Raw genomic sequence first — 60,948 nt, 5'->3', positions numbered from 1 at the left:
TAAAATAGAAATGCAAACACTAGACCTCAATTTTTAAGCGAAAACGTAGGATCTCTCCAACACTGGTTGGCTGGGAGGTTGGGCTGTGGGAATCTGAAGTCCCACACACAAGGTTGGTACAGCCTTATAAATGCAGGAACCGTGCGTACAGCCATTGCAGAACTGTGTCGCTTCGTGAGACCCTCGATCTCTTTATAGTAATATTGCGGAATCCGCTGCCTGCAGGTTTGGAGAGGTGGCAACGGGATCTAGCCGAAGAGAAAGAGGGAAACATGACAGTGATTTAACTCCTTCCTCTGAGCCCACCTCAGCAGCCCAAAGTGCTCCTCTGGCGGCTGTGCCTCAGCTTGGGTGCAGTGGGACGTGTCCCTCTCATGTTTCCCTTAATTAGGAGGAGGCAAACTTCTATCATTCCCTCCCGCCTGCTTCGGTTTAGTAATCAGACCCACATGAGTCACGCCAAACACGCAGCCCCCTCCCGACCGAGTGACAACTGGCCAGCGTACTCTCGGCTGTTGTCCCTTTAAAACTCGAATCCAAGGAGGTAATGATTTATCAAACTTGTCTTATCAAGAAAATGTCAAACGAAGGGCACCTTGCTTTGCACTGACGCAGACCTGGCCTTTCCCAAGGAGATATAGAAAGCGCCTCTCTTGCTGGAGCCGAACCCAGTCTTGTCAATAGCTGGTTTCACTCTCTGCCTTCAATCTATTGCCTGTTTCAGACATGGTGAGTGTTTGCTTTTGTTCTTTTAAGAGGAGAGGGGGCTGCGAGGGTAGGAAGGGCAGATTCGTTTTGGATATTTCTTTTTGAAATGTTCTGTGCATTCTGGAAGGCGAAGGGAGCGCACATTGTACTTGTGAGCATCACCTGGGGTCGGAAAGAGGTTTCCGAGGCTGTGGAGCTGAGAGGCTGGAGGTGTCTCCCAACCCCGCTATTCTGGGAACTGTCCTTGGTGCTGAAAAGCCAGGTGCCGGTACTGAAGAGAGCCGCTGTGGGTCCTAGAGGCTATTGAGATAAGAATGCTGACTAGAACTGAGATACTTAGATTTGGTGCAGATTAAAGAGTTCTGATCTGTGCGTTTGTGAAAGAAGGTTAGACGAGAGGTGTGTGGTTGAGGTGAAGGTAATAGGATTATTCTTAAAGTATAATAGTAATTATTGGAACGAATATTTACAAAGCCCGGAAAGATAACATGAGGGGAGAAAGTGGATGGAAAAAACACCGCTGACAGTTATTTTCATTTGAACCTCAATTGGGAGAAAGCAAATGAAAACTAGTCGTGAGTTTTGGTTCCCAAGCCAGTGGAGGGGCATGGATATTAAACTCGTGTGAATAGTTATTCGTGGGGAGTGGATCAAAAAACTTCTCAGGTTCTTTTACATATCTGGGAATCTAGAAATGAATGTAGGTTGTGTAAGATAACTCCAGTTACTACCTTGTGTTTGAAATCTGGTTTATTACTGTTCTTGTGGGGTTGTTGTTGCTGTTATTTTGGTCGTTATCCTTATTCTTGCTTTTGCTACCTGGCGGGCGGAGGTGGGCTTTGGAGCACTGGGATTCGCACAAGCAATTTGGCCTCAAACACTCGCAGGTGCCCGGGCATCAGCTTTTGTGGCCGCAGCTTGTTTATCGCTTATTAAAAAAAAAAAAAAAAGCAATGTGCATTGTTGAATGACAAAGGAAATGGGGCGGAAAATTAAAGAATCTTTCTACAATGGTGATGGGAACGTGGGCACTCTACAGTCGTGATGTGAAATCCAAAGAGGGCAGGGACCTCATGGCTGTAGGGTGATTTCCGCGCTCCGCTTCTCCCCCCTCCAAAAAACATTTCTGCCTCTTTTCTTAGTTCACCTTCTATCAGGGAGGAGAATATTAGTTTCTTTATGTCATCCAGTTATCCACAAGACGGACAGACTGAGAAATAATGATTACAGTTTTTCTTGGAGAAGGAAAAAAACAATCCAGATTCCAATTTGTTCCCTAGATATTATGTCTGGACCTGAGTTGTGAACATCTCTATAGGTAGATACAGGTATTTTTAAAGCTGCCGTGACTTTTTTTTTTTTTTTGCACGAACTTCACATTATGTTTGCAGGATTGTGGTGCTCCCAAGGAAATGAATAAACAACCAGCCAACAGCCTGGAGGCGGCGGTGGCGCTGGGCCACCACGATGGCTCGTGCGCACCCAGGACGAGCCCGGAGCAGGGGCTTACCGCGGCCGCCGCCGCGCCGCCGTCGCGTGTGCCAAGGTCCTCTTCCACCGGCTCCCAAACTTTCCATTTCCCCGACGCGCGAGCCTGCGAGGCCGAGTGGCCGGGAGTAGGGGCTTGCAAACTCGGTAGCCCGCGGGCGCCGGCGGCCTCGGCGGCTCTGCGGGACTTGAGCGAGGCGCACGGCGCGCAGGCCGCCCCTCCTTCAGGGGGCGCCGGGCCCGGCAACGCGCTGCATTGTAAGATTCCGGCCCTGCACGGCCCGGAGGGGGATGCGAACGTGAGCGTGGGCAAGGGCACCCTGGAGCGGAACAATACCCCGGCCGTAGGCTGGGTGAATATGAGCCAGAGCACCGTGGTGCTGGGCACGGATGGAATCACGTCCGTGCTCCCGGGCAGCGTGGCCACCTCTACCGCCCAGGTAAGCAGGTCGCGCTCGAGCCGCGCCGCCTTCTGCTCTCCAGCCGCGCGAGAGGCGAGCCAGGCCGAAGCGGGTGCACGTGTGCTGATGGGGAGACCGGATGGCAGAGCCAGGTGATGGATGCGGGAGGCAGCTTTGGGGCTTCGGAAACTCGCACTGCGCTGGGGTCACTAGTTCAGGGCGCGAGGGCTGCAGCGAAGCTGCCAGAGGAACTGCGACCTCAGGACCTGCCGCTACCTGCCCCCTCCCAGCCTCAGTGGTAGCGGAAATCCAGGTGCAGACTCATTAAGCAGTTGAGGCATTTAGATTCTTTCCCCTTTCTGCAGACAGAACCCCCTCTTGCTAATGACTGGGTCTTCGTTTTTTTCCAAAACAATTCTTAATTTAAAAAAGGAGAAGAAAATACAGAGAAAAACCTGGGGGAATAATCACTTAAGTCCTGTAGGCTTTGCACTGCGAATTACATTTATCACATGAGAGCTCATTTGATGAGAGGTGGCTTACATGAGGCCAGTACTGAAGTTTAAGCCTCAGAGCCTATATTTTCCAAAACCTGGTACCTAATTTTGTATATATATTTTCTTAGAGTACCTCTCTCAATTGTATGAGCCTCAGGCCCCCAAAACCTGGATTCACCTGTGCATTTGATCCTTTACGCTCAACCAGAAGCATGAAAAGCCCACAAAGCAAATCCCAGTCCTGAGTTAGGGATGAGGCAGCTATTCCTGGTGGCCCCCCTCCCATATGGACTTTTGTCTTCTTCCATCTCCCTCCAGTTTCTCTCCCTCCTTCCCTGATTTCTTTCCTCCATCCCCTTTCACATACTTTAGCTCTTCCTTTCCCATTGCCTGCCTCTACTGCTATCTCCTCTCCTCCCCTGGGCTCAAGGGCTAAGCGTGTGTAGCCAGTGGTGGACTCTTGAACCAGAACATCTGCCTGTGTGAGATCTAGGGTATGTATAGCCCTTCTTAGTTACTCTAGTGTTTGTACACACACACACACACACACACACACACATGCCCACACAGCAAGAGCTCAGCTGTTACAATAACTAGAAATGGACATAAACTTAGGCTTTCCTGCTCGCCCTTGCTTTTGGGGTTCACCTCTGGAGCGTTTGACTGTGTGCATTAACAGCAAGTGACAGCATGTGCCCATGAGTGTGACCTCAGGTAGAGGCAGAAAATTTGTTCCGCATGCCTTGCTTAACCTCCGCACTGCGGCAAAAGGGCTGGAATCCCCACCCTTCGTAGCCCCGGAAGAATTGAAGTGGGGTGGTGGTGGCTGGAGGTGGTCTGTGTGTGGGAGGAGTGTAGTGGGGTTATTAAAGATGTTCAGTATAGATCAAGCCCTGCCTTTGCCTATTTTCAGCTCTGCCCATCTTTCCGATTCTCGCCTTTCTGCCACCCACCTCGACCCTCCTCCTCTCTCCCCAAGACTTCCTTCCCATTTTGGCAGGTGCTTCTTTACCCTCCATGGCCTGTGGAACAGTGTGGACATGCCAGGTTGCTAGAATGAGGTGGAGGGTGACTGAGGAGGTGGAAGCTGTGCGGTGGCTTGGGTCCCTGGCAGCTTTGTGTGGTGTCCAGGTGTCCTGAACATTTCCCGAGTTTATTTGAGGTGGCTTCACCTCCAGTTTTTTCTGCTTTCCAGTGAGGCATTCCAGAACCAGGGACTGCCCCAAGAAAGCATCTTAGTGTGAGCTTGGAGAGGTGAGCTCCAAAGATCCAGAGACTGCGGGAGCTGGGGGGTGCCTCAGGGGACAGTGATTCTGAGCCCCTCAGTTTACAGATGGGGACACAGAAGCTCAGCAAGGGCCAGTGGCTTGCCTGGGGTTATCCAGCTGGGACGATAAAGTTTAGACCAGACTTCAAGGTTTTCAATGTCCTGTCTCTTTGCATGTCTGTTTCTCCATTCTTCCTGTTGTTTCACCCCCGCGTCTCTCTCCTTCCCACCTCCCTTGCCCCACTGCTGAAAGGTGCCCCCTTCAGTGAGCTGACCAGGCAGGTCCTGCCCGTAGGCTTTAGAGAAAGTGAGGCAGGGGCTCTGGCTGGCTTCAGGCATTGCAGCTCTCCTTCTGGCCTTAGCATGGGGTCCAAAAAAAGAAAGGGCTGAGTAAGGGGTGTGAGGAATTTTGGGAGGAGGGGCTGGTTAGGGACCTGCTTGCTGGGGACTCTAGGCATGATATTGGGGGCCTGCTTGCCAAATGAACTCTCGGTCGTGGGTTGGGGATGGAGGGACCTGCTTGCAATCCACCTACAGTTCAAGGTTTGGGGAAAGCTGCTTGCTGGTGTGATTTGACTGCAGGGAGAGAGGGGTTCAGGAGTCTATTTAAGATGGCTCTTCTGATCAGAATTGGGAGCCTCCTGCTGACAGACTCTCTGCAGGGTTGAAGGGTCAGGGCCCTGCTTGTAGATGCATTCTCTCTTCAGAATTGGGGTCCTGCTTGCCGATGCATCCTCGGTTGAAAAGTGGGGGCCTGCTTGCTGGGAAGGATCCTCAGCAGTGGGGGAGGGGCGGAATGGGGCCTGCTTGCAGACCTTCCCCGGGGCTGGTATCCGACCATGTGCTTTTCCGCCCCCAGGAGGACGAGCAAGGGGATGAGAATAAGGCCCGAGGGAACTGGTCCAGCAAACTGGACTTCATCCTGTCCATGGTGGGGTATGCAGTAGGGCTGGGCAATGTCTGGAGGTTTCCCTACCTGGCCTTCCAGAACGGGGGAGGTATGGCTTTTCCGCTCTTTCCGCCTGCGGCGTGGCGGGGCGGGCACTTGTGGGTTGGGGGGTGACACAGAGCCCTGGGACGGGGACCGAGGCTGAGAGGGGAGGCTCAGAGCAGCCTCTTCACACTCCAGTTCGTCCCCTGTGGGCATCCGTGTGAAGCCGGAGGGCAGGAGCTATTGAAAGAGGTTGGCACTAGATCCGGGAGGCTTTTGTCTGGAGATGGAGCTCAGAGAAGAGATGGGTCCCCACGCTTCCTCACTGGTCCAGCTTGGGGGGCTGGGCCCTGATCCAGCTGAGCCTTGGTGCAGGGACGTTCAAATCCTAATGTAGCCCACAGGTATTTCGGTACCCGCCACACTCCCCGCACTTAAACAACTTTAGAGCCAGGAGCTGTGCGATCCTGGACACTGAATTAAGGAGGCTTTAAGATCAGAACCTGGAAATCCGAGCCTACATAGGAGACTTTGGGAATGGGCGCTTGGGTCGTGCAGAACGCAGGATAAAGGCGAACCAGGAGTGGGGAGAACAGAGGGGCTGGGCGTTGTGCTGTTGAAAATCTATTAGAAGCACCCCCCCACACACATCCTCATGGGCACAAGCAGGGCATATTCTGACTTTAGCAAAAATCGTTTTGCAAAAACGGTTTCCATTTCATTTGTCCTCACTGGGTGGAAGGAAAACCGTTTCTACAATGGGGAGGACGCCAGTTAGGCCTCTAGGATCCTCTCCCCTGCCCACCAAGGAGGGACCCGGCACATTCACGGTCTCCTTTGCAAGCCGGGGCTAAAGTGACAAGTCAAACCCCCTCTAGGAATAGGAATTTGCACCCAGGATTCCCTTTCACAGCTTCTCAACTGGACCAAGGAGACCAGAGCTGCGCCCCTCACTCCATCGGGTTAGGCAGCTTAAGTTTGTTTGTTTGTTTGTTTGGTTGGTTTTGTTTTTTGATTTTGGTCTCTCGGTGTGCTCCAGGCACAGGGACAAGGGACAGATGCAGCCCCACGTGATGATGAAAACGGAAAAATATGTTAATACCCTCCCCCTAATTCCAAATTAGGACACGTTGACAAGTATTTACGAGGAGCGCAGAGCGTTCGCAATCAGGGGTACCCCGGAAACAGAAGAACGCATGCTGGCCACACACATACGGGCGCCCCAGCCGTGTTACCCCTTGGTTCTCTGCAGGGAGTCCCCAGACCAGGGTGCCGTGTTAAGCTTTACAGTACCAGGAAAGGGGGCGGGCACTCAGGTTGAGGGTGGGAAGGGAGTTCCAGTCCAGGGAGCGCGGCAACTTTGCAGCCCTGCTGCTCTCCTTGCTGGACAAGTCAAAAGGGTCCGTGCTTTGCTCGCCCGGGATCTGCGATCTGCAATCTGCAAAGTGTTGGGCTGCGCAGGGAGCCGGACGCTGGGAGGGTAGGCAACCTCTTCCGCACTGCGGCTCCGGGCCCTTTCGCGGCGCGGGTGGAGAGCTCGCTTCCTCCCTCCCAGCAGCAAAAGAGAAAGATTGCGCAATCTACATCTTTCTCGAAAACCCATTCAGGAGAGGATAAAGCAAGAGCCCTGGTTTAAAGCAAGAGCCCTGGTTTTGCCCCGACAGGAAAGGCCCTTCCAGCAGGAGGAAGAGACTACAGAAAGATCAGCTTTCCTTCAGTGGAGCCCAGTGTTCTGGACTCTGGCATCTCGAGTCTGAATTGGTTCTGACTCTGCAACAGCACTCCCTTGTCCAAAGATCATGGCTATTCCCCAAGCCTCTACCGAACAACCTCAAAGAATCCTTGAGGATAAAGAACCCCAGAGAACCCTCAGGAGGTCTGCGGAGGCCTGCCAGCTACTGGTGCCCTAGACTGGGCGTTCTGGGGAATAGACGGGAAGGATCAACATCAGGGGCCCTCGGTCTAGATGAGACACCCACATAAATAGTGTCAAGTGCTTAGCGCCTGGGGAGAGGTACTGTGGGAGGATAGAGAAAGGAGGCTTCCTGAAGGAGGAAGCATTTGAGTTGACCTTGAAGGATGGAAGGGACTTCTAATGTGGAGAAGGAAGTTGAGACGTGTGTGATGGCTGAGGCAGTGGGGAAAGGGATGTCCCTGCCACCCGTCTGGCAGAGCGGGTCCAACCCTGGTTGGCAGAAGGTATGCAGGTGACAAGTTGAGGGCTCCTGGAGTCCTAGCTTAGAAGATTTTAAGGTTTTGGAGGGCTGAGGTGCCAATGAGATTTCACCAAATCTGACTCCAGTAGTGAATCAAAGATGTGGATTTGTTGAACATTAGAAGAGCTTAATTTGGAGACATTGAGGTACTAGAATAAGAAAGAGAAAGAAGAGAAAAGAAAACTCACCCAGTATGCAACCCCTAGCAACCCATCCAATGGGGAACTGAAAAAAAGAATGTGTTTGCAGGGTACCCTTGTACATTTCAGAGGAGGGCTCTTAAATGTCCTGGGTACCTGTGGTTGAGCTGGAATATTGAAAGCTTCCTAGAGAAGGCAAGGGAGCTTCCTCCTTGCGGGGGAAGGTGGAGCCAGCTGGCCTGGGCCTCCCTGGGCTCTCACCTCGCACTCTCTCTTTCCAAGGTGCTTTCCTCATCCCTTACCTGATGATGCTGGCTCTGGCAGGGTTGCCCATCTTCTTCCTAGAGGTGTCTCTGGGCCAGTTCGCCAGCCAGGGGCCGGTGTCTGTGTGGAAGGCCATCCCAGCCCTACAAGGTGAGTCCCCCCTGCCTTCCAGCTCCCTCAGCCCTCCCCTGCCCTCCGTGACACCACGTGGCCCCGGGGAGGGAGACCTGCTTCTGTGATCAGGAGAACCTGCTCCTTCCTTCTCTGTTTGATCGGTTTCACCACTGGGGCCCTCTGGAGAATGGCCGAAGATCACCTCTGGCATCGTTCCGTTCCTGGCAGAGTGCCTCAGTGTTCCTGGTAGACACAGAGTCTATTCCACTATTAGCGTATCCATCTGTAAGAGAGAGCCAAGACCTAGGTCCCCACCCTGTGCCCAACTGTAAGGATTCCGCAGGATTTGGAGGGAATGAATCCCCGGAACTTTTGCTTCCACAGGCTGTGGCATCGCAATGCTGATCATCTCCGTACTAATAGCCATATACTACAACGTGATTATTTGCTACACACTTTTCTACCTGTTTGCCTCCTTTGTGTCTGTGCTGCCCTGGGGCTCCTGCAACAACCCTTGGAACACGCCAGAATGCAAAGATAAAACCAAACTTTTATTAGGTAAGTTTGGATATACCTACACTAGGTGAACTATTCATTCATTCAACGAAGACGAATTGAGCACGTATTATGTTTGCCAGGTTTTATGCTAGGTGCTGGGGGCACAGAGATTAAAACCAACATCAAATGTACTTAATTCTAATATTTAAGGAACTCGTGGCCTAGAGGAGGGGTAATCAAATTTTTGTTTGCTCATGAATAGCTGGAGTGTTTGTTTAAAATGTAGAATTACAAGTCCACCAAATAGTCTGATTTACTAGATTTGGCTGGGGTCAGGTCCCCAGGTGACTCACATGCACGGTACAACTTGTAAAACAATGGGGTCTAGCATCTAGGGGAGCAATGCTTGTGATCCTGGGTCCACACTTCACAAAATGCTGCCCAGTGCATGAGGTACACATGAGAAGAGACACTTGAACTGAGGACCTGTGATAGAAGACCTAACCTAGAAGAGGGGAAGGCTGCCCAGGGAGGCAAGGCGTGTGCCTGGGGGAAGGCTGGTTCGGGCCTGAAATCCACTGGGACTTGAGGACTTGGGGGAACTGTCAGCTTGTTGGGTCAAGGGCAAGGGCGTGACGGTGAGGAGGAACAGTGCAGAGTGGCTGGCAAGGCTTCTGATCTGTAAGACGTTTTGCCCCTGATGGTACATGTGTTTGTGTCAGGTAACTTCCCTCTGGATCTCAGTTTTCCTCATTTGAAAAATAGAACTACTAACAACATTCTTTATCCTACTTACCTCTGTAAGGAGAAAAGAAACGGAGGATATGATCGTAGTTGGAAAAACATACAAATAGAAGGTGCTAGTATCACTTGCCTTTGCAGGGGCTCATCATTTTAATGGGCACCAATAAGCAAGGAGTTTCTTCTCTCCCCGGCGGAGCTGTTATTCCCTTTAAGCTGGATCTGGCTGAAGTCAGAATCTTGTGGTCTCTGTATGATTGGCTTTTAGTGTTGGTCCCCCAAACCAGCACTTTTGCCCTGACAGCCTGCACACTGCAGAAGTAGGAAGTTACTTAAATGCTTTGAGTGTGTAAGAGAGAAAGATGACCCATCCCTCCCACACCCCAGAGAGATGCACATTCCTAAAGGCAGTAATGCACACTGGAGTATTTTTCCACACATGTGCATGTATGCACACAACACGTCCAGCCTCCACCTTGAGAGGCTTTGAACGAGACTGCAGGAAAGCTGAAACTGGAAACATGCGCCCATCAAATTCAAGCCCAGTGCACCTGAGTGCTCAAGAATGGGAGGATGGGGATTTGTGGGGTTCCCAGGTGTGCGGCCCAGTGGAATGACCAAGAGTAAGCGCCTCTAGACTCTCTGGGCCTCAGTGCCCTCATCTTTACAATCTCCACGTGGACGGATTCTTAGCGCAGTGGTTCTCAGCCCAAGCTGCTACACAGGAGAATCACCTGGGGAACTAGCAAATCAAGACATCACTTAGGGTCCAGCCCAGACCAGCTAAGTTGGACTCTCTGGGGATGGAGCCTAGGAATCTATTTTTACAGTTCCCCAGCTGCCCCCAAGGGTGAGAACCACCAGGTTGGTGTTTGCCCACATCCCTTAATTAAGCTGCCCTTAACCATGTTTGGAATGGAGTGCCCACCTTCTTTGCCCTGGAGTCCCTACCAACTCAGGGTCACCTCTGCAAAGCTGCTGTCTGAGAGAACCCCACTCAGATACCCCACTTAAGGTAGCTGTTCTCAGATTCACAACCAATAATCTGCTGCTGGAATGGATTCCCAAAAATGTCGTTTTGGCAAAGTGCATTTTCTAGGATGTGGGGCTGGAGTGGAGAAAAACCTCAAGGTCATCCCAGTGCCCTGCCTGTCTTTCCCAGATTGTGTCTGGGACGGAAGTTACTTTCCAAGGGAGTACCTCTTCCAAAGAGAGCTGTTGTCTTGATCCAGCCTCCAAGGAAGCTTCCCTGGACACTTCCTTCAGGGGTCACGTGTGTCCCACAGCTGTTCCTCGCGAGGGATAGGAGTTCAGAAACACGTTCTCCTCTGCCAACAATATCCACTAATATGTGTGCAGCACCTTAATAATAATAGCCAGCATTACTTACTACACACCAAGCACCATGTTAAACCCTTTAACTCATATTATCAATGTTAAGATGGACAACAGGGGCTTCCCTGGTGGTGCAGTGGTTGAGAGTCCACCTGCCGTTGCAGGGCACACGGGTTCATGCCCCGGTCCGGGAGGATCCCACATGCCGCAGAATGGCTGGGCCCATGAGCCATGGCCGCTGAGCCTGCACGTCCGGAGCCTGTGCTCCGCAACGGGAGAGGCCACAAGAGTGAGAGGCCCGCGTACCGAAAAAAAAAAAAAAAAAGATGGACAACAAGCCAACATATGGTTTAATTATTATTTCCATTTTACAGGTGAAAAATCTGGAGCTCAAGTTTACAAAGCGAGCTCTGTGGTAGACCTTAGATTTGACCCCAAGTTTGCCTGCCTCCCAAGGCCACGGTCCTAACGACCAAGTTAAATGCTTCTCAGTCTACAAAGCAGCTTCATAAATGATGTCTCTGCTATTCCTAATAAGAGCTCTATACGTCCCAAGAGGCAGGTGACGTGATCACTATTTCACAGGTGACAAAGTGGACTCTAAGCCTTAGAGGGTGGAAGTATCAGGCCACAAGTCTCAAGGTAGAGCCAGCACAAGGATTTGGGTCTCATGACCCCTGATTCTCTGCTCATCCAGGGTTCCTGAAGGTTCTATTCTATCAACCCTGGCAGAGTGACATCTGTCCAGTTGTTCCCTAACTGATGTTTTTAGCTGAGATTCTGTAGGTTTAAAAGAAAGCTCATTTAGGGGCTTTCCTGGTGGCGCAGTGGTTGAGAGTCTACCTGCCGATGCAGGGGACACGGGTTCGTGCCCCAGTCCGGGAAGATCCCACATGCCGCGGAGCGGCTGGGCCCGTGAGCCATGGCCACTGAGCCTGTGCGTCCGGAGCCTGTGCTCCGCAGCGGGAGAGGCCACAGCAGTGAGAGGCCCGCGTACCGCAAAAAAAAGAAAGCTCGTTTAAACAGTAGTTTGACTTAGTAATTCCACTTCTGGGGATCTATTGTTAGAGGAAAATCAGAGACACAGGTAAGGACTATTCGAGATTGTTCATTGCAGTCATATTTACAATCTAGGAAAACACCGGAAACAGACGTGTAACAAAAATTCAATAATTCCATGGTTCAAATAAATCATAGTGCATCCATAGGATGAAGTATTCTATAGTCTTTAAAGGTGAATATTCATTAAACATAGGGAAATCGTCAGCATATCCTGTTAAATGTAAAAGCAGGATACCAATTTATAGTATAATTTCATTTTTACTAACAATATGTGCTGGCTAGAAAACATATAGGAAGGTGATACGCAAAATGTTAACTGGTAAACTTGGGGCCATTCTTTTTTTTCTACATTTTCTATCAGGGATGTGTATTTATTTTATAGTCAGAGAATATATATGTATATATATGTATGTGTACATGTATATATATATACACACACATATATATAGTATGTGTGTGTGTTTTTTACAGCAAGCTGAGCACAGTGACTGGGCCAGGCGTGTGGGTGCAGGCCCCCCCGGGTTTTGTGGAATTTTTTGCCTGGCTCACAATATCCCAGGGAACATGAAAGGCAGAGTGAAGACATTAGACAGCTAAGCACCTTGTCGACTGGTATAAACCGTAAAAACGATGCAAGCTCTGAGCAGAGAGAGACAATGGACATTTTTCACTCTGTTCCCTGGAAACATATGGACAGGCTGGGCAGATCTTATTTCATTCTTAGCCAGTGCTTTAAAATTTTTTGTTTGTTTGTTGAAAATGGAGGTATCAATCCTTTCCCCTCTCTTAGTGGAGACCCTCAATCTGTCCTTCCCTGGGTTATCCTCACTTGACTGGGGCCAGGTATCCTTTGTGTAAGTATTGATCCTTTGGGGTCCTGGGGTGTCTCGGAAAAGGGGATGATGGCCTGACTTATAGAGACATGGATAGCTTTGTAGCCCCACTGCTCTGCTGGACAAGACCAGAGTCCAGACAGTCCCAGGCTGCCTCCCAAGTGGCCATACTGAGAGAAGCTTGTTTAGGAAATGGAAAAACTCCCTCCCCCAGGGCGGTGTTCCACAAATGACCTTCCAGGCTCACCCTCCCCCTTACGACCCCATAACCACCGTACCCTGTGTTAGTAGGAAGCTTGTCCCAGGAGATGGGGGTAGATTCCCACGCCATTATGACCTTCACTCATAGCAGGGAGGGGTTTATCCCATGGCCCTTCAGCTCTGCTAGGGACATACTGCCTGGGAGCCCTACCTCATCATTCAGATGCCAGGACCCTGTACCTGCTCCGGCCATGGGCAAAAGCCCTGGCTCCGTCCACCGTGGAGGCTGAGCTTGCCACACATTTCTCAGGTGTAGATTGTGAGAGAGGCTGTCTTCCTTAGGGGCATTCAACCCTCCAGGTATTTGTAATGTTGAAGGGCTAATCCATGGCCTGCCAAGTAAGACCAGCAACGGTTCTTTGAAATTGGGAGCTAGCTGGGTCATTTAAAATGCGAAGTGCACAAATATCATTTCTGTTTCTGGAATGGCTTAATTTTCATTAGAACCTTAATTCAGTGATTCCTTTTCTCCCCAGTCTTTCACATGCTTTCATTTATTCATAATTGCCCGCGTAAGGAGAATCTCATTCGAACAGCTTCCAATTCAGCACGATCCTTATCGCTGTTCTTTGTTCAGGGTTGCTGGGCCGCAGAGCTAGCCGATGACACGGCCCATCGTTCCTTCCGTTGCTGGCCGACCTGAAGGCGCAGTGTGCTGGGAAGCGCGCCTCTGCCGCCCAGTGGTGGGAAGGGATGTTGCAGGAGGCTTGAGGCTGCAGGGAGCCCTGCTGCAGTGCCTCAGGGACGCTGTGACCTTGCACTGCAGGGGAGAGCGGTGATCCAGAGACGCCCAGAGACGCTCTGTAGGGAAGCTGTCCATGTGCTTCTCAGTGCCAGTTTTGGAAGCAAGCGATTTGGCGTTTGCCCGTGTGTTAGCGATCTCGTCTGTCTTAGGGGACGTACTTTTGGGCAGGAGGGCGAGAAATAACTTCTGTGCTTACTTACAGAAAAGGGCTATGGATGGTGCTTTAATTGTCTTCATTCTGGTGCCTGCTGGGGGAGACAAATGCTTCCTCGGTAAATAGTTGATAATTATGAGGTGAGATTCCCCCTGAAAGTCTCTGTTATTTGACTAAAGAAGATAGTTTTGAGTAAGAAGGTATTTTGAGGACTCTAATAGTGGTTGGTGGTTCTCAAACCTGGGAGATTTTGGCAGGAGACATTTGACAGTGTTCATAGACAGTTTTGGTTGTCACAACTGGGCTGGGGTGGGGTGGGGTGGGTGGATGTTCCTGGAATCCAGTGGGCAGAGGCCAGGGATGTTGCTAATACCCTGCAATGCATGGACAGCCTCCCACAACAGAGAGTTTTCTCGTCCCAAGTGTCAGTAGTACTGCTGTTTAGAAAAATTCTGGTCTAAAGGACTCATCAGAGGGAAGGGATTCTTTTAATTACTCTTTGCAGTTTTATCCAGTATTCTGAGATATTCTGGGGGATGTGTGGGAGGTAGTAGATAATTTACGGCTGGCAAGTGGGATTGAGAGGTGACGCTGAGGATTAGAGATGCTCACCCCATGCAAAGGTATAACAATGGCGATTGCATTGCGCCCAAGTTTTACTGAATCCAGCTGTGTGCTAAGCATTGCATGAAATTTTCCATTCATGATCAATCTCACTTAATTTGGTTCTTGGAACAACCTTCACACTAGATACACTATTATCAGAAAATGGAGGCTTGGACAGATTAAGGAAATCATCCAAGCTCTCAGGGCTAGTGGAACTCCTGAACCCATGGTTTTACCCACTTTGCTGTTCCACAGAGGGCATAAATTGGGAGTCCATGCACCAGATCTAGGCTGCATGTGCTTTTTTTTTTGGTTTTGTTTTGTTTCGTTTTGGTCCACAGTGCTTAAAGACAATGTGGCCTTATTTCCAATGTTTTAAAATGGAGAGATTTCATGTAAATATCCGGATTTTCTGCATCTTTTATCAGGACACCTAGCAAAGCATGGCACTGATTGGCTGGTAAGTCGTCCCTCGGTATTAATGGGATTGGATCCAGGAGCCCTTTCGGATACCAAAATCTGCAGATGTTCACGTCCCTTATATAAAATGGTGTAGTACAATGAAAACAGTATTCAGCCAACCGCCATCGAAATTTCAATCCGTGGTTGATTGAATCCATGGATGTAAAACTGCGGATACGGAGGGCAGACCGTACTCTCTGTTCGCCACCCCTTTTTACCCTCCATTTTATATCTTTCTAATTTGTGTCACCAGCCTGACTTCTGAAGGTGTTTGAGTTTATGTTCCCTGCTCTCTGTTTCCCAGTAAAGTGGTTAAGAGCATGGCCTCCAAAGAGAGAGTGACTGTTTGCCTCCTGATTCTGCTGTGTGACCTTGGCAAGCAACCGCACTTCTCTGTGCCCAGTTTCTTTACCTATAACATACAGATAATAACAATACCTACCTCGCAGGCGTGATGTGAGGCTCAAATTAGTTAATGCATATAAGACATTTAAAATAGTACACAGTAAGTGCCATATAAGTGTTAGTTATTGTTGTTATTGTTACTTTTCATCTCTTTATAAATTAATATCCTTTGGCATTAATCCCGGTGGACTCTTTATCTAAAATATCCATCAAGTGATCATAGAAACATTGTAATGTGGTCAGGAAGACTTCAGTATCTTCCTATTTCAAATGAGGATCATCATAGGCACCTCCCAGGTCTTCTGAGGCTTCCACAAGATAATAATTGGTAAAGTGTCCAGCACGGTACCTGACATGCTAAGACTCACCTGATTAGTTCCCTGTTCCCATCCCAGCCTAGGTCAGGCATTCTCAGCCTCAGCACTATTGACATTTTGGGCTGGATAATTCTCTGTCGTGGGGCTGTCCTGTGCATTGTTGGACGTTTAGCAGCATCTCTGGCCTCTGCCCTCTAGTTGCCAGTACCACCCTTTTCCCCAAATATGACAACTAAAAATGTCCCCCGACATTGCCAAGTGCCCCCTAGTGGACAAATTCGTTCTCAGTTGAGAACCACTGTGTTCAGTCCTGTTGCAGGCTCACGAGCACATGCGAGTGTGCAGAAAGCGTGTGGCACACGTATCTTAGGGAACTTCCGTATGTCGGCCGTTGTGCCAGGCAGTAGGTTCAAGGTGGGCTTATTAGTGAGCCTTCTGTGGTAGAGCCCTTCAGAAGTTTTACTTATGTCTCATTAAAATTCATTTCTGCAAGCCATTTATTTTTTGTGGAGTCATAACGACCCGGCTTTGAATCCTGATTCTCTTCCTCATTAGCTGTGTGATTTTGGTAGAATGACCTAACCTCTGAGGCTTTTCCCTCATCTGAAAGACGGAGGCAATAGTACCCACAGCACAGGCTGTTGTGAGCCTTACGTGAGATAATGCATGTAAAGTGCTTGGCGTGTAGAGAGCGCTCCAGAAATGAGAGCCATTGTTGCCAGGACCGGGCACTGCTGGGGGGTACTGGGGGCTCTGGGATGAATAGCACACAATTTGGGGGTTCATCTGCGTCTAGCTTTGCTCGGTTAATACCCTCGCAAAGTTACTCTCCAATATTTGGCAAATATGTTTGGCTTTTATTTTTAAGTTGCTAGAGAGATACACGTGTCTACTTCCTGTACAGATTTAACTGTGTTTTCGTTCCATCCTCTCCTAAACAGATTCCTGTGTGATCAGTGACCATCCCAAAATACAGATCAAGAACTCAACTTTCTGCATGACGGCTTATCCCAACTTGACAATGGTTAATTTCACCAGCCAGGCCAACAAAACATTTGTCAGTGGGAGTGAAGAGTATTTCAAGTAAGATTTTTAAAAAACTTTTCTAAGAGAAACCCAGTGAATTAGTGACTATCCAACTTGTAGACTAGAGGGATGAGTTGCCTCCCTCTGTACCTCCCTACATACTCAGATGCTCAGGGAGGAAGATTTTTTTCCCTGGTCTGGCTTCTGGGAGCGGGTTACTGTGCCCTGTGGGCCTGGAGAGGAGAGTTGGCTGAATGCTGGTGGGAACAGAATTGGTGCTGCTGTAGTTCATGACGCTGATGCCAAAAACATTGCAAAACCTTCCTCCGATGCGATCTAAGCAGACCTTCAGTTGACTAGGTTGTTTTTTGTTTTTACTTGTTTTATTTTTTTCCTTCTGCACTTGTGAGGGGAAGAGAGGCAAAAATTCAGGAAAGTCAGGAAACAAATCATGATCAGTGATTTGGTTTAAAGAAGAACTAATTCTTTCCTTTTTTTTCTTTTTTAAACAGTTCTGTCTTAGTTTTCTACTTTCTTCGTCCATTTTGCCAGACACTGGGGATTGAGGAAATCCTCAGCCACCACAGGAAGATTTAATAATGTTCAGGGAATTATTTCATAAGAGAGGTAGTTGGAGACAGAGTTCAACAGAGAGTAGATAATGTTCTCTAGCTAAGCCTTAAGTCGGGGCTTGTAAACTCAAATGTACTTGGGGGCTTGGTAGGGAGGTAGAGGTAAGACGATAGAGAATGGTGGGGACTGTGGCCAACAGGAGGGGAGGTCTGCCCAGTGGAAGGGAGGCTGCTGATGCTCAGCTCCAACTGGCCCCTGTCTTATGGGAATTGTAGGCAGTGCTGCCAGAGCTTCCATTTTACAAGAGAAGTTGGAAATCAAATAGGAGTTTTTATGTGTCTCTCCCACTTTAAATGTTAGCAAACGAATTCAGATGAAACACTGGGGTCACGTAAAATGCATGTGTCAGGGGGCCCCTGGTTTGTGGCCTTTACTTAGATAATAGGAAGTGGTTACTACTGTTCCCACTAGTTCTTCCAAGCTTTCTCTCTTGTGGACTTAGAGGGCACATGGATGTTTCCTGTAGAACAGAAGGGGGGCACTTAGGCTGAATGAAGAAATAATCCCCTTTGAAGAAAACGTAGGACCAGTGAGGGTGGGCCTTGATTCACCCTGAGCTCTGAGAAAGGAGTCTGACCTCGTGGTGGGCTGAAATCTGATCACATAATCCATGTGGTCAGGTGTATTATGAAGTGTTTTGCAAATCTGCTTTTGGTGGCTTTGCTAATCCTCTGGGACCAGTATTAGTTTCCAAGAGGGAATGTTATCAGGAGCTTCTTGGGGCCCATCCAACATCCCTTATTAAATCATGGAGTAGTTGAGATGGCCAAGGGGCCGTGGAATTGTTGGCTAGATGGCCTGCCCATTGTAGGGTTGGGGGTCCTTTTCAGTGCTTTAGAAGTATGGTCCCTAAGGTTTGGTAGCCCAGGCTGGTTCCACCCTTGGTGACTTCTACTCTACTCTAGAGCCCAGATTGCCCCAGGAGTTGAGACTAAAAGAGCTCCGGGTTGCTCTTGTGAACCGCAAAACAGCCTCTCACAGTGTCGCTGGCTAGCTGGCCGGAGGGGTGCTGTCCCCTTCACTTCCCTCAGCAGGTCAGGGCACTCGGCTGTCATGTCTGCAGTCCAGTAGAGTCTGGATGCTGGCTGGCCCTTGATTCAGGTCACAAAAGACACCCACCTACATGCACAGCACTTTCATCCAGGCTATGTGACTTTATCACAGAGTTGAGGGGATTGTCCCCTCTGGCGTCATGACTCATGGTCTCTGAAGCTGCTTCCTGTCCCCAGGGATGAGGCTACCTGCTCGCCCTCTAGCCAGGGATGTGGGCGTCGCCACCTTCAGCTTACACACAGGTGCCAGCAGCCGCTACAGATGAGCGCCAGCCCCCTTCTGTTTGCGGCTGGTTGTCTGTCTTCGAATACGTTCCTTGAGTAAGGCCCCGCCAGCCCTGCTTTTACATTTCAGCCAACCTCAGCCCTGGGACACGCTCATCACAACCTGAACTAAAATGCACGGCGGCATTTTAAATTCTTTTACCATAATGACTCTGTACTGAATTTTTTAAATTTAAAGTTGTACAAAAACTATTGGGATACGTTCTCACAAAAGAGTAGAACAATACAGAAACACACAAAAATCATCCTTGACAGTTTAGAGTTTCTGTTACTGATGTGTCCTTATGTAAAGACAACAACCTCCATAATGCCCATTCCAGGGGCTGCTACACCAGGACCCCCGACGCTGTTGGATTTGTTGCACTGCTCCTGGGGCAGCTCCAGTTGATGGTGGAGCTGACATAGCCTTGTTCAGAGCCTGCCCAGGGCCATAAATAATTTTTTTTAAGTCGAAGTATAGTTGAATTATAATATGGTGTTAATTTCAGGTATATAGCAAAGTGATTCAGTTACACACACACACATATTCTTTTTTAGATTCTTTTCCCTTATAGGTTATTACAAAATATTGAGTATAGTTCCCTGTGCTAATACAGTAGGTCCTTTGGGACCATAATTTTTTTTTAAATTTATTTATTTTTGGCTGCATTGTATCTTCGTTGCTGCGCGCGGGCTTTCTCTAGTTGCAGCGAGTGGGGGCTACTCTTCACTGTGGTATGCAGGCTTCTCATTACGGTGGCTTCTCTTGTTGCGGAGCACGCGGCTCTAGGCGCGCGGGCTTCAGTAGTTGTGGCACGCGGGCTCAGTAGTTGTGGCTCACGAGCTCTAGAGTGCAGGCTCAGTAGTTGTGGAACACGGGCTTAGTTGCTTTGCGGCATGTGGGATTTTCCTGGACCAGGGCTCGAACCTGTGTCCCCTGCATTGGCAGGTGGATTCTCAACCACTGCGCCACCAGGGAAGCCCCTTTAGTGCCATAATTAATTAAAAGCAGGGTAAATTCAGTTGGTCTCACCGCAGACAGCTGTGGGAGGGAGCCCGGATCAGCAAATCCCTCACAACCTGATCTGATCAGGTCCCTGATGGGGAGGGTGGGGATGCTGGGATTTTGTCTGAGGCTCTGCAGGAAGATAAAGCCTGCAGACTGTCACCTCCGCCAGCTCATCCTTCCCCTCCTTCCTCCCCTCCCTTCTCTCTCCTTTCAACTCATAGGTACTTTGTGCTGAAGATTTCTGCAGGGATTGAATATCCTGGCGAGATCAGGTGGCCACTGGCCTTCTGCCTCTTCCTGGCTTGGGTGATTGTGTATGCATCCCTGGCAAAAGGAATCAAGTCTTCAGGAAAAGTAAGAACTTGTATTTATCTGAGAGAAAGCTCTGGGACCCCCAGGGCTGTTTGTGTCATAGAGCAGCCAAAGGGCACTGGGATGAGAGTCGGGAGGTGTGGGTGGAATTCTGACTCGTCCCTGAGTAGCTGTGAGGCCTTGGACAAGTGACTTCACTGCTGTCTGTAAAATGGGATAATGCCTTTCTCCCCGGGAGGTTTTAAGGGTTAACTGAGACAGATGTACTCAGGGCTCCTTGTGGATGGCGGGGGCTCTGTGGTGAGTTTCCTTCCTTCCCTATTGGGGACCCTTCACTCAGCAGATGGCACTCCCCGATAGGATTCAATCTCTCCCGAAAGTCTAGAGTTGGTGCTGCCGGCTTTTTGCTTCTTGGTCTGGCTGCCAGCTCAGTCACTGCTCCTCCCAGGAGGCTGCAAGAAGATCAAAGTTGTGAAGGGGATTCCTTCTCCTCACTCCTGACCACCCCGTTCTCCGTCTTTCGTGCCCTTTCTCCAACCCCCTCCCAACACTCTCCCATCCCACGTGCCCCCAGCATGACAGGGCGATAATCCTGCCAGTGGGAGTTTGGTCGAGCACGTGCTTGGCCCCTCTTGCTAGATAGTCGCTTGGCAGGTCCTTTGGAGGTGGTGGGACACCCACCCCAAGCTCAGTTCCAAGGCACGGCAGGCACGGTGTGCAGGGTCCCTCAGGACACGCTGGATGTTGTGGTAAAGGTCCCAGTGTTTTCCCCTCATCTTCCTGCTGCTTTAGAAAAACCCCGTGAAACGGTTAACCAACCACTTTGATGATAACCAATACGAGTTCATCGTCTGGAGGGTCATTTGCATGTCTCAGCATGAAACCCCAAATGTCTTTACGGCCCAATGAATAGAATGTGATGGTGGACTCTGAGACCATAGGTTGTGGAGTTCGGCTTGGTCCAGTCGTCCAGGCCAGGGTTTACTGTGGTCACAATAGCAAACAACCCGTTTGGAAGGATCCGGCCTCACGGGAGTGAGGGTCCGTGCCGCCTCTCACCTCCCAGGCATGCTTCACAGGCCCCACCAGGCACCCACACCTGGCACCCATCAGCTACAGAGAGCGGTCTGTCTTCTCCCTGGACTCATGGACAAGCTCACGAGGGCCGTCTGATAACAATTCTTTCTGGTGCCCTCCATGTAATCTGGTTCCACACGGGCTTGAATGGTGGATTCTGGCAGCTTGGCCAGGGTCACCTGAGCCAGTGGTGCCCTTAAATGACATCAGGTGGGGAGAGAGCCAGACTGGGGGTTAGGAGACCTGGGTTCTAGCCCCCCAGCCCTTCCGTGGTGTTTTCTGTGTAGGGACATCTCCGCTTGGACGATGAAACCTGGTTGAGCTTCAGATTTGCCCTTAGCTTTTATTTATTTAGCCGATAAGTGGAAAGCGGATTTTCTTTATCTTAGCTATTTCAGGAGGCTTCGGTTGTCTCATTTCTAAAGTGAAGGCAGTTGGATTGGGCGATGTCTAAGACCTGCTGGCTCTAACATGATTCTGTCAGAACACTTGCTGGGTGAGCTGGGGGTACTTTTCCTCTCTGACCTCTGTTTCCCCCTCTGTAAAATGAGAGCTGGGATTGAGGACCCTGCTAGCTCTGAATGAGTATTATGAGACTGGAGCAATTGTTTTTCTAGGGCAGCAGGAAGATGAGGAAATGTTAACATGACCCTGACAGTAACGTCCTGTGAGTCCTGAGGTTTCCTGGGCTCCTCGCCTTCCGTGACTTGGAACTGAGCTTGGAGTGGCAGTAAAGGGCCAGCCAGGGCTTCCCTGGTGGCGCAGTGTTTGAGAGTCCGCCTGCCGATGCAGGGGACGCAGGTTCGTGCCCCAGTCCGGGAAGATCCCACATGCCGCAGAGTGGCTGGGCCCTTGAGCCATGGCCGCTGAGCCTGCGCGTCCGGAGCCTGTGCTCCGCAATGGGAGAGGCCACAACAGTGAGAGGCCCGCATACCGAAAAAAAAAAAGGGCCAGCCAGGTGGTGATTGTTTAGCAAGGGGGACCATGTCTTTGCTCAGCCAAAATCGAACTGCAGGACCATGACGTATAGCTAGAGATGGAGAGAGGGCACCTTCAACCATAATCGAAGTGGCCGGACAGGTCTCTAGCAGGATAGGCTAGAAGGTGTGATTGGCAGGAGAAGAGGTGTTAGGTGAGGAGGATCAGAACAGCAGCCTTGTTGGCGACATGAGGAAGGATGGCCTGGTGGCTTTAGAGTCAGACCAGTCTGAGTTCAAATCCCGTCTTGATCACTTTCTAGTTGTGTAACTCTGGACAAGCTGTTTAACCATTGGAACCTCAGTTTCCTCATCTGTAAAATGGGGATAATAGTACATACCTTGTAGAGCTGTTCTAAGATTAGGTGAGAGAATATATATATATATAATATATATAAATACATATATATAAAAAATACCTGGCATATGATCAGTTCTTAATTGACATTAACTCTTTTCATTTTTGTGATAATGATTGGCTGATGTATTGAGTGGATATTGTCCTGTGATGACATCTTGAAAGCAGTGGCTCTGGTGGGAAAATGGAAAGAGAAAGGGAAGTTGGTTGAACACTCTGTGTGCCAGGCACTCTGCTAACTACTTCATCTGCATTAGTGCATTCAATCTACCCAGCAACCAGCTAGGTAAGGACATTTCTTCCCATTTTATAGATAGAGAAGCTGAGGTGCATCAAGGTAGAGTAAATTGCTGGAGGTCACACAGCTTTTTTTTTTTTTTAATGGTGTAGTATTTACATATAACCTACTCACAAACTCCCGAATACTTTATTTTACTTTATTATTTTTAAAATTATTTATTTGGCTGCGCTGGGTCTTTGTTGCGGCATGAGAACTCTTAGTTGCAGCATGTGGGATCTAGTTCCCTGACCAGAGATGGAAACCGGGCCCCCTGCATTGGGAGCGCAGAGTCTTAGCCACTGGACCACAGGGAAGTCCCGGTCACACAGCTTTTAAGTGGCAGCGCTGGGATTTGAACCCAGGTCTGTCTCCCTTTAAAGCCTAGACTCTTTCCACTACGTGACATCCTCTCCCAAGGAGGGGCTGTTAGGAATAGATGGAAATGCAGAATTCTGGAGCCATCATTTGCATCTGGGGGGATAAAAGTCCCCCCCACTGTGAATCAGGACCCTTGCACTGCTACCCCGTCCTGCTGTCAATAGCTGTCATTACCAGCTGGGCAAGTCCCAGGAGGCATCCGGGTCCCATCTTCCACGTCTGCAAATTCAAGGTTAAGATAAATATTCTCTAAGATCCTTCTTTGCTTATCAGTCTGCAGTTTTGGGGGGATGGTGTTAGAATCAGTTCTTGGCATTGATTTAGAATTTAATCCTTGGTGCTAGATTTTCTGGGCTCTCTCTCTCTGAAATGGGGATTTTTGAGTAGCCCTGAGCAAGTCAGCTTTTCTTTTAGATCTGCTAAGTTATCTTTCTACTTCATCGAGCGAGGTTTCCAATTAGGGTTCAATGATGGATTTTCTTTTAATGAGGAATACCACCGGAAATAATGCCTCCCGGTTTATTATCCTGCCCTGGCTCGTGCAGACATTAATCACGGAGCTTTGTTTGGAAGCACGGCTGCAGCACCTCATTATGACGGGCTCCTTTGTGACCGAAGTTCCACCAAGACTGTCATTTCTAAGCAACAGAGATGTCCTTCTTCTGTTGCGGCAAGATAAACTCCGTTCCTCTTGTTCAGGGCCCTAGGAGACAACGGTGGCCGGTTGCTTCCTATGAGACCTGAGTCTCCCTTTGAGCAGCTAGAATTCCAGAGGCACGGGCGACCAGCAGGCAGCCTGAAGGTCAAATGCAGCCCATCTGACCTCAGGGGCCGCTCTGCCTGAGAGTTATGGCGAGGACACAAAGCCAGCTTAATTAGCTGGCACTGGCTGGGGTGGGGACCGTGGCCTTACCACCTGTTCAGGGCTCCTGTTGTGAGGACTGTGCTGCCAGGTGTCGGGCCAGCAGGCTCAGATCAACTCGTCATTGTCACTCCTGCCAAGTATAATTCATTACTGTTCAAGTTTAATTCTGCTGGCAGTCCATCCTGAAACAGGTACATTCTGAAGCCCCCGTGACACAGGAGAACTAGCTGTGAAGAGACCTCCACAAACACCTGACTAACACTTGACTCACATCGGAGGCATCCCCGGGATTTTGAAATGAAACTCTGTGCCCTTTCAGTTCACCGCAATCCCCACTGACAAAGTGAGTGCATCATTCCACATACCAGGGCCGGACCTGGTGAGGCAAGCAAGTGCCTAGGGTGTGAAATTTAAGGCGGCGCTCACTCCCAGGTTCCTGCACGTGCAGGCTCGGCCCCATGAGGGTGAGTGCTTCCTTAAATTGTGCACCCCGGGTGTTCCCTTGCCTCACTCTAGTCCCCGCCCTGCCTCACATGTTTCTGATCCTGTGGCCCAGGGAGTGGCATTAAAGGTATGGAAATAGGCTTTGTAGTTAGAAAGCTTCAAGTCTGGACCTTGGCTCCAGCTGGGAGACCTTGAGTGAGATATTTAACCCTTTGTGAGAGGCTTAACCTGAGCCTCAGTTTCCTCCTCTGTAAAATGGGACTGCAAAGAGCTGATCCACGGAGGGAACTCCAGAAATGCGCTGTCTCCCGCACTCAAATGGGAGCAGCGTCTCAGCCGGTTAGACTGGTGCCACTCTTGGGGTCTTCTTCCTGCCGGACCCCACTTTCTATGTCATCTCCTCTCCCTTGCCTCCTTCCACCCTCATCTCCCACCAGCTCCACATGGTCAGGAGGTGAGGAGGATATCCCTTAGTTGTCACCCTGCCCCTTCTGTCTTGGCGGGGCCCCGCCCGGCCCTGTAGCGTTCCTCTCCCCAGCCCCATCCGACAGCTGGGAGGACAGCCCGGGTCATCCTGTGGTGGGTGATTTTCTCCTGAGATGTCAGATGCCTTTGGGTTTCCTACCGTCTGTGTGTGGAAGGGTTTCACTTAAGGGGAAGGAGAGAAGCAGCTTTGGGGGTGGATAGGAGGGAGCAGGGAGCCCCCCCTTCATGGTCCCTGGTAATTCCAGTGCCTCAGGGCAAAGAGTGAAGGGGGCTGCTGTCCTGGGGAACAGGGAGGAGACTCCTGGTCAGTGGTGGCAGCAGTGCAGAGAAAAGGAGACCAGCGCATCTCTGGTCTGTAGACAGGAAGACTTTGGCCTTGACGAGTAATTGGGTTTAGAGGAAGAAATAACTCCTTATCTTTCCTTGACCTGCAGCCTGTCCCATTTCAGCTGACGGAAACTCTGCCCACCACCTGCTGAGGCCACAACCTTTGGGGTCACCCTTGACTCCTGCCTCCCGCCCCCCTCACTCCACATTAAATTGGTCAGGAAGTTCTGTTGCTCTTCCTGCAGGGTGTATCTGGTTTCTGATCATTTCTCCTAACTGCCCTGAAACACCCTGGATGGAGCCATCGCTGTCCCTTGCCTGGACTGCTGCTATGGCCTCCTAACCGCTGCCCCTGCAGTGTAAACGTGACGCAGCAAGGCGGCGACAGCTAAAATGTTAGATCGTATCACTCCTCTGCCCAAATCCCTGCAGTAGTTCCCCATCCCCTCCCCACCCACACGGACCCACAAGGCTCTGCAGGATCTGTCCCTGCCTCCACCCCTACCCCTGCCCTCCTCTCCCACCTGTGCCCCTGCCCAGCCACAGCGGCTGTCTGGCTGCCCCTAGAAGGCTGGCACACTCCCTTCTTAGGGTCTTTACTCCAGCGGTTCCCTCTGTCTGGAATGTTCTCCCAGATATCCAGTTGGCGCATTCTCACTTCCTTCAAGTCCTGGGCAACTTCTCAGTGAGGCCTTCCCTGTCCTCCCCTTTATTATGGCCATCGTCCCAGCCACCCTGCCCAGCATGTGCCTGGAACATATTAGATGCTCAAGAATATGTGTGCCTATGTATGCATGTGTGTGTATTTGTTGGATTAATAAGAAGTAACCCCGAGAGATTTATCTTCATCTCAACCCTAACTTTCCCTCAATCCATCCTTTGCAAGTCCTTGGATCAGTTCTCATCTCTTAAACATCCCAGTGCCTGCCAGTCACTGCCAGGCTGGAGCCCCTGTCAGGCCACGGGCTCTGTGCAGCCAGCGTGTGACGGGGACTCTATCTCTCGCCCGGAGGCAGGTGTTCTGGGTTCCCCAGGATGGAAGGCTGGGGGTGAGCACAGAGGGGCTCTGAACCAACAGTGCTCAGCTGGTTGTCTATGCCCATCCTGTGGGTGAGGATGAGGGAGGGTTTGGTGGTCCAGGACAGGAGCTTAGCCTCATCCTTCCAAGTGTCTCCTACTGTACTTTTGGGATGTAACTGGCCTATGAGCTGAGGGTTGCGAGGGTTATTAAATTTAGGAGTCATTGGCAAGACAGAAATGGTACTTCCCTTTCCAGGGTCCCAGGCCTGTTCCATGGCGTATGCATCGTCCCACTGTGCTCTTCCAACAGCCCTGTGAGGAGTATGCTTTTGTTATCGCCACTGTGCAGGTGTGGGCACTGAGACTCAGTGAGGTTAAGTCACTTCCCAAGGCGGCCCAGCTCATAAGGGATGGAGCTAGGGTTGGAACTCAGGCCCGTTGGAGTGCAGAGCCCAAGCTCTCCCAGTCTGCTCTTCTCTCTGTCTACTGAATCCGGGTCCCAAGCCCTTCCTGCATTCTGAGTTTTTTTTTTTTTTTGCGGTACGTGGGCCTCTCACTGTTGTGGCCTCTCCCATTGCAGAGCACAGGCTCCAGACGCATAGGCTCAGTGGCCATGGCTCACGGGCCCAGCCGCTCTGTGGCATGTGGGATCTTCCCAGACCGGGGCACGAACCCGTGTCCCCTGCATTGGCAGGCGGACTCGCAACCACTGCGCCACCAGGGGAGCCCCATTCTGAGGTTTGATTGACAGATAAGGAAGGTGCCTCTCACTCATCCCCATTCAACCACAGCCCCCAAGTTCTGCTGATGATATTTCCCAAATATTTCTTGGCTCTGGTCCTTCCCTCTCGTTCAGAATCCAGGAGCCTCCTTTGGCTGGTACTCAGGGCCTCCACGACCTGTCTCCTCCCATGTCTCTAGTGCCCCATTGCTCTTAGTCTCAACTGTGTGCTGTGCTCCTAGTGAATTTAGGGCCTTGCCCTCACCCCTGCCTTTCCCACTTTCTCCCCTCACCTTCCCACCTCACCTCACCTCCTCTGCGTTGCACTTGGCCTCTAAGATCCGACTCGCACGTCATCGCCATGCATCTTTCTGTAATCTCCTGGATTGAATCCAGTGTCCTCCCCAGGACTTCACAGTGTCCTGTTTGGAACTGCTTAGCCCATTATTCAGACATTGTCTCTGGGTCTCCGAGGTCGAGTTCCTTCACTGTTATGCATCTAAGCCCTGGCACAGCTCCCAGGTCATAGTAGGCTGTGATAAATGCTTGTTGAACTTAACTGCATTGAATGACCATCTGTTACAAGTTAGGTGCTGTGCTAGGGGCCCATTTAATCCTCAATTATTTTAAGAAACATGCTATTATCCCCAGTTTACAGCTGCAGAAACTGAGATTCAGAGAGCTGATTAGCTTGACCTAAGTCTTATAGCTACTCAGGGCCAGAGATGTGATTTTATTTGAACCTAAATATGTCTAATTCTAAGATCATGGTTCTCTCATGTCACTAGGCTGCCTCACTTAGGGTGTGTGTATAAACAAGGATGGAAAACTTAAGATAAAGAAATTAATCTCTAATGGTGGGATTTGGGGCCTGAAGCAGAGGGTGGGCTAGGAGTTAGGGAGGAGGGGGGCACATAACCTTTCTCTTTCAGTTGGTCCTTAGGGAGTTGTCCACTTCTGCGCTGCAGGCTGACTCAATCCACAGTCTTGGGTGTCCCCCTCAAGATTTCATTTCTGGGCTTCCCTGGTGGTGTAGTGGTTGAGAGTCCGCCTGCCAATACAGGGGACACGGGTTCGTGCCCTGGTCCGGGAAGATCCCACATGCCACGGAGGGGCTGGGCCCGTGAGCCATGGCCACTGAGCCTGCGCGTCCGGAGCCTGTGCTCCGCAACGGGAGAGGCCACAATAGTGAGAGGCCCGCGTACTGCAAAAAAAAAAGACTTCATTTCTGGCTCTCTCTGATTCACCTTTGTTCCCAGTGCCTTCCTTGTGTCCCCAGACCTGGAAGAGTTTGGGGAAAACTACCCTATCAGGCACTTGCGTCCGGGTGGCAGATCACACTCTGCCTCTGTCGATGCTCCTTTGGTCACATCCCGTGTGTCTGCTCCTTCCTGCCCCCATGTCGGTGGCTTTTCCAGGTGGTGTACTTCACGGCCACGTTCCCGTACGTCGTGCTGGTGATTCTTCTCATCCGAGGTGTTACCCTGCCTGGAGCTGGCGCTGGGATTTGGTACTTCATCACGCCTAAGTGGGAGAAACTTACGGATGCCACGGTGGGCTTCTGATTTCATTTATGACGTGCCTGTGGGGGGAACGGCACATGGGGGTGGGTCCTGCTCCAGAACACTATTTAGCAGAAGGGGTCAGATCTCCGACCACAGGGCATTTCACTGTTTGCCTTTACAAACTCCTGATAATCTTGAAATGTTACACACTCTGGAAGTTTTTAATGAGAACTGAGCAGCTGGGGGTTTCAGATTCCTGGAATAGTTGTCCTACGCCTGGGAGGCTGCAGAGGCTGAAATGAAGAATGAAATTCCCTTAATAGCTTTGGGCCACCTCATGCCACTTATCTGTTGCTAATTATAGTGTGTTGGAAATGGAGTTTTCCTGGTTGGAAAATAATAGCACTTAGGCAAACCGCAAGCAATTATAATTTAAAGGGCTCAGACAGATTTGAATACTTCTGACACACCGAGACACAGAGCCAGCACACACTTATACTTTCTCTTGGCATATTCTGTACAGGCATATCTTACTCTAAAATTCCCAACCCCCAGAACTTCACATGAGGGGGTGATTGTTTAATAAGAAATGCATTTTCTCACCTTAAAGAAAAATCTGCTTTTCCAGAAGATTTTAAGAAAGCATAACTAGGATTGAGTTTGCACATAATGAAAAACCTCCAGATAATGGCAGCTTTAACAAAAGTTTATCTCACTTGCAGCCCAGTGGTAGATAGTCAAGCCCTGGTTGGGTGGCTCCACAGTGTCCCAGGTTCCTGTCTTTCCGCCCCACCATCCTCAGTGAATAGCTGCCATGTAGCTGCCAGAGCTCCACCCATCATGTCAGCATTCCAGGTGGCACAAAGCAGTGAGGGAAGAGACAAAGATAGGCATCCTCCTTCTCTTTAAAAGAGGAGAAAGCCCAGAAATTCCACATAACACTTGATTTTCTCATCATTGGCCAGAAACTAAGTCATATGATGATTTCCTCTCAGCTGCACCTCTCCTGGATTCTGGGAGTTGGCCATTTGGCTGGACATATGGCTGCCTTTAAATAAAACCACAGCTTTGTTAGTGAGGAGCATGGGAGAATGGAGGTTGTGGTACAGGCTTTGCCAGCACACACTTGAACTTTCTCTTTGCATATGTTAAGCACAATTTAAAAAGCAGTTTTAATTAATAAAAAGGATAGGAAGTCCATATCAAATCATATAAATCTATAGCTCAAACTCTTGAGTAGCTTTCTGGAGTTTAATGAGGACAATTAAAAGAAATCGCCAATGGGCTCCCCTGGCGGCTCAGTGGTTGAGAGTCTGCCTGCCGATGCAGGGGATGTGGGTTCGTGCCCCGGTCCGGGAAGATCCCACGGGAGAGGCCGCGGCGCTGAAAGGCCCGTGCACCTCAAAAAAAAAAAAAAAGAAAGAAAAGAAATCGCCAAGATGACCAAGAGGTGTTGTCAGCCAAGTTCGAGAATGAGGAGGCACTGTAACATCCACTCAGCTGTGGCACAGAGCTTGCTTTACTTTGATGAGGGGCTACAGAAGTTCAGATTTTTAGTAAATTGTCCTAATCTTTAGGAATGTCAATTTTGTTTTTTATTTTTGGGGGGGAATGTCAATTTTAAAAGGTTTTCATTTTGTACCCATGAATATTTTTGCTGTTCCAAATTGTTTTTTTGAGTGTGTTTCCAGCTAAAGAAGGGGTTCTCCCCTTCTGTATAGTTTTACATTGTAGGGTTTGCAAGCATGAAATGTGTACATTGCTTATTGAGTTCCTCTCCTTTGATTAGAATGAAGTTAGAGTCTCCCAGGTCATTTACTGCCTTTTTGGCTTCCAGTGCAAATGACGTATGTTTCTCGTTTATGTTGGTGCCAAAGTCATCTTGTCCTGACTGCCTTTTCTCCCGGGGAGATGGTGTGGCTTTGGGAGACTCCCCTCCCCTGGGCCAGCCTCCTTCAGTGACCTTAAATCTTCCGCTCTTTTGCCTCCCAGGTGTGGAAAGACGCTGCCACTCAGATTTTCTTCTCTTTATCTGCCGCATGGGGAGGCCTGATCACTCTTTCTTCTTACAACAAATTCCACAACAACTGCTACAGGTATGTGGAGGCACTTCAAGCCCCAGAGGTAGCGGGTGAATGGGACTAGGGCCTGGGGACAGAATCATGGGCTGTGTCATCAGACACCTGAGGCCATATCCTCACGCTTCACCCAAGGCAGAACCAGACAGTTAGCTCTGGTGTAGGGGAAATCGCCTGCTAAGGCCTAGCTGCTGGCTTCTGGTGGCCTGGCTTGGACCCCAACTTGCACCCTGATTCTGATGCAGGGGATGGAATTGAGTTTCTCTGGAGGTGCCATGCAGCTGGTTGTGTCCTGGAATAGTCATTTGTGAGCTATCTAGTCCATGGATACAGTTGTATGGTAGTCGCTGATGAAGTGTGGTCATTCAGTCACTCGACAAACACCTTTCTAGAGAGCCCTGTAAGAAAGGCAGCATGGTACAGTGGAAAGAATACCTTGGTGATGGATGTGTTAATTAACTCAATGGTGGGACTCCTGTTTCAATGCATATGTATATCAAATCATCACGTTGTACACTTTAAATATGTTAAAATGTATTACAGTTTTATCTGTCAGTTAAACCCAAAGTTATGCAAACTTTGAGTCTCCTCCCAGATTTAGGAAACAGAACATCTGGGAGGTTGGGCGGGCCTGGGAATCTACATATCGAGACAGGATCCTCAGGTGACTCTGGTGCAGGATGACATTTGGATAGTGTGATATTAGGGGACTCTGGAACCCCAAAGATGTGAGAGAGCCTGGACAGCTTCTGGAGGAGGTGACATCTGAAAGTTGAACCCATCTGTGACAAACAGTAAGAAAATACTGAGGGGCTGATTAAAAAAAAAAAGAAAAAGAACCTTGGAGTCAGAGAGACTTGCATTTGTATTATGACTTCACCATTTTCTAAAACTCCAAGACATGGGTAAGATACTTCACTTCTCTGAATCTCTGTTTTCTCATCTGTAAAATGCAGATTATAATATTTTGTTGAAGGGTAGGAGATGATGTATGCAAAATTCCCACAGCAATATTTTGCACGTAGTAGGTGCTCAGTAGACAGCAGTAGCCATTCTTATTATTTTTAATATGCATGAGATATTTCGTGAACCAAAAGGAAGAGATTATAGTTAAACTGTGGCCTAGCCTGGCTGGGATGGCCTCACACAAGGGACATCTATGCTGGGCCAAATTTCAAAAGGTGTTAGGGGAGGAAGTGAATGTTTTCAGGTGGGGATGAGTGTGGATGGGTGTGATGGAGACGTGGGAGGGAGCAGGTTGATGAGACTGGAGCAGGTGTGTGCTCACCGGGCAAGAAGGAAATAGGGCCTGAGAATTGGCTGAGGCCAGACTGGAGAGAGCCTTTGTGCTAGTCTCCTGGGGCTGCCGTAACAAATAGCACAGAGTGAGTGACCTGAACAACAGAGATTAATTTTCTCGCAGTTCTGGAGGCTAGAAGTCCAAGATCAAGGTATCGACAGGGCTCGTTTCTTCTGAGCCCTCTCTGCGTGGCTTGTAGCTGGCCGTCTTCTCCCTGTGTCTCTACATGGTCTTCCCGCTGTGCACCCTGATCTCCTCTTCTTATAAGGGCATCAATCGTATTGGATTAGCGCCCACTCTCACGATTTCCTCTTAACTTACTCACCTGTTTAAAGACCCTATTTTCAAATGCAGTCACATTCTGAGGAACTGGGGGTTGGGACTTCAACATTTACATTTTTGGGGCACACAATTCAGCCCGTAACAGCTAGAATGCCAGACTAAGGTGTCTGAACTTCTTTGGTCATAGTTGCTTATTAACTTATGACCCGCGAGACTCAGTCTGAGCATCGTCCAAGGGGGAAGCATTGCTCTGTGCTTTGTTAGAAATGAGGCTGTGTGGTGTGGCTAATGGGCAGGAAGTCTGGGTTCAAATCAGAACCTACCATTATGAGCCCATTACCTTCCCCTGGGCCTCAGTTTCCCCATCAGTAAACTAAGGTCCTGGACAAGGTGGGCTGTATCCTGAGCACTTGCTCTGTGCCAGGCTCTGTGCGGTGCAGGCCTCATCTGGTTCTGTCCTCACAACAACCTGTGAGGGAGGTGGAGTCATTGCCACCAGTTAAAGTCAGAGTGGAGAGAAGGGAAGCCTGCAGCACTGTTGGTGGGAATGTAAATTGATACAGCCACTATGGAGAACAGTGTGGAGTTTCCTTAAAAAACTAAAAATAGAACTACCATATGACCCAGCAATCCCACTACTGGACATATATCTGATGAAAACCATAATTTGAAAAGATACATGCACTGTTTATTGCGGCACTGTTTACAATAGCCAGGACACGGAAGCAACCTAAATGTCCATCAACAGAGGAATGGATAAAGGAGATGTGGTACATATATACAATGGAATATTACTCAGCCATAAAAAAGAACAAAATAATGCCATTTGTAGCCACGTGGATGGACCTAGAGACTGTCATACTGAGTGAAGTAAATCAGACAGAGAAAGACAAATATCATATGATATCGTTTATATGTGGAATCTAAGAAAAGGGTAGAGATGAACTTATCTACAAAACAGAAATTTTTGTAGAGTTACAGATGTAGGAAACAAACTTATGGTTACCAGGGGGTAAGAGGGGGAAGGATAGATAGGGAGACTGGGATTGACATATACACGCTACTATATATAAACTAGATGACGAATAAGGACCTACTGTATAGCACAGGGAACTCTACTCAGTACTCTGTAATGACCTATATGGGAAAAAAATTTTAAAAAAGAGTGGATATGCGTAAAAAAATAAAGTCAGAGTGGAGAGGAAGTGACTTGGTCAAGGTCATGCCTCTAACATGTAAGAGAATTTGGTCTCACGGCTCCATCTAGCTGTGACCCCTCTCTTGGGTCTGGGATGGACAGGGCAGGCCGGGAACGGCAGCCATATGGCCAGCAGAGGGCGCCGGCACCGAGGTGCTGGTCTCTCCTCTCCCCGCCTCCCTTGCCCTTCTAGGCCCCTGTACTCCAACCCCAGGCTGTTCTCATGCTTGGTGGCATTTGTTGGTCCCACCGCCTTCTCTTCTCTCATACGTCGTTCCTGTCCCGGACTCTGCAAAAGGCCTCATCCCCTCAATTTCTGCTCTGATGGACAGACTTACCTCTGCCACTGCCAGGAGGGGAGATCCAGTTCTCGGGCAGGTGGAGCCAGAGCTCTGTCCCAGAGGCCCTGGAGCAGGGCTGTTAGGGGAGGGAGAGCTTTTTGAGTCTTTTGGTGCTTATCCACTTGGCCCAAGAGAGCCTGCGGTCAGGACTGGTGGTTCCTTTCCTTGTGAATAAGAGAGAACAAGACCAGCCTACAGTGAGTACCTATTTAGGAATGGGCATGTGGACGTGGGCACACAAACACGCGAGCACACATTCATGTGTCCCTCCCCTATCCCTTCCTCCTCACAAAGCACGCCTATTGGCAAACTTGTCTCTTCCTCCCAGGGACACCCTCATTGTTACCTGCACCAACAGTGCCACGAGCATCTTCGCCGGCTTCGTCATCTTCTCAGTCATCGGCTTCATGGCCAATGAACGCAAGGTTAACATCGAGAACGTGGCAGACCAAGGTACAGTGCGCTGGTCACCCTGCTGTCGTAGGGCAGGTTCCAGGTTCACACCCTGAGCTCCTCATTCATGCTATGCTAGGAAGTTGGCCTTCTGGAACCGGCTGGAGAGGGGGACAGCCTAGGTCCCCCTTTGCGGAGAGACCCAGAACAGCTGGAGTCTGAAGCTCATGCAGGGTTCGATCTGGCCGGTCCTTCCCCAGAGGTGTGGCTATAAAAGCCCCTTTCCTGTTTCCCTCTCCTTTCCTTCGTTTTCCTGTCCTCTGTTAACTCAGCTCCGGCAGAAGTAAGGTCTCTACCTGTTGGGCGCGGGGAGAGGATTCTCTAGGCAAACGATGGCTCCTGCAGCGGATGTAGGCACAACCTGCTTCCGGGTGGCTTTCCTTGCCGCGGGCTCTGTAGGCACCAAACGCTAATGCTCAGCGAGCACAGCCTTTTCCTGATGAAGCACTTTCCCGGTTGTCAGGTCAGATGTGTTCTCAGGGTCTTCTGCTTAGTTCGCAATGCAGACCCTGCAAATCGTTTCCCCAGTGGGTGGAAAGGTTGGACGGTGGTGTGGGAGGGATGTGGAATACATGTTTACCTTCTGCCCACGGGATCCCTCTATGAACGCTAACGTTTGTGTGGTCCCTCTGGAGTGTACAGAGAGCGCTCCTTTTTTATCTCATTTAATCCATATTTCTAGCACAGAATCTTGCAGAGAGTGTGTAATACTTTTAGTTGACTTTTTACTTCCACCCAGCCTTGATCTACAGAGGGTTTGGGTGCTGAGCAGGCCTCGGTGATGGAGGGATTTCATCGTGGCGTCGTGTATCATGACGGGCATTCTCTAATCAGGCATTTATGGGCTGCCTTGGTGTAGGGACTGTGCCAGGGGCTGTGGGGACAGGGCTGTGGGCCCGGACGATCCAGAGTGTGGACCTGTCTGTGACTTCCCTGTGCAGTTATCTTTCTTCAAGGAGCTCACTGCAAGTCTCAGGTAGTGGCTCAGACGCCAGCACGAGAAAGAACTAGGCCCTAGCAATGTCATCTTCTTGGTGGGCTGCTGGCTGTCTTCTGGCTCCCTAAGGATAATTAATTACTGCTTCAGCGGCGCTGATGGTGCACTGCAGGCCGCAAAGGGTTACAGAGCCAGCTTGTTGGTGGGGGGAGCTACCTCTCCCTGCAGAGGGTGCTGAACCCCCAGGGCTTTTGGTTCTGCAGCAGTGCACTAAATTAGAGGTCCCAGAGCTGAGCAAATGCCCTTCCCTGGTTGAAAAATTTAAACCTTCTGGGGAGCAGGGAGGTGATGAGGGGGAGGGAGAGAGTGGCGGAGGCTTTGTTTTGGGAGTGCCTATACCACCCGCGCTGTCCTCATTTCCCTCCAGCAGCATAGCTGGAGCAGGTAGGCCCTGCTCCACCTGCCAGCAGATCTGAGGTGTTCTGTTATTTTTGTGACATTACTGAGCTCCTTGTGAACCAGTGGCCGAGTGGCCAGAGATAGTGATTCTTAAGATGTGGGCCCCATTCGTTAACTCTTCTGAGCGTTTCCTGCCCCAGGAAAGGGATTTGGGGGCACAAGTTGCTAAAACCCAAATTAAATTTTGGTTTTCATTTATATAAAAAGCATCAGACAAATGGCCTGTGTTTCCCTCTGAAACTTCCCCTTTCCAGAATTTTTTCATTTCCTCTGATTTTAACAGGGAGAGAGGAGTACTTCTCACAGGTTCTAACGTGTTGCGTTCATACAGTTGACCCTTGAACAATGCAAGGGTTTAGGGGCGCCGACCCTCCACGCAGTGAAAAATCCGTGTTATAATTTAGAGTCAGCCCTTCGTAGATACAGTTTCTCTGAATCTGCAATTCCTCCGCATCCTTGGATTCGACCAACTGCAGATTGTGTTGTACTGTAGTATTTATGATTGAAAAACATCTGTGTCTGGGTGGACTCGTGCAGTTCAAAACTCTGTTGTTCAAGGGCCAGCTGTACTTGGTAGTTTCTCATTGTCAACAGCACAGGGACAGTGGGTCTCATCTCCCACAGGGGAGGGGCAGTGGCCCGGGAGGTCTTCTCCCAGACCCGTGGGCAGCTAAACCTGCTCATCTGAATTCGCATACAGTCTTACATGTGATTAGCAGGCTTGTCTGATTTCCCCCGTTGTAATGGAGGCTCTGCAGAATACAGAGATCGGGGTCAGGCCTGCATCAGGTACCAGCCCCAAGCTGTCCTAGCTGGGCGACATTGGCACGTGGACATTCAGTTCATTTTTGCTGACCCAACATTAGAACCTGTGCTTTGGTATTCAGTCAAAAGCAGGTTCTCTTTAATGACCTAACACTAGTCCATTTCGTCTACAGCCCCCTTGTAAGGGAGGCTCAAAGTTATTACCCCAAATCTTGGCCGTATCAGAGCTTCTGGGGGCTTGAGGGTGGGGTTGGTGATGAGACCAAGCTGTCCTCTGCTTTTATGATGGGCACAGGGAAGGGGGCGTGGTCTTCTCAGGCATCTACTCCAGAGAAGGAGCTTGCTGGGGAGTCAGCCTTTTAGAGTCATCTCCCAGCCAACTGCTGCCTGGGGAGCACTGACTCACGGTCAGAATCCAACTCAGAGCCCTACCAAGATGCTCACCCACTAGCGGCAAGACTGGGTTGGACCACAGCAGAGGAACACAGAGGTGCGTATTGCATATAGAGTCCCAGGTCTAGGTGGTAACTCTCAGGTAACCAGGCCACTAGGAAGTTCTGCCCTGGCTCCCTCACCCCCTCATAGTTCAGAGACCCTGCTGATGAAGATGAACGCTCTCAAACTGGACTGACCGTCCCACCATCTGTCTGTCACCTGGATGCCAGTCCTTCCAAAGGCACAGGAAAGGGTTCCGGTGTTGCGCCCTCTGAGAATGCATCCACATGTAGTGGGTTTCTCAGAAGAGTAACCACTCCCCGTGTGCTGCGGGTCGTGATGGGTCCATTGACCGGAGCCCCTGGTTCTGTCTTCAGTGGCTCTCTAGGACCAAGGAGGCTGTCACTGTAGGTTTCTGGGGGCCCCACCCAAGATGCTGGCATGCAGAACCCCTTTGATCCCCTCTCATGGGAAGAGTAATAATGGTCTATGCTTACTGAGTTCTCGCCATGGCCAGGCATGGTTCTGAGCCCTTTACTTGTATCAACACGCTTAATGCTCACAGAAATTCCCTGAGTGTAGGTGCTATTATTATCTCCATTGTACAGATAAGGAAACTGCCGTTTGTCCAGAGTCTTACCTACGATCCCGCAGCTAGTAAGAGGCAGAGCCAGTTTTCTGGTCCATGGGGGAGAGAAGCCTGCGGTCCACCTACTGGGTCTTGCTGCCTACCAGAGGGAGAGGAAAGAGGCAGGACTCAGCCTCCATCAGACACGAGGGCCTAGCCCGGGGAAAACTCCTCTGTGGCTCGGACAGTCCATCTTTCTGAACTCTACAAAATGTTCTAAAAACATATTTAAAAAATCCACTCTCTAGCCGTCTTGGATAAACAGTTTGCTGAAGATGATGCCTTTACCCTGCATACTTTAGGGAGGCCGCTGAAATGGAAACAGGCCGAATATTTTGAAATCATTCCCCTCCCTGAGAAAGCAGTAAAGCCCAAACGGCCAGAATCCTGTTAACGCAATGAGCCGAGGTCCTCCGGCAGTGGCCATTTGAAGACCTTCTTGTCCACTTTATGGGCCTAAACTGAACTGGCTTCCTCGGTGTTCAGGGCACTGAACTGGCTTCTTCGGTGCATTGCATTTGAGACCTATTTTGAACTGTAGCTTAATACAGATTTTTCTTTCATGGTTCAGTCAGGGAGACTTCAGAGGCTGTCTCTACTGTCTGTTCAATAAATGCATTGAGCAGGGGTATCTTAGGCATTCCAGGCTTTATGTTTTAAATAACCAAGGCCCTAGGCAACACTGGGAGCTAACAACCTGATGAATTCCAGTTTAAAAAAGTGTCATTATGCTTGAGTTATAAAAACTCCAGGAGCTACGATTTCTGGCTTCCAGACGTGCGCTGGCCGTGGATTACCCCGATGTTCCCTGGTCTCTGCCGCTTATCATCTAGGTTTCTACCTACAGGGGAATTCACAACTGCCAGGTCTTTAGCCATCTTCCCAGGGAGGCTGTGAGGAAGACAGGAACGGCTGGTGGGGCTTTCTGTTAGCAGAGAAAACTGCAGGTCATACATCCTCCACCAAGACCACACGCGATATTCTTGGGAAAACCGGAATCAGAGCTGCTAATTTCCAATTTCATTGTCTACCCCTAAGAAAAGCTAATATTCTGTGAGTGCTGATGATGTGCAAGGCACTGGTCTCAGTGCTACCTGCGTTTCCTCATTTGTCCCTCATAACCGCCCTGTGAGGAACTATTGTTATCCCCATTTTACAGATGGGCAAGATTGAGGCTTACAGAAATTAAATAACTTCTCTAGGGTTGCACAGCTGGCAAGTCATGGAGTCTGAATTTGGACCCAGGTCTGTCTAACTATTAGAGACCAAACTCTCTTAACCCTTCTATCATGCTTCCCTCTTCCCCACTTAATTACCTGTGGACTGATGAATCCCCCTCTTTACCAAGCCTTTATAGGGCAAGTTCCTAAAAGCGTTGGACTGATTCATGTTTTATGTACATGGCTTCTCCTGGAGGAGTGACTAGGAACAAGGGTAACAAAATGGGGAAACGATGTCATTCTGGGCATGTTTAACCCTTACGGCAGGGTTTCTCAACCTCAGCACTCTTGACGTTTGGGTAGGATAATTCTTTGTTGTGGGGACTGTGCCATGCATGGAAGGATGTTTAGCAGCATCCCTGGCCTTTACACACTACACACCAGTAATCATCCCCCATAACATCCCAGTTACGAGAATCAAAAATGTCTCCAGACCTTGCCATGTGTGCCTAGGAGGGCAAAATCACCCCCTGTTCTAGAGGGTAATCATTACATTCTCCCCCAACTTACGAATACAAAGATGGAGGTTTTCATGTTATTCGCATGGGATACAGCCTGGCCTTAGAGTCGAGTTGGCCCCGAGTCTCTGCTTTGGCACTCTTTTTGAGCATCTCCTCTGAGTTCCCTGAGGTGTGGACCTAATTCCCCTGGTCTTTCCCTCCCGGGAGCTTGAGGTCTAATTGGGGAAATGGATAGAGAGGAGTAAAAACATAGCAAATAGCAGGAGCAGCAAGTGATAACTAACAACTCGGGGCTTCCATGGAGAGAGGACCCTGTGGGCTTCCAGGAGGAGGGGGCCTTGAGCTGGACCTGTTTGCAGTCATGTGTCTTGTTCCTTCCAGGGCCAGGCATTGCATTTGTGGTTTACCCGGAGGCCTTGACCAGGCTGCCCCTCTCTCCGTTCTGGGCCATCATCTTTTTCCTAATGCTCCTCACTCTTGGACTTGACACTATGGTGAGCCCCTCCCCGCTTCGATCCCTGCTTCTTCTGAAGACTCCTGTCCTGGGTCCTGCATCCAGCCTGCAATGGGGTTGAGCTTAGTGGTCCTTAAACGCCCATCCCTGAGTGATGTAGGGGTGGTGAGGTACCTGTCCAGGGCTCAGGATAACCTTGCATTTGTGGGTGACTCAGGGGATGGGTGGAGGAGCCGTACTCTCTCCCTCTCTGTTCTCCATGCAAGTTTGAGCCTGTGTACTTCCTGCTTTTGGTGTCATTTTGCCAAAGCAAGTCCTTTGGGGCTGAATAAGGGAAAATAATATGAGGTCAATTTTAGGGGAATTGCTCTGGGGCTGAGACTACTACAGATCATGGTGACAGGCACTCAGGGTTTAGTATTTGGGTGCAAAGAGGGTTTTTCCTCAAGCAGAAGATCAAATGCGATTTAAACGGGAGGAGAGGAATTTACATCTCATGAATACAAAGTGAAGCTTAAAGTGTCCTGATGGATGGGTATGAGTGCAGCCTCTGGGGGCTGGAAACACTGCTCTAAGGCCTACATCCTGCTTGGATTCCCCTCACTGGCCTTGTGGGTTGGACCCCAGCAAAGTCTTTCAGGCCCATGGAGGGAATGCAACCCTAAAACCCAAACCTCATACAAATACCACTTGGCCTGGTGGGAAACACAAAGGGCTTTTTGGAGACTTTGGGGTTGGGCGGTGTGTCTCAAGTGTCGCTTTGCTGGCATCATTCCAGTTTGCCACCATCGAGACCATAGTGACCTCCATCTCGGACGAGTTTCCCAAGTACCTGCGCACACACAAGCCGGTCTTTACTCTGGGCTGCTGTGTTTGTTTCTTCATCATGGGCTTCCCCATGATCACTCAGGTAAGCTGCCTGCTGGGCACAGGCTTGGGATGGGGGCAGGTTGCAGGGGCGCCTGATGGCTCTCCAGCCTTTTACTCTTAGCTCCCGGACCTTATAACAACAGCCAAATCATTGCCATTTCCACGTAGATGGAATCAGTTCATTAGGGATTCTGACCACAGATGGAAATATGTCACCTTGGCTACTAATGATACTTCTAGCATCTTCGTAATTGAGATGTAGCCTTCTTGAGCCAACGAGACAGGTGTGTCCTACTTTAAGAAAATGGAATACATGAAAATACTGACTAGAGAAATTGATTACCTGTAATATACAAGACTTGTAGCCATTTGAGTTCCTTCTAGCCCTGAGTGTCTGGTAAGTTGAGTATTAGCTTACCTGATATATATATATATATATATTGCTGTCCCTGTGACCTTGAGCGAGTCACTACTTTGGGCCTTGGTTTCTGCATCTGTAAAATGATAGATTGAAAGGAGATGGTCTCTAAGCCTCATCTATTGTAGAGAGACTTAAAGAGTGAGCTGAAAATGCAGGGGGTTGCTTGAGGAATGCCCAGAGACACCTATAGGTCATATGAAGGTCAGTCACATGCAGGTATATGGATAGAAATGGTCATCTATTTCTTAAAGCAAACATGAAGCAATCTGGCTACTTTCACGTATACATCTTCAGATGCTGACCTTTGCCCTTTAAGAGTAAGATGTTAGATCACGTTTCTGGGCTTGTTCTATTGATTAGCTTGGAGTCTTTCCAGGGACTGCTTTGCTAACATGGCAAGGCCCCCAGCTTACATACCTGGACAGCGTTAGGTTACTGATGTCAAGGGGAGGGGAGATCTTTTGACTCCTGTTTGCACCTGACCCAGCTCAGGATGGAAGGATTGACTGCTAGAAGTGGGAGAGAGCCTAGATCCAGGCCTATTGATGTCGGTTGTTTCTCTCCCCTACCAGGGTGGAATTTACATGTTTCAGCTCGTGGACACGTATGCTGCCTCCTACGCCCTCGTCATCATTGCCATTTTTGAGCTCGTGGGGATCTCCTACGTGTACGGTAAGGGAACCACTGTGCCTCATGCTGAGGCAGAACTTAGTGTCTGTTGCCAAGCGTCCAGCAAGCAGGTCTCCCATATTAAGTAAGACAATGAAAGGGCTTCCTTACAGCTATTTGGGAAACATAAGAGAGCCGCACCTTTATTTCCAACTTGCCTCAGGACCTCTGGGGTCTAGATTTAATAGAGGAACAAAAGACGGCTGATGGTGAAACTCAGTAGTCTTTGTACCAGAAACTACTAGGACCAGGACATGCCTTTGGGTGTGGTCTGGCAAGCGAACCGTCGTTAATGCCTGAGGACAATGGCCAGATTGGGTGGCGGGGGAAGGCTTCTTTTGTATTTTGAGGTCTTGGTAGTTGCAGTCTTCCTGTAGCTTGAGGTGAGGAGAAGCTTCATGGCCGATGCCCGGATACTTTAGTGAGAAAAGAGAACACAGGCCTCGCAGATCCTTAGGAGATTTTGTTAGCATCATGGGAGCCTGTGATACAAGATCTCAACCCCAGATTTTCCTAGGAAGAAACTGCCTGTTCCCTTTCAGATTAGCCCTTCTTAATATCACCATAGCAACCTGCATTCCATTATCAACAGGGCCATTATCTAGAAGAACAGGAATGGTAAGTCAGCGGATGCTATCTTTGCCCTTCAGTGGAGGTGTCTGTGCGTGCGGGGGAGGGGTCTCACCGGGTGATCTCCTGGGCTCCTTGTGTGCCCCACCAGTCGGCACAAGCAAGTCCTATTGGATTCAAGGCACTGCTGACTTCCCTGTGCCTCGAAGTCTCAGAATCATCCCTAATATATATAAGGCCTCCTTAGCAAATACCAAGAAGGTGAGAAATGCCAACTCAGATGATCCATCAGTACTTCAAAACCAAAAAGAGATGGTAAAAAGGAAAGCAGGGTATCACTTGGAAGCAGGATGTCCTTGGTATGAGCATCTTGCTTTTAATGTAACTGTTAGCCTCCTGTCCATCAGGGTTCAGCAGCTTCTTGCTTGCCTGAAAAACGCATTAAAATGGAGGGTGATGGGGAGTGAAAATATAAAAAGGAAACCTCTCATGTAAACGTTAGGTGCCCTAGGAAGAGGAAGATACTGTAGTCATCGTTAGGTGTTGGCAGAAGGGAACTTTGTCTCAGCTGGCGATTACATCCCCACTGCAGGGAGAGTTTAGTTTCTGGCCAGAGAAGTGGGCAGGCATGCCAGCTGTCGTCATGGGATCAGAGGCCAAACTGCCAACACTTTGGGCTGATGAGACAGCCTGGAGCCTGCAGTGACACTGTGATTGAGGACCTGCATTTAGGGTGAGGCTACAAAGAGCTTCCTACCTGAGCAGAGAGTGGCAGAAACCCAGCCAATCTACCACAATCCTAACTTTCTGCCCAGATACCAAAGGCTTTGCCATGGAGAGGCCTCTGGGGCCCTCCTTTGGAAACTTAAGCCCTCATGGGTCCATATATAAGCTAAAGTCACCAGATAGTCTGTTGGCAAAGTCAGGAAAGCTCTTCGTTGCAGCACTGGCCCAAGTGCAGGTGGCCATATCATTGACCTCCTCTGCGGTCTGTATCCTCAAAAGACACATTTGCACAGTTCTTTCCGATAGAACAGGGCTGTTCAGTGTGGTTTACAAGCATCATTAAAACAGAAACCTTTTAACGTCTCTATTTTTAGAACTTAAGTAGCTCCCCCCAGCCTCCATACAAAACTGGTGGTAGATTTTTTGGTTCTGAAGGAAAAAATAAGTCCTGAGTGCTTCCGTCCCTGGGCTCTGCTAATCTTCCTGGGGGACCACCCAGGAAATCGCCTGGCCTCTAGAGGGCTCGTGCTGGGCCAGCTTCCAGGGCCAGGTGGACTCTGTGCTGAGCTTAAGGTGAACTTGACTCCTGCTGTGTCGGATGTGGGTGTGAACCTCTGATTTGGACCTGGATGGAATTGTAAGAAGGGGCTCTTGGAAGAAATATTTGAAATAAGCTAACATAATTGTTAGAGGTGAAAGCAAAAGCCTGCACAAATATATAATGTACGCTCCAGAGGACACTGGATTCTTTACTGAGGTGATGAGGCCCCAAACAAATGCAAGGTTAGTTTAAGGAAGTTGGACATGAACCTGTGAAGAGTGAAAATGAACCCGACTGATTTGATTCCCCCCATCCTGGCTGCTGAATTTGAAAAATAAGTAGCTGGATTGCAGACATTTGTGTTTTCTTCTTAGTTCTAAGGATCTCTAGATTCTAGAGGTTGCCATTCAAACATTTAAAATACAGTAGGTACAATTTTCAAGTTTTATCTTTAGATCATAATATCTGATTCAGGTTCTCAAGGCAACACTCTTCAAAGGCCAATATTTGGGTTTGAGGTAGCTAGAAAAGTGGAACTCCCTGAGTTTGGTGTAGGAACAATCCCTTTAACAGGCTGTTACCTAACAGAGTCGCTTTGAAGAAGTGATTCGCATTTTCCCGGGAGCCAATACAGGGACTTTCTGGCTGCGGGGACCGTAGGACTGACCTGCCACCACAAAGCCCTGCTGCCTGCTTCTCTGCTTGGCCCCACACTGTGCATTTCCCCCAAATCACTATATGCTCCATTGTCTTGATCTCTTTTCTTCCGTGTTGATCAGTTACTTGTTTCACATCCTACCCCACTCTGTCTTTCTCCACATCCTTGTGAGGGATGTTGGAGTCACACAGGCAATGACTTTTACAGGATGGAATATGTCATTCTCCAGTTCTGGCTGTCCATGCTGCAGGCTGAACGCCTCAAAGTGTTTTTGTTTTTGTTTTTAGTATAAAAGAAAACAAAATAACAAAACAAAACACATGATCTCTCTGGAACCCCACAAATGCAAGCTTAATTTTGTTCCTCTCTGGTCCCCCGCCCTGAGCTCCATCTTCACATATGTTCTTGGCTGAAATGTCACTGTCCACCTCTCATTCAGGGTGTAAGTTCCCCCAGCTCCATTTGCTGGGGTTCAGAAAACATTAGGAACAAGAGGTTTCAGTCCATTCATAACTCACATAGGTAAATGCCTATGTTTAAATGTTATCTTTTTAAATTAATTAATTAATTTTTGGCTGCGTTGGTTCTTCATTGCTGTGCGCAGGCTTTCCCTACTTGCGGCGAGTGGGGGGCTACTCTTTGTTGTGGTGCGCGGGCTTCTCATTGCGGTGACTTCTTTTGCTGGGGAGCACGGGCTCTAGGCGTGCGGGCTTCAGTAGTTGTGGTGCATGGGCTTAGCTGCTCTGTGGCATGTGGGAACTTCCCAGACCAGGGCTTGAACCCGTGTCCCCTGCATTGGCAGGCAGATTCTTAACCACTGCGCCACCAGGGAAGTCCTCAACAGGTATTTATTAAGTGTTCACTGTATGCCCTGCATGTGGGGAGGGCAGAGGTAGTTTTCTATATTCACGGATATTTCCAACTAGCTGCCGGGAAGAGCGAATCTACTTCGTATATTGAGAAGAAGGCCAGTACTAAGCTGTGCATCCCAGCTGTGCGCTTTTGCTGCCCAGAGATAAAGGAGGGCCAGGGTAGCCAGAAAAACTTTGAGAAGGTGGAGTTTTGGAGATAAAAGAATATAAAAGTAGATAAAGACGTAATTTAGTGTTGAGTTTATTGCTAACCAAGGCAGGGAAATTCTGAGCCCACACATAGGGTTTTGGCTCCAAGAGATGCAGGCAGAACATTACATTAACTGTAAGAGAATAATATTTGAGATACACACAGGACTGGAGACCTCATTTGTGGGACCTAGTGCAAAATGAAAATGTGGAGCCCTGTGTTAAAAAATTGTCAAGAGTTTCAAGATGGCGACAGGAGAGATTAAGATTAATCCAGGGGTGGCGCCCTTCTGAGCACCAGGCCCTGTATGAGTGCTTGGCTCACAGGCTAGGAGGCTGGCCCTGGCCACGCAGTGGGGAGAGCAGCCCCTGGAAGATCATAGTCAGACCAAGGGCAAGGGTATGGTTCATAAAGACAAAAGCCACAAAGTTGCATGGGTGAAAGTGGTCGGTTGGTTGAAGGAGGTCCTTGACTTACAGTTCAGGATTGGCTGGTTATACGGAGGTTGTGGTGGGCACATTTCTGGACACCAAATCTGTTGGTTTGAATCTAGAACAGTTGCTATGAGTTCACCACTTTTTTTTTTTTTTCTGCTATTTTTCTGCCAATTCAGTGAGAAACAGTTGCTCTGATCCCTTTTGGAGCTCTTACCCCTCCAGGTTCAAGGTCATGCTGCAGGCAAGTCTCCATGCACATGCTCCAGGCCCCAAGATCAAGTCCTCTATCAAGAGGTAGCCTTCTAAATAGGAAGGAAATCCAAAAACGAGGGGTGTATGTGTATGTTTAGCTGATTCACTTTGCTGTACAGCAGAAGCTGACACAACAATGTAAAGCAGCTGTACTCCAATAAAAAAAAATAAAAAGAGTTAGCTTTGAAGAGGGATCTGGACCAGCAGGCAGGATAGAGCAGGCAGAGGAAGCCGTATGAACGAAGGCGGGAGGGGAAGGTAGACACTGAAGCTGTAAGGGACTCAGGTGGGGGCGTGAGTCAGGGTGTGGGCGGGCTGTGCTGGGCGGGGGCTGGAGCAGCCAGAGGATGGAGGGACAGGAGAGCCTGGCTCAGGAATGAGCAAGGGGCAGGAGGCTTGCCGGGCGGCTCCCAGCTGGGGGGCCACATTTGTGGAACAAGCAGAGCAGTCAAGGGACCTGGAGCCTGTTGAAGGCAGAGGCCTGTCGTCCAGAGCCCTCGCGGAGGCCCACGGGGAGAGCTGACCTCCAGGGCTGGAGCTGACTCTGGAAACCGCCGTCTCCCCTTCAGTCCCAGCACTGTTCTTCAGCATCAAACTGCCTCTTGCTGCAACTGGGCCCCCGTCATCCACCCCTTCCTACAGCTCTGGGTCCAGCTCTTGGTTCCCTCTGGGGGAGCTTGAGCACTTCTACTGCCACCCCCCTCCTCCCGTAGGAGGCTATCTGTATGTCTTCCTCTGTCTAACCTTGAACCCTGTCAAATCGATTTCCCCAGGTGAGCTGTGCACCGTCATCTCCTGGGGATGATTTAATAGCCTGGTAACAGGATTGATACTGATAATAGACATTTTTAGAATCTTTTTTTTTTTTTTTTTTTGCGGTACGTGGGCCTCTCACTGTTGTGGCCTCTCCCGTTGCGGAGCACAGGCTCCGGATGCGCAGGCTCAGCGGCCATGGCTCACGGGCCCAGCCGCTCCGCGGCATGTGGGATCCTCCCAGACCGGGGCACGAACCCGCATCCCCTGCATCGGCAGGCGGACTCTCAACCACTGCGCCACCAGGGAAGCCCCATTTTTAGAATCTTTTAAGAACTGAGGCCTGCTTTCAGGATCTCATGTGTGCTTCTGAGGGCCTCATCTTTGACCTTTGTCTCTGTTTTTGTTCTCACCCCTCACTTATGCCCAGAGGGTCTACTGTCCAGAGGCCACTCGCTTGAAGGTGTTTGATGACATGAAAGGAGACAAACCAACCAACCCAAAGATGGTCAGGTCAGCTGCTCAAAGTGTGCAGTTCTTGCCTGTGGTGGCCCGTGATTTGGGGCCACCAGTCAGAACCGCCGACTATGAAAGGGCTTGAACTTGGGGCCCTTTCAAGTGCCTTCAGCATAGCGATCCCGCGGTTCTGAGAAAGCCGTGCTTCTGATGAGCTCAGGAAACAATACAGGAAACCGTTCCCTCCTCAAACATCCTCTGTCGCTTTTCCTTTCAGAGAGTGGATGCTGGTTACATGGGGTCCTGAGAATAACTCTCTTGTCTGCTTTTTACTTTACATAGTTATGTTGATCAGCGACCAAGAAGATCGCAATCCTCTGAGTTCCAACAAAGTGGGTGATGGCCACGTGGCATTCACTTTGGTTCTTGCCTGCCTGTAGCATCTTACATAGAGCGGAGTTAAACTGACTATGGGAGAGTGTCCTTGTGATGGTGAGGGGTAAAAAGCCACATACAGCGAGTCTCCCTCAAAATCCCAAGGCTTTCCTAACACACTGTGCTTATCGATCACAGTCTCAATTGGCTTTGTCAGAGTTGGTTGCTGAGCCCGTGAGCCTACCTCCAAAAGCAGCCGCACGGGTGACCATGCCAGGCTGTGGCAGTGTGGAGACTCCCGGGGCAGGCCGGGATGGAGGTTTTTAGATGTCATGGTGGGATGACATCTCACTTTGAACTTCACTGCAGAGGGTGTTTACTATCTATTTAAATGTCCCATTTGCCTTAATCTTCCCGGCAGCGAGTCATTTGTCTGATGGTTTCCTGCATAAATAGGGGTCACGTTGACACCAGGATGGGGCCGTCCCAGCCAACGGCACTCGAGTGAGGGGCTCTCGCGCCGTCCCCTGCCGTGGCATCTCATGCTTGATCTCCATTGGTCTCTTTGCAGGCTTGCAGAGGTTCTGTGAAGATATCGAGATGATGATTGGATTCCAGCCCAACGTTTTCTGGAAAGTCTGCTGGGCGTTTGTTACTCCAACCATTTTAACTGTAAGGACCGTGTGCTTTATTGCATGGGTAGCACCTTGCGAGCATATGTGATGCTTTATGTTGAACAAGACCTGTGCCTGCATACAGAGGAGCCTGCGGAGCTGGTAGGATGAGTGTTACTCGTGTCTTTCAGCTGAGGAAATGCAGATTTGAAGAGGTGAAGCACCTTGCCTAAAGGTGCTTGACTGACCGGGTGCAGAGCTAGGACGCACGCACAGTTTGGAGCATCCCTAGGGAACATTTCCCATTATATCTGTCTGCCTCATGTGATCACATTTCCCATGTGCTAACTGGGGTCCACGCTCTGTGCACAGTGCTTTATATTAGGGGTTCCCAACCCCTGGGCCGAGGACCGGCAGCGGTCTGTGGCCTGTGAGGAACCGGGCCGCACAGCAGGAGGTGAGCGGTGGGTGAGTGCACGAAGCTTCAGCTGCCGCTCCCCGTGGCTCCCCATCGCCCGTGTTACTGCCTGAACCATCACCCCCATCTGTGGAAAAATTGCTCTCCATGAAACTGGTTCCTGGTGCCAAAAATTTGGGGGGCTGCTGATTTATATGTATTACCTCATCTCTCCCTCACAGCCACTCTTAGGGGTTGGTATTATAATCATCTCCATTTTACGGATGGGGAAACTGACACCCAGAGGTTATGTGACTTGCCTAGGATTGTACAACTATAATTAGCAACAGCCTGGGTTCAAACCCAGGCAGTCTGGCTCCAGAACACTTAATCCTAAACGCTGCTCAACACAGCTACTCTACAACGAATATGTATAGCAGAAGTTAGACTTTTATTGTTCATTTTTATTGCTTTTGGGGACTATCTTATCATCCTCAAGTGTGATGATGACATTTTGAGATCATCTGACATTCATCTTCTTAAAGATCAGAGCCCTTCATGTGTCAGTAAATCTGCATAGGGACTTGCAGGCATATCCTGTCACCGCCTTTATCGTGCCCCAGCTCCTGGCTTTGCCTCCATCTACTCTCCAAGCACAGTAATTGACAGAGACCTTGCCTTTCCCTCTCTTCCTCCCTGGCTTGAAGGTGTCATCTGGGCAAAGGCTGCAGGAAGCTGGCTGTAGCCCCTCCTGGGCCCAGCAGGTGGCACTAGAAACCAGATTAAGACCCTTTTACTACACTGTACCAGCTTCTTTAAAGGAAAACAAGACAGTAAAATTGTAGAGAAAACATATATTTTCCTAAAAAAAAAAACCCAAACTGTCACAGGGTGAGTTTTAATCAAAACATCTCAATTTCTTTCTGAAAAGACAGAAGTTTAGACAGAAAAACCATTCAGCGTTTACCTCCCTCTGCATTGACAGGAAGACATCATACAGAAGCCCACATCTGTACTCAAATTTCAGAGGCTGTAATTTGTCTGAAAAGTCCCACCAGATTTGGGGCATGAGAGTTGAAAAGGACTAAGGTAGACTTTTCAGTTTCATGAATCTAGGACTGAAGTGTGTGTGAAGGATGGAGAATTACCCATCTCCTGGGAGGAAGACGGGAGACCCCCCTCCCCGCTGTTCCCTATCTCTGCTGAGCTTTGCCACGTCCCTCAGTTACTACTATACACAATTTATTCTTGGGTGGAATCAAAGTTAGAATCTGTTCCAGGTTCTACCGACCTTTCCCTCCTGTCTTGGAAGAGATTAAGCTTTAGAGAATCTTATTATATTCTGCAGATGCAGACCACGTAATAATAATCAGCAGGATGACTTGTGGTAGCTGCTTTAGTAAGTACGTCTCTCAAGCTGCCAACCACTCTGATTGGTGGGTGATTCTTCCCCCATTTTACAGTTGCCTGTGCTGAGGCTTGGAGAGGCTAAGGAGCTTGCCCAAGGCCACACAGCTTGCAGGGGGCAGAATAAGAATGGAACCCAAGGCTACCTAGGCTTCAAGATAACACATTTCTAAATACATTTCTAATACATTTCTAAAAGCCTAGTTGCTTTCATCTCCAAGTGGAGTTTGGCCAATTCTGGATTAAAATAATCCTAATCTTCTTTAGGAGCAGAATGTCAGGGGAAAGGGATTCTAGGGCCTTGCTGTGTTTTTCTGAGACAGTTCCTCAACGGTGCTGTGCTTTACTCGATTTCCATTATAAAACTCACCTCAGAAACCTGTGGAGAGGTCCCTGGCTCGGTGGCTAAATTATCCTTTCTCCTGGCCAGCTTCATCTGAGGGCAGGGTTTTTGTCAAACCTGACCTGGCAGAGGGAAATTGATGGCAAGACCAAGTTGGCACAGATAAATTTGATGTGATATTTGTGTCATAGGAAATGGGTATCAAAGGACCAAGGCTAACCCTTCATTTTTTTGCCACTTGCCCTTCTGTAACATGGCTATCTTGTAGTAGGCTAGAATGAGCTGAGATTATGGGTTTAAATGACTTCAAAAACCCTGAAATGAAATTGATCATTTTTATATGTGCCTTCATGGAATTATAGAGCTATAAATATTCTGCATGCCATTATTGTACACATAGGCGATCACGTGACTGAATTATGCACACACATAAGCAGATGTATTGCTGTTTATATAGTAAATGAAATGGAGCAACTTACCATAATTACATGAGGCCATGCTTCCAACAGACTGATTAATAAAGCTTATAACTCTAGGGGCCGATATTTGAAAGGGGGCCTAGAGGAGATATCTCTTATAGGAGCAGTTTTCTCAACCACTGTCTTCAGTCTCATGTTGCTTCGAATCCATATACTGAACTGCTGTTGCATTGAAATAATCACTTGCCCCGGCAGCCTGGGCTTTACAGCAATCAGGCAGATGCCTTACATTTGTCTAATGCTTCGCACTTTCCCCAAACACTTCCATATATTATCTCGCCTGACATAATTCCCTCTAATCATTTTCAGGCAGTTCTTTTACTGCTTAAGATAGAATGAGAGAGCTGGGGAGGAGGGAAGGACTTAGGCAGGTACACTGTTCTAGGCGGAGGCTGCCATAGGCGGGATGAATACAGGGAAGAACTCAATTTTCTGAGGGCGGTGCCCCCTCCCCCAACAGAGGCTTGGCTAGAGCGTTAGGACCCCTCTTCTGTCCTTTTCGGTGCCTCTTTTTCCAGCATATCTGTCGCCTTGTTCCTCCTCAGCTGCACTAAGACTTCAGAGGGTTCGCATCACTGTTTTCAGCCAAAGTGTGCAGTGATGGGGGAAAACGGGGGGGCTCCTGAGTAAATACCAGACTGTTGTTCCCGGAAAATCCCTGTGTTGTGTACCTGGTGTGAAGTGGATCTGTTATATAGCAGAGAAGTCTGAGACATACAGGTCCCTCAGCCAATTCGTGGTAGAGCTGGGATTAGCCTGCCCGTCCCCGGCCTCTCGGCTCACAGGTTGCTGACAAGGCCCGTTCACCTCGCATCAGTTGAGGGGTGGGCTGGGCCTCCACTCTCTTTGTCCCACAGCTGATTATAGGACCAAACTTCCTGCTCAGCCACTGCTTGGGGACCTCTCAGCCGGCCTTAGAGGCAGCTCCTGCAGATGGGCTCTTCCCCATTCAAGGTGAAAGCAAAGTAGATTTTATTCATTTTTCACATTAATCTAATGGAGTTTTTCCTTATAACAAAAGCTTGATTATCCATTATAGACAGTAGAGACACCCCTCTCCTTAAAAACACCCACTATCCCCTCTCCTGCCTCCACCCCTCTGTCACCTTAGCGTATAGCCTTTAAAATCGTCCTCTCAGCCAGTCTGTGTGTATAGACACCCATATGCATTGCTCAGTTTTTATGGGATGGCGAACGCAGCATCAGCGGCTCAGTGTGTGTCACGTTCATCTCTGTGAAATCCAGTTTCTTCATTTAGAAAATGAAGTGATAATACTTCCCTTTCAGGGTCGTTATTGGGGTAAAATGAGGTAATAGACAAAGAAGCAGCCAACTCACAGCAGGCGACCAGCACATGACTGTTGAAGGAATACTTCACATCCCCACCCTAACGCGTGTGTTTCTCTTTTCTTCCCAGTTTATCCTTTGCTTCAGCTTTTACCAGTGGGAGCCCATGACCTATGGCTCTTACCGCTACCCTAACTGGTCCATGGTGCTCGGATGGCTAATGCTCGCCTGTTCCGTTATCTGGATCCCGATTATGTTTGTGATAAAAATGCATCTGGCTCCTGGCAGATTTATCGAGGTAATTGTATCAGCTCCCTCTCCTGCCGTCCCCTCCCAGGGCAAAAGCTCCGAGAGCTCTGTGCTTTAAAAAAACAAAAGATTTGGTGAACTTATTCTAAGGGGAGACATGGTGATTAAGTGGTTACAGTTGCTACCGTTTCTATTAAACCCATTTTTATTACGTATTAGTCCTCTAATGGAGGGACTCAGCCAGTCCAGTGGCTGAGCAGTGGCTCTGGGGAATAAACGATCAGAGTGTCGCCTCTCTCCTGGTGCTTCCCCCTCCTCTCCCCTCATCCAGAGCTTAAATCCCAGTGTTTGGTTTTTAACCACACATCAAATTCCCCCTTTCCTGACGTTCCTCTCTGTCCGAGGTGCCTCCCCCCAAACACCTATTACGATTACGTTTAAAATCACTCCCCCTTCCTGCTATGCCTGTGTTAGGCATGGCTGAGGGGTCCAAGCTGATTAAAATGTCACCATCCCCGAAGGATGTAATGAAAGGTCCAGGGCATGCCTGGTATAAGGCATGTTGGTTGTCTTTGTCGGTTAGTCCCTTGCTGGACCCATTTCTAATGCAAAAAACTCCCCACCCTCACTCCAGAGAGGATGGTAAGGGGACTGCCACTTGCTGAGCCACCAGTGAAGTGTGGTCAGGCCTTTGTTATTCATGAGAAATCACGTGCTCAGACGTGTTAGGAAGAGATCGGCACTGCCTTGTCTTGGCGGTCCAGAGGGCTGCCATTTTGGTCTGGCCCAGGGACTATGGAAATGCAAATGATCGGCCTCCAACTCTGCTCCGCTGAACTAGACTCTCAGGGAAGTAGGACTCTGGCGTCCATTGTTTAACGAGCCCCCAGGTGATTCTGATGCAAATTCAAGCTTGAGAGGCATTGGATTAGACTCAGGCAAAGAAACACCTGCTGATGAGGGTAGTGAAGAACAGCTGGGTGGGCTTTGCTCTTGGTCAGCCGGATTGAGGAGGAGAGGGCCCTGGAGCATCTCTCGCAGGCTCGGGAGGGGAGAAGCAGATGGGAATAGAGCATGTGAGTAAACGCCTTACACACATGTCCACGCGATAAGGAGGTGGCCTTTGTGGGGGTTTTTTTGTGGGGTTTTTTTGCGGTACGCGGGCCTCTCACGGCTGTGGCCTCTCCCGTTGCGGAGCACAGGCACCGGACGCGCAGGCTCAGCGGCCATGGCTCACGGGCCCAGCCGCTCCGCGGCATGTGGGATCTTCCCGGACCGGGGCTCGAACCCGTGTCCCCTGCATCGGCAGGCGGACTCTCAACCCCTGCGCCACCAGGGAAGCCCTGGCCTTTGTTTTTATTGGACTAAAGATGGAGGCAGAGTTGACAAAGGGAGATGCAGGAGTCTTCTTACTGAAGCAGTGTTCCAGTTTCCATCCTCAGGAAATTGTTATCTCCTTAAGGTAAATTGACTCAGCCCTCTCACCGCCAGGGATGGCTTGCCCGAGCCTCAGATGGACCTCCTACCCACTGACCCAGAAATCTCTGTCCCTCTGAACAGAAGCTGCTTTAGCCTCTGCTACTTTTGTCTTAGGCTGAAATCCTCTAAACTGATGAGTCGGCAATATACATTTATTATGGTTGGTGCGGGACACGAAGGTTGCAAACTGATGATTAAGGGGAGATTAAACTAACAGCTATAAGAAGCATCTTCACTTTAATAGGTAATAAACACATACCTGTTGCCTCTTATGTAGTCAGAAATATGTTTTCTTTCCTTTTTCTAGAAAATGCTCCAGTCAAATTATGTTTTCCATGAAAGGTTCAGTTGACGGATTAGAGACATTCCCATTATTTTTAGCTTGCCTGCAAGAACCCACACTTCTGAACCAAGTCAGAAGCGTGTATTTTTGTCAACAGATAATTAAAATCTTTGCTCACTCCTGGCAATGTATCTTTGTGGTTGAGGGTTTTTTTCCTGGCCATTTATATACTTTGGGGAAATATGCTAAACAAAACCCAATTATTTTGATATAACAACTCACTGTTGAGGCTACAGAACAAAAGTGAGTACATGTCCTTTGCAGACTGCATTTGGCAGTGGAGAGAGCAGCTTGTAGATCCTCTCCATTTGGAGGGGAAAAAATGTATAATTAAAATCTGGGCCCTTTATTCTCTATTAATCTTGTGCAAGGCAAACCCTGGGCAACTGTAATATTGCTTGCAGGGTGATATAAATAATTTCCAGTGAACTGAACTAAGTCTCCTCTTAACTGCATCCCTGGCCTTGTTAATTAATGGGGCTGATCTTCCTAACTGCTTCTCTTGGTGGGGGACCTCTTGGTTCCAGGAGGCGTTCTGGCGAATGTGGTCACACGCAGTTTGGGGATGGGTGGGTGGTGCCTGGGGGAAGAGGGTGCTTTGCTTCTGTGACCCTGTGTGTCTTTGGCTTCTTTGCAGAGGCTGAAGTTGGTGTGCTCGCCGCAGCCGGACTGGGGCCCCTTCTTAGCTCAGCACCGTGGGGAGCGTTACAAGAACATGATCGACCCCTTGGGAACCTCTTCCCTGGGACTCAAACTGCCAGTGAAGGATTTGGAACTGGGTACCCAGTGCTAGTCCGATGGCATGGGTGGCCCAGACTTGATTCCGTTTCTGCTCTCTGCCTTCCCCTAGTGTTTTCCCCAGCTCTCTTCCCATTTTTCTTCTTCTCTCTCCCCACATCTCGGTTCATACCCGTGCACGAGAGTGGTGACTTAGAAAAGTAGGACATAGTGTCGCATGCTGTAGCCAGGAGCTAGATGGACCACTTGAAGAGCGGTTTGCCTGTGTCCATGCTGTCAGTTTCTGGTGGGGTTTACCCCGCAGGCTCGAATCAACTAGGGGAGCACTTTCCAGCGAAGTCTCAAGTAGATGTGCGTGCGCTGGTCAGTAGAGAAGCGTCCTCTGTGGTCGTCACTGGTGGTGCCGGTCAGGCTTATGCAGCAGGATGGCAGGATAACCAGACCGTTAGTTTGGACTCATCTGAGCAACGTAGTGATTTCATTCCGACACCCAAAGTTCAGGACTGGGTACCTTTGGAGGGTCAGCAGTGGTCAGAAAATGGTTTTGAGTACGACGAGCCGGTGGATTTGGACACCCCCGAGGTGGTGAAGTTCCCATTTCCATTCATGATTGGGGCTCTGTTTCCTTCATCTGGACCAACTGTCTCAAGTGTACCAAGGACTCAGCTGCTTTCTCTCTGCAAACTGCAAATCTCAGCAAAGAGTTGGTTCTCTCCCCTCAGTTGTCTTTTGCTGGAATAACCATATTTGTGAATTCTTTGGATGCTTTCCCCCACCTCTGCATTGTATTTGTGCCCAAAGTTGTACATTCATAGCAGAGTGCCCTTTTTGTTTCTCCATGACGTCTAGCACTGTGGTTCAATGTCGCCCTTCCATGTTTCTTCTCTTCTAAATGTCTTTCTATGAGCTGTAGCAACCTTGTCTTTCAGCCTCTGGGAAAACAAGACTTACCCCGGTTCTGTCTGTATATTATATATATAAGACACAAACTCTTAAAAAACATAATGTCTCGGTTTTTACTCTTCATTTTTTCATTCACAGTCAATGCCGATTGTGGCCATAGAATCAAAGAAACGGAGAGTTGAAGAGAAAGCAACCACAGTATTCACTGCACTGGTAGCACATTTAGGTCACTGTATTTACAGAGATTTCTGATAGGTACAGGTTAGGTCAGTAGCAAGTGAGCTAATTAAAGCTATAGCTTTTAAGACTACATTTAGCTAATTCAATTGTAAGAGTTCCCAATTCACAGTACTCATAACCACACTCTAATGAGAGCGAATCATAAGTCCGCAGAGGTTGGTGAAGCCGTAACCTTTATTATCTTCTTGTATCCCGAACATACATATATGAGATTTCTATAATGTGATATGTGTTCACGTAGTGTGTACTCGCAGTGGTGTTTTCTGTCTCTATAAATATCTTATTAATCACTGTAGAGATGGTGAGTGTAGGATAGTGTAGTCTGCCTTTGTTTTTTTTTCCCTTACAGTGATAATATCTAAACCTAAAATTGTTTCCTTAGGGGAGACCATTTCAATCATTTTCTTATTTGTCTTCATATTACAGGGTCTCAGGCAAAGTTTTCAGTTCAAATCTTGTATACTGGTGTGCCATTTTCATCCTGTTGAACAGTAATGAAACGCAACAATAGACCTTAAAGTAACACTTTTTAAAAAATGACTTCATTTGTTAAGGAAAAAGGAAAATCTCAACTCATCTTACTGAGCTCTCCCTTTTCTGGGGCAAATATTGTTGTCATTTGCCGGCACTGACGTGAACTTCCGGTTTTCAAGAGCAGCCTGTGGAAACTTTCAGGAAAGGAAACAAAGATGGGTTTCGAACTTTAGGTTTTTCATCTCTTTTGTCTGCAGGGCACGTTTGTTCTTCCCCCTCCTCGTTCTCTTCTTCTGCTTACCTCCCAAAGCTAGAACTTACTAGAATCCATCACAGAGACTGAATCCTAAGCTTCCCCTAGACTTAGCTTTAGGAAGCTGAGTTGTGGCTTCCCCTGTCCCAGTGTTTCCCATAGTGACCTGTCTGCCATTAACACTGGTTTCCCCAAGAAAGCCATATTGTAGAGAAGCCCCCTTTGCTGTAGCAGATTCTGCATAGTGGTACCAAAAATTAGCCTCTCCAGTTGATATCTGATGAGGTGGGAGAGGAAGGAAGCACTAACTTAGGTTTGGAAGTGTTCTGCAGCCTTTCCCCTTTGAAGGTTGAAGAAGAGAGCTGAAATCAATTAGCATTCTCCCATAGGACTGGTACGTTTGTGTCAGGATGAGTGGTTTTTGGCTTTCCTCTCTTGCCTCTTGGCTAAAACTCGAGTCTGATGCTGGATGCCAACCCAGTTTCTGTTAATTATTGCTGTTGTGATTAAAAGAAAGGGGGAAAAACTCATGGATGCTGCCAGATTTGTTTTGTACACACTGCAAGTTAACTTAATTGTCAGAATGGGGACAGCCTCGCTAGCTAGTGTGTTTTGCATTTGGGGGCAGCGACATCCGTATTCATTACAATTTGTCCAGTTAAGACCCAGGACCTGTTCCCTGAGCAGCTGGGTTTTTGTTTTTTCTTCCTTTTTCCTACAACTTTCAAGTTTTATGTACAGTTTCCTTAAAGGTGGAAGGTTCTAAGCTTATCTGGAAATAGTTACCTTGTGAGTTTAGTTTTGCCAGTTTCTACAGTCGTGTTTAACTTTTGAGGCTTTCCTTGTCAGAGATGTGTTCAGTATCTGAGCTGTTTCTAGTCATCACCAATCTACTCATGCTGCACGTCCCCTAGACTTGGCTGGGACGCTAAGAGCTGAGATGCGTATGACCAGATGGATGTTTCCATGCTATTAAAATGCACAGTCAAGTGGAAGGGAATAAAATGAGCGAATAAAAATAAAATGAGCAGCATTGTCATAAGGTACCACTTGAGATTTCCCCTTCAAACTGAGGCAAAAACCGAGTTGCTGAAGAAAGACTTTCATTGGTTCACTGTGCAGAATGGTGGGGTATTTTCCACTTGTGAGATTATTTCCTAATACCAACAAATGCCAGAAACCCATCCAGAGAAAAAAAAAAAGCCATATGTTAAAAACAGTAACGCTGTAATATCCTTAAAGGAGAAAAAAATGTATATGTCTTAACAATTGGTGTTGTGGCTTCTTATGCAAACATTTGTCTTGCATATTAGTAACTTTTAATCTCTTTAAGGCTGTGTGTTTGCCATGTACAAATGTGTCCAGTCTGGTCTTTTTTCTCTTTTTCTTTTATATTTATTTATTGCATGAAATCTGTGGTCAATGCAAAATCTCGATGACCTCAACGTCTTTGAAATTTCCAATGTGTTTTTAGTATGTCAGAAATGGAATCAACTTGTTTTTCAGTGAGTGGCACTTTAAAAGGACACTGAACGCAGTGACCCGGAAATGGATAAGACTTGGGCTGTCTTTGCTAATGTTGCACTGGAGTGGAGTTTTCCTTTAATTAAGTTCTAATTTTGTTATCTACATGTGTCTCAGTGCTTCTTGATAACCTTAACCTGTCAGCATGGTTTTCCCATGCCTAAAATTAAGATATTTTTCTTTCCTCTTTGTTCCCTTGGCTATCGGTATCGGTCATCATTCTCTCCTCAGAGACTTGCACAATAACTATTACTTAAAGTAAGTGTGATGGCAAGATCCTACTGCTGCTGCACTTGGATTTGGGTCTGTGACACGCTTCTCTGAGGCAGATGACTCGAGCAAGGCAGGCTGGGTGGTAGGTTATCTTGCAGAGAAATAAAGACCAAGGCCAACGAGTGGAATGAGCGTTACCTATGTTTCATACCAGGTATCACGCAGAAAACCTCCAGGCTGGGAGCAAAGGTTTGGGTGATTTAATCTTGATACTAATTTCTCTGCAAAGTGGCCCTAGGATTTGCAAAAGTGAAGCTTCCTATCTTTCCTGGATTTTGCTTCAACTGTACAGAAAGGCCAAGTAATTTTGAATTGTGGTCTCTGCTCGGGTCACCTCTGAGCAGCCTGCAGCGAAAGAGGAAGGGTTCTCGGATTGGGCGTTCATCGCCTCTGAAGAGCAAGCAGTGGTTTGATTTGCCTGCTATGGGTTAAATACATCTTCAGGTAACCATTTGCCTTATAGGTGTATTTTATTGTTAGGGTGATGCCTAGTAACTGACTAGGAGCTGTTTTGTCTCTCATTTTTTTGGTCTTTTTTTGCACTTTATATGGACCTATCATGGAATAAGTTTACTCTTAAATTGTGTACTTGGCTAATGTCCTAAATGCAGGCATCTTACATGGTCCTGTCGCCTATGAATAAAGATATGTTCCGTAATCAGGTCCTTATATTTTTTCATTAACTGTACTTGAAGAAAATATATTACGTTATAAATGATGCATCATATATATATATATCTTATAGAGTACATATTATATACTGTGCATTATTCATTTAAGAAGTCATTATTCTTGAGGCCCTACCTCAAATTTTGTATTTATGTGTACAAATGCAATTTATGGTATTATATATTTGCCTATTATATACTGATATAAATTAGAATTTATCCTAATAATGTATGAGTTCACAAAACCCTAAATAAATGTCAGTGTTTAACCTGATGATTACAGAATTGTGTCTATTTCAAACCCGTTACCCACATTCTTTCTTTCTTAACAAGTGGCCCTCAGGTATTCCCAGGATTGATCTGTTTTGTTGGGAGAAACCTGGAACAGAAATGGAAAACTGCCTTCTTGGGAAAATGAGATATTGCACTGCTGCAGAAACAAATATCAATGAAATTGTTATATTCTTAGCCATTGGAATACACTAATCATCCCTCCTGGAGAAGGAGAAGGAGGGAGGGAGAGAGGATCTGAGTGAATCTGAACAGAAGGATTGGGCAAGTTAAATCCTTGGGTGTGTTTTAACGACCATTTTGTCAGTCTTCAATTCAACTTTATTTCAGTTCTGCAAACATTTACGTTGCTCCTCCACTGAGTCAGACCCCAAGCAACACTGAATAAAAAATAAAACAGTCCCAGAGCTCATGGAACACAGAGCTTAGCAGAAAGACTACCCATATTAAACCAACACACAAGCAAATAAACGTCATTCCTCTCCTTTTAAGTGTGTGGAGCCCGCACATTCCCTGCCCAGGGAGGGGCCCTGAGCTCTGGTATCATGTGTAGAGACTGGCAGCTGGACACTCCTGTCTGATCATGTTAACCCGGAAGCTTGACCCTGTCCTCCTCCAATAAACACAGACACTCGCATTCCACCTCCAACTTCAGCTGCCACGTGGGCAGGCTATGGGCATGAGCTGCACCGCTCTTGGTGGGAAAAGAGATGCCCTCAGAAGCTGATGCTGCAAACCCCAGGCCATGAGCATAGGTGTCCATCCTGTGGTAAGGAGGCTTTCACACACCCCCTCAGGCTTGTCCATAATACTGTGCTTCGGCAGGCAGATGGAGCCGCAAATACTAAACTCAGTGAAGACCTCATCTTGAAAGAAGAACGCTCCGTGGCATCAGAATTTGGTGCTGGCTTGTCATCCTTGATTTCCTTCCTGTGATGTATTTGCTCAGTTGTGTTTTAACTTTTTCTGGAAAATTCTCAAGCATATATAAAAGTGGAGAGTGTGGAAAAATGAACTCCCCTGTCCACATCACTCAGTTTCAACAACTATCAACTCATGTCCAAGTTTATTTCATGTATCCCTCTCCCCACTCTGAACTGAAACTTTATTTCTCTGGTGTATTTCAAAGCAGAGCCCAGACACCATGGAATTTCACTTGGGAATGCGCTGTTCTGTTTCTATAGCCCTATAGTATTTATTTTTTTTATTGAAGTATAGTTGATTTACAATGATGTGTTAGTTTCAGGTGTACAGCAAAGTGATTCAGTTATACGAATGTGTATGTGTATATATATTCTTTTTCAGATTCTTTTCCATTACAGGCTATGAGAAAATATTGAGTTCAGTCCTCTGTGCTATATACAGTGGGTCCTTGTTGGTTATCTAGTTTATATATAGTAGTGTACTATGTGTATGTACCCCTTTAAACCGTCTTTCCCTAAATGGGGATAATGCAATGTGGGAAGCTTAGCGTCCACACATCTGTAGCAGGTTGATCTACTCTGGGCTGTTAAAGAGGGTACAAGGATCTTTCTGGAAGGAGCTAATGGTGTTTGCTCTGATACCTCCCCTGGCTTCCTGCGTCCAACCTTTCATCTCGTTTTCATTTGTTTGGCGACTATTCCTCCCCCTGGACTTTGTGGCTATTTTCCTAAGGAGCTCATTCCTGCCCCTTTGTTCTCTGCTTTTGTTCATGCCTCCTTCCTGCATCTCCTCAGATGTCTCTCCTGGAGCCAGACATTCAGAATCTCACAGCTGCATAGAAGTCCAAGGTCATTTATTCCAGCATCTCTGATACACAGATTCTTCTATGACAGTCTGTTTTGTGGGAACTGGATTTACAAGGCAATGCAAGGAGGGTGGGTAGTCGCTGTCTGAAAGGTTCACCATAGGAGCCTTTTACAGGAGAAAGCTCCTCCCGTGCCTTTCTCAACTTGACAAAAGTGGATTTACTTCTCTGAGTTACACATTCTACTGCATAAACTGAGACTGTGTGTGGTTTGGGC

General features: G+C 48.5%; 1 protein-coding gene across 2 annotated transcripts; it reads left to right on the top strand.

Annotated features, from left to right (window-relative positions):
- Positions 1–491: 491 nt before the first annotated feature.
- Positions 492–55,321, top strand: SLC6A5 (solute carrier family 6 member 5). 2 transcript variants are annotated; one of them, XM_030864873.2, is made up of 16 exons: positions 492–729; positions 2,100–2,636; positions 5,221–5,359; positions 7,931–8,062; positions 8,411–8,584; positions 16,387–16,528; positions 19,651–19,783; positions 28,093–28,227; positions 30,172–30,275; positions 33,707–33,831; positions 39,118–39,230; positions 39,969–40,100; positions 41,054–41,153; positions 47,552–47,652; positions 51,638–51,805; positions 54,216–55,321. In XM_030864873.2, the coding sequence occupies exons 1-16, from the start codon at positions 727–729 to the stop codon at positions 54,369–54,371; spliced, it is 2,394 nt and encodes a 797-aa protein (XP_030720733.1). In that variant the 5' UTR covers positions 492–726; the 3' UTR covers positions 54,372–55,321. The 2 variants fall into 2 exon arrangements, with proteins under 2 accessions (XP_030720733.1, XP_060159406.1); XM_060303423.1 differs by lacking the exons at positions 2,100–2,636; positions 5,221–5,359.
- Positions 55,322–60,948: the final 5,627 nt, after the last annotated feature.

Source organism: Globicephala melas, chromosome 8 (assembly GCF_963455315.2).
Source record: "Globicephala melas chromosome 8, mGloMel1.2, whole genome shotgun sequence".
NCBI classification, from domain to species: Eukaryota; Metazoa; Chordata; class Mammalia; order Artiodactyla; family Delphinidae; genus Globicephala; species Globicephala melas.
This window is presented reverse-complemented; position numbering and strand designations above follow the sequence as displayed.

What these genes read in the sequence shown, in the direction of transcription:
- SLC6A5 (XM_030864873.2), top strand. An exon ending in GGCCATCCCAGCCCTACAAG is followed by an intron (nt 8,063 to 8,410) that starts GTGAGTCCCCCC and finishes TTGCTTCCACAG; the next exon opens with GCTGTGGCATCGCAATGCTG. An exon ending in AGAAACTTACGGATGCCACG is followed by an intron (nt 28,228 to 30,171) that starts GTGGGCTTCTGA and finishes TTTGCCTCCCAG; the next exon opens with GTGTGGAAAGACGCTGCCAC.